The 72,089-nt window shown below is 42.5% G+C and overlaps 1 long non-coding RNA gene across 1 annotated transcript; it reads left to right on the plus strand.

Annotated features, from left to right (window-relative positions):
* Nucleotides 1-5,206: 5,206 nt before the first annotated feature.
* LOC137159966 (uncharacterized) lies at nucleotides 5,207-29,234 on the plus strand. Its single transcript, XR_010921766.1, has 3 exons — nucleotides 5,207-5,425; nucleotides 7,043-7,102; nucleotides 29,109-29,234. It is a non-coding gene; the product is annotated as an uncharacterized lncRNA (long non-coding RNA).
* The last annotated feature ends 42,855 nt before the right edge of the window (nucleotides 29,235-72,089 follow it).

The following is a 72,089-nucleotide window of genomic DNA, read 5'->3' on the forward strand; positions in this document are numbered from 1 at the left end:
CCTCCTGAGTAAACTAATGGCCTATTCTGCGGAGAATGAGGTTGCACAGATTGAGAATTTTGTTTGGAGAGCATATAGCACATATATAGCATATGGGCCCTGCAATCCTCCCTGGAATCTTTGAATATTACTGCAATGCAAATAATATTTATTTATTTATTACATTACTGATGGATGAGGCAGACAGAAAAAATCTTAACTTTCAGGTCCATGGCTGAATATACAGACCTGTTGGTTACAAAAAACAAATATTTTTACTTATAGACTGATCACATTTGACATGGGGGTGACTGAGATGTAATACATGTGACATCCCAAGATGCAGTTTTTCAGAGTAGAACTCCAATAATTCCCTAATAATTCTTAAATCGGTTTTTAAAGACTATTGAGAACTTTAGGACATTTGGCTAAAAGGTTAAATAAATATCAGTCACAATCATCATTATTAGATTTCTTGGAAATCTACGTCAGAAATGCTTCAATAATTTTAAGAAAGCATTTCTAGAACAGCAGGATCCACTGGCAAAAATGCTAAGTGATAATTCACTTTTTCTTAGTAATTCCACATTATGGCTATCATATTTATAGATTATTTTTATAGCAGACTCTTTACTTCTCACTCAGAAGGTTTTCAGACGCTGGGCTGAGTCACATAGGTTGGATTTTACACACACATACACATACACACACACATATATGTAAAGTTACATAAATAACTTTGCTAGGTTATCATAGTCAGCATATAAGGGTATTATCCCACAGGCATTATGAAAAATAGGAGACTCTCCATTTTGGCACTTTTGTTAATCAAAAGGGAATTGAGCTACATCATTTTATAGGAAATTCTGAGCATATCAACAATTAAAGAAAAATAAATAATCCTTAGATAAAATTCATCCTAAATCCTTAACAATGGGAGAAAATGGTCAGGAAACAAAAGCCAAAAACTGAGCAAGAAAAATTATAATAGACAATAAGAAGGAATTTTTGCTGAAACCTGTGAAAGAAAGTCACTCTGGGATACATTTGTAGCTGTTGGATACATTTGTAGCTGTTGTAAAAATATTTTGTGATTAGAGTTGTCTGAAAAAATTTGTACAGAACAATTTTCTGTCAGAAAATGCAGTTTTGTCAAAATCTAAATGGTTCATGGGAACATGATTTTAACCATTTTCAACTGGAAGAAGTTTAAACACATCATTTTGACTTTCCATTTTGTTTCAGTAAGATAAAAACATTTCAATGAGACTTTCTCATTTCAATTTAATTTTGACTTTGATAATTAAAATATTTTATTAGTATATATTTTAGACTGTTACGGCACTAGTAAAATGATGTTTTACCTTACTGAAACAAAACTTTTTGACATTATTGAAACAAAATGGTTCAGCGTTCCTGAATTTAAAAAAAACCAAAACATCTGTTTGTGATAAACTCTGAAATTTCAACTTTTTGTACCATTTAGGACTGAAAGCAAATTTCATAATGTCTGTTTTTCCTGCAGAACTGAAACTCCATTTTCTGGTCAGCTTTACTTCTATTTATAGGTAGCAACACTTTTAGTCAAGGTAGCCTAAAACTTTCCATTATAAGACTGCCTTTGTAGGTGCTTATAACTTTGCCAAAATTTAACTGTTTGAGCTGAAATTTTTTCATGCTGAGTTTCTGCTTCTCACAGATTTTTTTTTGAAAAGTAGAGCTATTTCTGAAAATGAGAGTAGGGAAAAATCAGCTGTTTTCTCTATGTAAAATTATTATAATTGTTTAACAGAGAAGCTGTAGTGCCTCCATAGTTAGAAGCAGGACTTCAAATTTTCAGGCACATGACTCTTAGTCTTATAACTTGACCAATTTGGGAAGAATTTCACAGGGTCAGCAAAATGCATCTCACTTATCTATGTCTGCTTGCATCTGCTCAGAGATATGTTAGAGACTGGCAGCAAAAAACTCCAAACATTAAATCAGTACTGAGCATGTTCCAAACCCAATCTGCGGGAGTGAGGACACAGATGAACAGGGCCTACAAGTCTATTTGGAAGAGACAGTGGTTACAGCTCTTAACTTGTGAATAGACCTGGCTCACACAGAACATAGGAAAGGATAGCTGAGGTTGGGGAGAAGCCAGTTTGCTTCAACTTCTTTTGCAGGTGGTTGGCATTTGGAGAATGGAAAATCCCCAGTAGGAGAACAAAGGAACCAAGTGTTAATGGTGGGATTTTTAAATTTGAGGGACTAACAGAACAGGGAAAAGGAAGTTCGGAAGGATCAGAGGAGCATGCTTTAATAGCAGGGAGATCCTTTTTAGGTGCCTGACCAGCCAAGGTTAAAGGAAGCTTATCTGGAGGAGAGAGGGACTACAACACTATAATTCACAGCAGAAGCCATGTGCTGGAGAGCTATATCCTGAACTCCTCAGAGAACCATGCCCTTAGCTCAAAACACTCTCCAGAGTGGTGAAGAAACAGAGGCAGAGAAATGTGTACAGGAGTGTTTATTATTTGTATTATGTTCTGTGGTATCTCAGCAAAGAGTAATTGGATTTAGAAGCCTTTAGAAAGGCTGTGTGTCTGTTCACTTTTCACTATCATGTCTCCCTGAAGAGATAACTTTAACCCAGAGTGCCCACAAGGTTGGAGCTCTGAGAGATCATGTCCTTAAGTGACTGGGGGATCAGCATTGGTCCAAAGGGCCTTGGGCAGCTGGACTGCATGGTCCCATGTCTGTGAAGTGGTAACGGGTAGAGTGCTTGTGTCCAGGAAATGTGCCAGAGAGGCTAAGGAAAAAGACAGTGCCACACCCGGCTTGGACCAAGGGAAGCTTAAAGCACAGATATAGATCCAGCATGGTGGGACCCAACACAGCAGCAATTTATAAATCTACTTCTCCATTAACGACCCATATCCCTCCATATCAATGACTAAGACTCTCTTTCAGGCCCTTCTCGTCTTCTGCCTACTACTATGCAATATCTTTCTCTCTGACCTTAAAGTCCTACTTAATTTTCCTGGATCATCACTCTGACTGCATCATCTTCCTCTTCATATCCCTCAGTTTGCTCCCAACACATCACACACAGGTTTGATGTTTTTAAGACTTCATCAGTTATCCCTGTGCCATCTATACAGATCCACTAGTTTGTCAAACCATTCATCACCACCTTCACTCTGCCAAAAATGGCAGCCTTGAATATTACCACGAAATAAATGTTAAATAATGTTTCTCCAGACATGGCCTGAGCAACACATGTTGATAGAAAATAAAACTATTGTACTGGAAAACAGATTTTTTAAAAGGATTTGATACTAATTTTTTATTCCCTGCTAAACTTCATTTAACTGATGATTTTTTTTTTTTTGGGGGGGGGGGGGGGGGGAGAGATAGTTTCTGTTACTGATGATGTGAGATATGGTACATGTGTTGCACAATCAAAAGAAGGCAAAGATTAAGGAAAGGGTAACTTGCTTGACTCCAATGAAGATTATTGAGTTCTAGTGTTTCTGATTGCAACTAATGCCTATGCTGTGTTTATTTTTAGACTAATCCTTGGAGGATTTTTGGAGAGTTAGGACTGTTATATACAATAAGGTACCATAATCACTCAAGTTTATTCTCTTGCTCAGTTTCATTTGAGCTACTGATTTTGTTTTTCATATATCCAGCTCAATTACCTCTTCATTAATTATTCTCAGTGGATCAAATTCATCTCTAGTGGTAATCCAATATAATCAATGAGGGTACACCTGGGATGAATTTGGCTCCTTCATGAGGACCTCATATTGGATGGTGTATTACATATAATTTGTTTCTTTCTCCTTAGCTCTTTATTGAGGAAAAATCAATTTAAAAGTAGGAAAGAAAAAAACTAAGGTAAATCTTTCATCTGGATATTTCAGCTCATGTTGTTTTTTCTATGCCTGTCTTCTTCTATTTAACTTCTCCAGGATGGGGACTGACTTGATATGTGCTTATCCAGCACTGAGTACCTTGTCATACATAAATAATGCCATTCCAGCTAAATTATTTAAGGACAAAAGTTTAAAATAAGAGATGACATGACTACATGCTAATGTAAACAAGAGTAGAGCTGAAAACCTCAGACAGTTACACCTGGACTGGATCATCCAAAAAGGCTATAAGAGGTCCCCATATACACAATACTAAGCAACAACAAAAAATGAAATGCAATCCCAATATCTTTACAACTGTTTATATATCACAGAATCACAAAAATGTAGGCCTAGAAAAGACCTCAACAGGTCATCTACTTCAGCCCCTGCACTAAGACAGGTCTAAGTATTATCTAAATCTGTGGTTCTCAATCAGGGGTACATGTAGCCCTGGGGGTACGCACAGGTCTTTCAGGGGTACATCAACTCATCTAGGTATTTGCCTAGTTTTACAACAGGCTACATAAAAGCATTAGAGAAGTCAGTACAAACTAAAATTTCATGCAGACAATGACTTGTTCATATTGCTCTATATACCATACACTGAAATGTAAGTACAATATTTATATTCCAATTCATTTATTTTATAATTATAGGGTAAAAATGAGAAAGTAAGCAATTTTTCAGTAATAGTGTGCTCTGACACTTTTGTATTTTTATTTCTGATTTTCTAAGCAGGTAGTTTTTAAGTGAGGTGAAACATGGGAGTACGGAAGACAAATCAAACTCCTGAAATGGGTACAGTCTGGATAGGTTGAAAGCCACTGATCTAGTCCATCCCTGACAGGTGTTTGTTTAACCTGTTCTCAAAAAAAAACAATTTCCAATGATGAAGATACCACAACATCACCAAGCAATTTGCTCCAGTACTTAACAACTACAGTGGATAAGGAGAACAATTTATCATTCTCCTCTTTATAACAACCTTATATGTATTTGAAGACTCATATGTCTCCCTTCAGTCTTCTCTAGACTAAACAAATCCTTTTTTTCAATCTTTCCTTCTGAGTAATATTTTCAAGAACTGTAATAATTTTTCTTGCTCTCTGCGATGGGGTGCACTTTCCACAGTGGCCCTGAAAGAGTTGAATTAGGCCAAGGGGCCCCAATCAGCCAATTAAGCTGCAAATGGGAGAGATGAAGTCTGAGTGGAGGGTGCTAATTAGATGGATGCTCACCTGTGAGGGAACAGGCAGGGCTTCTATAAAGCCAGGAGTCTAGCAACAGTGTGAGGGGAAATGGCAGTGAGACAAGAGAGAAGGGATTAACCAGGCACATGGGCTCATTCAGCTTTTTGCCTTGCTACAAGCACAATAGGCATCAAGTCTGGAGAAAGGCATTACAAGGACTGGACTCAGCTGAGGTGGGGGCTGACAAGGAAAGAGAACTGATTGCTGGCTGTCACTCAGTGAGGAAAGCCTGGCTGGAGCCAGTGTATGGAGTTGGTCTGCTGGAAGGCAAAGCCTCTCTCAAAGAAGGTAGGCAGGCCTGCCCCAGGGAGCCCAAAACAGATGTTAAGGAAACCTGCGAGGATTCTCTTGAGGGAGCAGGATGACTTCTGCTGAGTTAGGGACTGCCTTGCTATGAGAGTAGAGAAAACTCTCCTGCAGCAGAACTGCCTGAGAGGTAGAAAGTGCCCAGAAACTTTGCAGTAAGCTTGGGGAAGAGGCTTAGAGAGAGGAACGGATCCACTAGGACCTTGTGAAGAGGCTGTGAGAATAGAAAGACTTAAGACAGGGCATGGTAGGAAGGGGTCCAGATACACAGCAAGGGGTCTGTGTAGTCAGGCCTTGACTGCTTGTTAAAGAGTCCCTGGGACAGAACCCAGTGGAGAGGGAGAGCGTGCGTTCCCTTACCATCCACTGCGGAGTGGTATTACATGGGGCAGCGAACAGAAAGACTGCCTGACTCACTGTTGGAGTGACATAGTGAGGGAGAGCAGGTGTGAGGCTTGCCTGATGCTGCCAGTGCAGAAGGACTTTAAATGTGATTTAAATTCTCCAGAAGGGGAATCACAATGTGACCTGGCTGGAAGGTGGAGTCACAAAGCAACTCCGTGACTGGGAGGAGGGCTGCAGTGGGGAAAGGGAAGACTGACGTGAGCAGAGCAGCTTCTCAGATGCAGCCAGTAGGAGGCACCGCAGCCATGAGTGAAGCACCCTGTGACACACTCCTCTGGACTTTTTCCAATTTGTTCACATTTTTTTCTGAAGTGTGGTTCCCAGAACTGGAAATGATCCTCCTGATGAGGCCTTATCATGCTGAGTAGAGCAGAAGAATTACTTCTCAGTCTTACTAAAACACTCCTCACTAATACATCGCAGAAGGATGTTTGCTTTATTTGCAACAGTGCTACATTGTTGACATATTTAGTTTGTGATCCACTATAATACCCAGATCGTGTTCTGCAGTACTCCTTCCTAGGCAGTCATTTTCCTTTTTGTACATGTGCAATTGAATATTTCTTCCGAAGTGTAGTACTTTGCATTTGTCCTTACTGAATTTCATCCTATTTATGCACTATATGTACTGATCTTGTGATAAAATTCCATACGTTTGGTTTTCTTCCATTTTAATTCTGGTAGTTTGACTATTAAGAATTGTGCCACCATACTGTTGTCCCTGTTTTGTTTAATCTCATAATTTACTGATTATACACCCCTGCACCTGTGCAATTCACAACAAATAACTCCTTCAGATATTGGAATGGCACCTATTGAAATTCATACTGGGACTTGCAACTTTTACATGACTAGGAACTCCTTCTAGCAAATACATTATGCTTCCCCCTCTTAAGTGTAAGACTAACTTTTCTTAGTTCAGAATGGAGACCATTAGAGTAACTTGTACTCTACTGCCTGGTTGTCTGTTTAAATTGTTTTATTGAGTGTTCTACTGAGAAGATACATTTAACTCATGTAAAATTGTGATTTGAGAGCAGATATCTGTTCTAAAGAAGTATTCTGTAATGTAAAAACTATGCAGTCCTGTTTACTAGACAGGTAAAGATGATAGTGAAGATAATCTGAATAAATTGCAAACTGTTGAAATTGTTTGTACAGTCCTTTTAAAAACAACAACTTGTCTTTTCCCAGTAACATCAGACAGATTTGATTTATTTTGGACTACTTTGGATGATTCTGTACATAATAAAGGTAAATATTTTATTTAAATAGTAAACTATTTTTCTTATGAAAATTTGGTTTATATACTGAGATCTGTTCTGCCATCATTGTCACACAAGTGCTACTATTTTAGCAAGATGACCATCACCAGCAGTAGATTCAAACATTCAATTTATAATTAATAATTTTCCTTTCAAATAAATGTCATGGATTATTTATGGCAAGAAATATTACTTTTTTTGCTTGTGGCTAACTTCTCAAAAATGCAATTTTCCTTGAAATATCTGCCATGATGATGATCAATTTAACATCCAGTAATTATACTATCATGAATTTGCGTTTTCCTGGCCTTTAGACAAGCAAATGGTTTTTATCTGACTTTTTTTGTGTATATGCATTCACATACAATGCGTATGCAGTGGTCATATTGTTTAGAAGTCTTGGAAAGTTCTAGCTACACGAGAGAGACTTACAATGGGGAAAATTTCTGTAAACTGCAGTAGTAGCTCTCATTTTATGTGTAATTGTTACCCACCCTACTTCTGCTATGAGTATGATTGCAGGCATTCCCCTTTGTGTGTGTGTCAGTCTCTTACAGGGCCCAGTGAACTTTCTGGTTTCAACTGGAACTAGTATCTCTGTCCCTCTTTCAATGGCGGTGTTCAATAGTGTGGTATCTCTGGCCCTCCTGAAACTAGGACATAGTGGAAATGTGGTGAACAACCATGATATTGCAAAATTTTTAGTTTGCTTTCAAGACCATGATGATTTGATATGCCTCTAAACTTCTGGGTGTTCTGAGCAAAAATTATTTTTTTTAGCTTTATCATTAATAGTCTCTTTTTTATTAATTTTTAAAATAAGTTCACTAGCAAGGAATGTGTACACATACAAAACACAGTGGTACAAAGGACTTTTTTAAAACCAAAAGTCAACTAAAACCACAGTTATTTCACCTGTGCATTTTACCAGCCTATGCCTTGATCTAAAGACCATTGAAATCATTAGCAGCCTTTCTGCTGAGGTCAATGGGCTTCAGATGAGGCCCTTAGCTCTCAGTTGGAAGCGTTAAAAAGAGATGGTGTGACATTTGGAGATTACTCAAACCAGTGAAGGGTTCTCACACCATCTGCCCTGTAACCCTGGGTTTCTTAATGCTATAGTGTTATGGGTCAGAGCTCTGACAACAGAAACAAGTTTAAAAGCATAAAGGACTCACCTTGCATTCCATCACCCTAGTTACTCTTTGCTGGGTCACACTAACAACCCTTCCATTCCCAAATCGCCATAAATTTGTCTTCCCTGAATTCTTAACTACCAGATACTCAGACTTTTCATCACCCCTGAAGGTCTGAACCCCTTCTGATCTCACTATCAGGTCACTTTGGGATACACATTCCACACAGGTTCCACAACAGATACCTGCTTATGGTAAAATAAACAGTGTGTTTTAACAGAAAAAAATCACAAATTCAAAGATGACGTGTATGGAAATACAAAGATGTACAATTACACAGAAAATAGACAGACAACCTCAGACCTTACACTTCTGTATTAGTTAAATTCCCTTTTCTAATACAAGCTAGCTATTGCTTCTGAACAGCTTCCCAACGTGCCCTCTTTCCTAAAAGGCATTCAGTGTGTTGCAGAAAGCATCCCACTTAGATGCTAGCGCTCAGTTTCTGAATTAAAAAAGAAAACAGACCAAAGCCTGTTTTGTAAAAAGGTTTTCTTTTTTATTTCTGCTGCATGATGACTCATAACTCAGAATGGGAGAAACTCCACCCTGTCTTAGGCCTCATCTACATCAGCAAGTTTTGGCATTGCAATTTACAGTGATGATAAAAAAAAAAAAGTGCTGTAATCACAATGCTTGTGCCTGTCCACAGAACATTCGTGTTGCAAAAGCGTATCCACAATTGGTGCTCTACCATTGACAGTTTGAGCAGTGCACTATGGGCAACTATCCCACTGTGCAACTTGCCACCTTGTGTGGCTAGGAGTTGTGGGAAGGTGGAGAGGATTGCAGTGCATCATAGGTGTGGGTTCAACATCACATGAGGCAGTGATTTCCATCCTGTTATTCCATGGGTTTCCGACTGCATTTAGTGGCATTTTTCAATGGCTTCAGTTTTCTCAGTGCTCACCATCTTTATCTGAAAGGATGGATCCTGCACTGCTCTCCACTGTTGTTGTCGGTGTTCTGAACAAATCATGGTTGCTCATGCAGTAAACCATGAGCTTCCAATCTGAAAAGGAATCCAAGGCTCTTAACCTGCTGTGTGTCATGGAAAGAAACAACGCTGCCTTACTTCTTGCATCCATGGAGCATGTGCACATGGTGCACCGCTGCTTTTGGGTACGTGAAACTGAGTGTGGGACCGCATCATTATGCGGGTCTGGGATGATAAACAGTGGCTGCAGAACTTTTGAAAGTGCAAAGCTACCTTAATGGAACTCTGTGTGGAACTCACCCCTGCCTTGTGGTGCAAGGACACCAGAATGAGAACTGCCCCCTCAGTGGAGAAGCATGTGGTGATCGCCATGTGGAAGCTGGCTGCTCCAGACTACTACTGGTCGATAACTAATCAGTTTGGAGATGAGAAGCTGTGTTATCACAAGTGTGCAGGGCCATTAATCGCACTCTGCTACGAAGGACCGAGAGTCTTGGAAATTTGCATGAAATAGTAGATACCTTTGCTGCAATGAGATTCCGTAAATGTGAGGGCAATAGATGGGACATATAACTCAAATCATCTTGCGGTGGAGTACATCAAAAGAAAGGGGTACGTCTCTATGGTACTGCATGTGCTTATGGATCACTGTGGTCATTTCACTGACATTAACATGGGTTGGTCAGGGAAGGTGCATGCCACAGGCATCTTCGGGAACACTGGCCTATACAGAAAGCTGCAAGCAGGAACTTTCTTTCCAGACCAAAAGATTCCAGTATGAGATATTCAAATGCCCATAGTGATCCTTGGAGATCCAGCCTACCCATTACTGCCTTGGCTCATTAAGCCATACATGGGCAACCTAGATAGCATCAAGGACTGCTCCAGTAGCAGGTGCCTAATGACCGTTGAATGTGCGTTTGGCAGATTAAAAGCTCATTGGCGATGCCTTTATGGCAGGTTAGATTTAAATGAGGAAAATATTCCCTTGGTTACAGTCATTTGCTGTGTGCTCCATAATATTTGTGAAGCTAAGGGTGAAAAGTTTCCCCCTGGCTGGAGGGCAGAGGAAGATTGCTTTGCAGCTGAATATGAACAACTAGATGTCAGGGCTATTAGAGGGGCACAACTGGAGGACCATTCAAATCAGGGAGCCCTTGAGGAACTATTTTGACAATGAGCAACAATAACGTGTCTTTTTGTAAACAGCACTGTGTCATGCTCTGATTGCTATCCAGCTTGCACTGTGTATCGATGTGAGCTGCAACCAGCATGTGCAGGAGACAAAGATTTTTTTATTCTTCATAATGTATGTCTTTATTAAATAACTATTATTCACAACATACACAAAAAGCTAGGCTGGAGGGGAGAAAGCAGTGAGGGCAGTGTGAGCTATGATAGCTGGGTGTAAGTCTAGCTATCAATCTAGAAGTTGTCTGAATGGGTGGAGTGAACAAGGTACAAAGATGGATCGGGAGTTTGGTAGGGATGTCTGAGTGGAGTTTGAGGAGGGCATGAAAAGCAGTTCTGTATTGGCTGCAAGGCAGGATGAGTGTGCATGAATTCAGGCTGAAGCATTATTAGTGACTTTAGCAGCTCCATTTCCTCGTCCATTGCTTTTATCTTGCACTCATGATCTGCTATCACTCTCTTCTGGTTTTCCCTTCTCTCCTACCTATCAATTTTCTGATTTTCAAAGACAGTGTGTCTCCATGCCCTTTTTTCTTTTCTTTTCTTTTTTTTCCACCTGAGAGTACTGGAGGAGTTCTTGGAATATCTCCTTTTTGTGTTCCCATGATTGTTTTCTTATCACCCGCACACGCTCAGCAGATGTGAGGGGTTTCCCCTCAAGGGCACATTTGTAAAAGCACAATAAGCAATGAATAGAAGCATTATTTTGAGTGCAAGAACAGTACTGATGCATTACTCTAAAATACACCTTTTCCTCACTGTCCACTGGCAAGCGCACAGCTTGATGAACAACCAGGTCATGGTGAGTTGTGCCCTGGGGAGGGGTGGGAGGGTCACTGAAGCTGGGGAAGAGGTTCTAGGTGATTGTTCAGGGGAATTGATGCAAGGAGATAGGGACAAAATTTCTAATTGTGCCACTATTTTCCACAGGCAGGGCCATAGAAGCCAATATCTCACTCCTGAGGGTTTGCAGGGACACTAGGGTGCATCTCCTCCATGCGACCAGCTTCAAACTGGGTTCCTATGCTGCTCACCTGTGTGCAACTTTGGTCCCTGCACCTGTGTACCACTTTGGTCCCTGCACAAGTTACTGCCAATTGGCACAGAAAAGTTTCCTACAATGGGGGAAGAAACAAAGCAGTTCTGCTGAAGAATCTCCAACAGAGGATTGGCGAGTACCTCCAGGAATGTTTCCTAGATATCTCTCTGGAGGATTCCCATGAAATTTCAGTGTGCATTAACACACTTTTCCACCGCGTTGCTTAGTTGAACAGGGAAATGGGAAGAACATGCAAACACAGCTACTCTTGTGTATTTCTATTCCTTCAACTATCTGTATGATGAAAAAAGCAAAGGACAATTGTACCTCCTGTACCCGAGCAGCATCAGCTCAAAAAAATCACTTACCTGAGGTCCCCTTTCCTGCATTCTGAACATCTGTGCTGCAGGGCTAGGACTGGCTTGAACCCTCCGGGGTCAAGAAGACGTCCTGACTCTCCATGTCATGAAATGACCTAGTCCCCTGCTCAGCATCATCCTCCAACTCGATCTCCTCATCCACAACTTCTTCGTCGGGATTGAGTCTGGTGTCTGTTGCTCCTGTGCCAGTGGAGGTATCCACAAGTGTCTTTGCAGTGGGGTGAGGTCGCCGTAGAGGATGGCTTTCAGCCCTTCATAGAAGAGGCAGGTCTTTGGCTCTGCACCAGATCAACAGTTTGACTCCCTAGCCTTTTGGTTCTCCTGCCGCAGCTCCTTAATTTTTTGCACAGCACTGCAGCATGTCCCATTCATAGCCCTTCTCTACCACTAAACGAGAAAGTTGACTGTAGGTATCATAATTCCTTCAGTTGGAGTGGAGCTGGGACTGCACAACCTACTCTCTCCAAATGCTAATCAGATCCAGAAGTTCTGATGTGCTCCAAGCAGGAGAGTGTTTGGTGCATGGAGCCACCATGGTCATCTGGGAAGATGTGAGCTCCCCATGCTGAACTAGCAGGAAGTGGAATTTCAAAAATTCCCAGGACTTTAAAGGGGGATGTGTGGAGGGCAGTGGAGTTCAAACTGAATGGCCAGAGCGGTCAGGATGGATATTGTGGGATACTTCCTGGACGCCATTTATTGTGACAGAACCAAGCGCAGTTGTTATGTTTAAATCCTTGGAAATTACTTGTATTCAAAGAGAAACCAGCACAGGAACACAGAGAGAAGTAAACTCAGACAGTCTTTATTGAACTACAACTAAAACCAGCCAGGACTGGCTGAGCTATCCCCTAATATTTTAACTCTGTTGCTATGGAAACAAGCTAGGCTCTGTTGCTACAGCAACCTAGGCAACTAGGCAGGAGACAAAATACACAATATATTCCTCCTCGCTTAATGAAAACACCCATTTATCAGAACAATCACTGGTAGACTGCCTCATTTTCTGGCTAACCCCCTGGGATTATTCTGCCCCGTAAATGTGCGTTTGCCCTAGCTAAAGATCCAGCTGTTGAGGAGGCCTTCTCTCTCTGGGAGGATTACAGCGGACTTCTGGTGTTCTTGCTCTGGAAGGAGTTATTGGTGCAGATCTAACAATTGGGCTCATAGCTCAAACAGGGGAGGTTCTGTATCTGCTGCAATGGTGGATGGAGGGGGGGAGTCAGGAATGGGTAACTCTTTACTCAATATCTTACTTGCGATGGTGAGGTCAGGCAGTTCAACTGGAGATTTGGCTTGGGACTTGTATGACCTGGCAACAACTAATCTACATGCCACCACCAGATGAGATAATTTGCAGTCTGGACAGTGTATGAAACAGGTCCTGTCTGGGTGATGACTGTAGCAAGGACCCATTTAACTGCAGAAGCATAGTTTCAAGTTAGGACACGCTGTCCAGGACTAGAGATTTGGTCTTTTGCTCTGTGTGCATGTCTGATGACTTGGTTTTGCTGTTGATGTTGCATAGTTTGTCATGCTTTGGAAGGTTTCAGCAGATCAAAGCAAGTGTACAGCTCTAGTCCTATCATTAGAAAGGCTGGGGATGTTTTGCTTGTAGCATGAGGTGTATTTCTGTAGGATAGTAAGAAGGTATTCAGATGCTTTTGAATGGATGAATGTCCCTGTGCAGATTTTAAAGCTTGTTTCATTGTCTGCACAACCTTTCTGCTAATCCACTGGTGGATGGATGATACGGTGCTGAAGTGATGTGATGTATCCCATTTGTTTTCATAAAATTTTCAAACCCCTGAGAGACTAACTGTGGTCCATTGTCGCTCACAAGTTGTTCTAGCAAACTGAAATGACTAAAGATTTCATGCAGTTTCTGGATAATACTTTCAGCAGTAGGGGACAGCATTACAGAGACTTCTGGCCACGTAGAGTGGGCATCGACCACAACCAAGAATATGCTCTCTTCAAATGAGCTGGCAAAATCAACATGAATACACTGCCACGGGTTTTGCAGGCCTGTCCCATGGGTGTAGGGGCGCCAATTGAAGTGTGTTCCTCACACTCTGACATGAAATACAAGCTTTTGCCTTCTCTTCAATGGCACTGTCCAGGCCAGACCACCAAAAGTAGCTTCATGCAATTTCTTTCATGCACACTATTCCACAGTGACCTGAATGTAGCTCCTCCAACATCTACGATCTCAGTAGTGGTGGAATAATGAAACGCATTACCCACAACAAGCAACCAGAATGGATTGATAACTCCATCCTCCTGGACATGTAGGGACGAAGGTTGGGTGAGAACTGAGTGTGCCATAGAGGCATTCCATGCATCACTAGGTCCATAACTTGGGACAGTACTGGGTCAATGTGAGTTGCCCTCCTTACTTGAGTAGCAGTGATGTGTGTGTTGTGTACCTGTTCAAAGTAGAAGATTTCTTTATGAACAATATCTTGATGTTTAATTGGTAAAGGCAGTCTTCAGAGACCATCTGCGTTGCAGTGCAGAATGGATCTCCAATAGTTGATCTCATATGTGTGTGAAGAAAGCAACAATGCCCATTGTTGCATATGACTAGCACCCAATGGTGGAAAGCCTGTGTGTGGTCCAAAAATTGATTTTAGAGGTTGATGGTCAGTGAGAAGTGTGAACTTCCATCCAAACAGGTACTGGGAAATTTCCAAATTCCGAAAACAATTCCCAATGCTTCACATTTGATTTGGGCATAGTTAGTTGCATGATGCAAAAGCAATGGGTCTCATCTCCAGAAGGCATAATGTGCGACACGACCACTCCCACGCCATAAAGGAAGGCATTGCAGGCTTAACTGTAGAGGTAAGGACAGATCAATATGCGTCAGAACCTCTGAATTTAGCAATGTGTGTTTAGCCTTGTTAAATGCAACATCACAGACTTCAGTCCACTTCCAGACCTTGTTTTGGCAAAGGCGTACATATAATGGCTTTAGTAGTGTTGCTAACTGTGAAATAAACTTTCCATAATAGATCAATAGTTCTAAAAAAGAGCAAAGTTGGCTTACGTTCTGAGGAGGTGGAGCTTCCACAATAGCCTTGACTTTTGCAGGAGACTTACGAAGGACAGTAGCATCTATGATATGTCCCAAATATTCATCACGGGTTGGAAAGAATTCACATTTGTCTTTGCAGACTCGTAGGCCATACTCTTCCAGTCTTTGTAGGGCAGCCTCCAAATTCTTAAGGTTATCCTCCTCATTCTTGCCAGTAACAAGGATGTCGTCAAGATAGCTCTGGAATCTTGGCAAACCACTTAAGGAAAACAGCACAGGATCACAGAGAGATGTAAATTCAATGTCTTTATTGAACTACAACTAAAACCCGCCAGGACCGGCTGAGCGATCCCCTATTATTCTAACTCTATTTCTATGGCAACAAGCTGAGCTCTGTTGCTATAGCAACGTAGGCAGTTAGGCAGGACACAAAACACGCAACAATGGTGTCTACACTGATGCTTTGACGCTAAGTTTGTCACAAAATGCTCTACACCTCTTGTCAAGGTGGTTTTATTTTGTCACAAAATCAGGGGAATTGGGTCAGTGGAGGTTGATTTTAATGTGTATACCACCACTGTTTTGGCATAAAAAGCTGACTTTGGTTGACAAAAGTCCCTAGTGTAGACCAGGCCATTATTTTCCAAGACTGAGATTTTCTTTTCAGCTTCAATGTATATCAATTAACTTTAATGGTCATAGAATCATAGAGTTGGAAGGGACTTCAGGAGGTCATCTAGTCCAACCCCTGCTCAAAGCAGGACTAACCTCAGATATATCATCCCAGCCAGGGCTTTGTCAAGCCGCAGTTTAAAAACCTCTAAAGATGAAGATTCCACCACCTTCCTAGGCAACCCATTCCAGTGTTTCACTACCCTCCAAGTGAAAAACTTTTTCCTAATATCCAACCTAGACCTCCCCCACCCTGCAACTTGAGACCATTGCTCCTTGTTCTGTCATCTACCACCATTGAGAACAGCCTAGCTCCATCCTCCCTGGAACCCTCTTTCAGGTAGTTAAAGGCTGCTATCAAATCCCTGCTCATTCTTCTTTTTTGCAGACTAAACAAGCCTAGTTCCCTCAGCCTCTCCTCCTAAGTTTTGTGCTCCAGCCCCCTAATCATTTTTGTTGCCCTCCACTGGACTCTCTCCAACTTGTCCACATCCTTTTTGTAGTGGGGATCCCAAAACTGGACACAATACTCCAAATGCAGCCTCACCAATGCCGAATAGAGGGGAATAATCACTTCCCTCGATCTGCTGGCAATGCTCCTACTAATGCAGCCCAATATGCTATTAGCCGCCTTGGCAACCAGGGCATACTGCTGACTTATAATCAGCTTCTTATCCACTGTAATTCCCAGGTCCTTTTCTAAAGAACTGCTGCCTAGCTTGTCGGTCCCCAGTCTGTAGCTGTCCACCATTGTCTCTTCCTGGCTCGACAATGGATGGTACTTGAAGAAGTTGTTGTTGGTGATGGTTTTTTACAAAAAATGGGCTTGGGAGGCGCCTCTGCTGTGAAGTGTACTTAAAATTGTAATACAGGTCATGAGCGTACTATTCTTTATACCTAAATGCATAGATTAATAATCAAGCTGTATACATATCTCAATAACCAAGTTCAGAACATTACAAACTTTCATAATAAAACCTTACTTAATATATTTTATACACAAATAACATTGTCTACAACAAGTTATTTGGGACCTCCTGTTTCCCCCTGATTGTCACAAATAGGCCTTATAAACTCATTATTTTCTGGTGCTAGAAACAGGTACACTCAAAAATGTGTGCATTTTCTGGCAACTTCTTACTTAGCCTTCATAAATATTTTATATTTTCAGTAACAGACACATTTCTCACTGCAACAGTGACATTTTTTGATTGGCTTTGTGAAGAACTGGGAAATATTTGCATCTGTTGGGTAGAGCAGGTAGGAAAGGGAAAACGGTGGCCTCGGTAAGGCAAATACAATAGGCAGGTTTTCTCACTCAGAAGAGGTGACAGAGTTGTTTGCCAAGGGTAAAATCTCCCCTATAGGAAGAGGGGGAGGGAAGCTGTCAGTGGCTCCAGGCTGACAAAGACACTGCCTGAGAGTCAGGGTCTGCAGCAGGCAGGCAGTAACTTGATCCCTAAGAGAAAGGGGGACACCGAAGCTAAATCATGTCTGCCAAGAAGCTGGAGGATAATGCCAAGCAAATGTCTCTGTTTTTTAAATCCATTTCTCTGAGTTTTGAGCACTTTTGGGCAGAATAAATCATACTTTGTTTTGGAGATGCTGCTAGTGTGTCACTGCAAACTACAGTATTCTACAGGCTTCTGGAGGAAAATTTTTGCAAGCGCCAAGCCCATTGTTCCTTAGCAGTCCCACAGTTGGCAATTAGGAAGGAATAGCTGGAGAATGGCTGGATTCTGTGATCCCACACCAAATAAAAGTGGATGCACAGGCCTGTCACTTGAAAGCAGAGCGTGGGGGGAGGGCACGTGGTGTCACCCCCTACCCAATTTATCTGCTTGTCTTGTATCTGTGTGATCATGCTCAGTAACATCTGCTGGAGCTGTTGCCCTCTCTCTGCCCTTTCTTCCCCTTCTTGCCCCCACTGTCAGCAGATATGGGTCATCTCTACTTTAAAGCGGTGCATTCCTGTACTGGAGAAAAGTCTGAGAACGGACAACCTATCCAGGGACATTGGAAGACTTGATCTCAATATCGACACTCACCTATGGTCAGTAATCTCTTGAGCAGACCCATAATGCACTGAAATATTTATACTTCACTTGCTCCCTCGCCCGAGGAAGGGCGCGAGCGCCCTGATTGGACCACCTCACATCCCGCCATGGAGTCTGCCCGGCAACAAGGGACCCGGCCATGATAGGACTGCCCCGCCAGTCCAATCGGCGGCAGCAGGGCGGAGCCCCGACAGGAAGGGGAAGTATAAAAGCCAGGCCCCTGAGCTCAGTAGAGGCCAGACTGCTGCCAGAGACAGACGTGCGGCCCGGCCCGCAGAGGCCTAGGCCAGAGCCGAGCCGCCGACGAACCCCGGCCCTACCTGGGCCTGGGGACTGGACAGGGCCTTTGCGAAGTTGGACCAGGCAACCTGGCCAGGATGACTGGGCCGAGCTGCCCCGACCCTGAGCTCGGGCCCGTGCTCCGGAACCACCGGACTGGGCCGAGACCCCGGAGCAGCCCAAGTGGCGGGCACCTCCGGAGGCCGGGCCGTATCTGGAGGAACTGCCGGCCGTTGAGCCCCTCCCTGAGTCGGGGCAGGACTCCCCGCCTTACCCCCAGTCGATGCGGAAGGACTGACGGCGCTACGCCCGGCGGACTACCTTGGCAGCCCGGAGGAGGCAGGTACTAGGGTCAGTGGGGAGGAAGTAGCCCAGGGACAGCCACGGCCTGTGGCTGAAGCCACAGTATAGTCGGTGTGTTGCGGCGGGAGCCCCGCCGACACAGTGGCAGCCGCTTCTGCCATTACGAGGGCCCTGGGCTGGGACTCAGTGGAGATGGGTGGGCCTGCGTCCCCCTCCCCTTCCCCTTTTCCCTAGCCACCCTCAGGAGAATCTCTCTCCTGGCTGACTCCGTGCTCGCTCGCCCTGACTGAGGGCCTGAGCCATTAACTGCTGCTCACCCTGCCTAAATGTTTTACAGTAAAGTGAACTTTTTAAAGAAATACAATTTAATTTCCATTTACCCTTTTGCCTTTGTGGTAGAACATATTAAGATGGGAAAAGCTCAACAGTTGTTACCAAACTTGGGCAATAAAATATCAGCAAGAAGAATTGTTCTTATAAAAATTAAATGAAAGTAATGAAGATCACATACAGCTAACACAAGAACAGAGAAGAAAAGGAATTCAAATATTCCAAGAAGTAGATAAATACTAATAACCAGAGATAGGTGAGGGGTGCGGGAAAGATATTGCAGAAACAGGACTGATGCAAATATTATAGCTTAGAATGACTTTTAAAGAATTAGCAGACACATTTATAAGACTAGCATCTGTGTTTACACAAGCTAGAGTAAAAATTACAAGGCTGATGTAAGACTGTTAAACTAAGTCATCTTTACTCACCTCCATAGTATAATACTGAACAACTGTTCAAGTCCAATATGTCTTCCTCTAAAGCATCTAATTAAGCAATTGTTGAATGCAGGATATCGCACTATGTTATATCAGAACAGATCATAAGTCCTATAATTCTGTGCCCAACGTCCAGAAAATTGCAGGAGATTTTCTTGATGAAGAGGTTCGGGTTTTTATTTGCTTTTGGTTTTTTGCATATTTTTTTGTAAAAACAGTTTAATAATCACTCTCAAATAATGCTTGGATAAGAGTTACTTAGGTGAAGCATCCTTTTTAAATGGCAAAAGGAGATACATTCGGGTAAAAATAAGCTTTGCAAATCAGCAGCTCTGTGTAGCTAATTAGTGAAATAAACAGGAGTCTCACATCCACTCTTGTAGTCTATAAGTGATTAAATACTCAGGGTCCAATTTTTGTGTGGACTTGAGGTCTGCTTGGGGAAAGGTGGCTTTATGCCACCTGTGTGTCTCACTTATTTCAGAACACCTTGGAGGGCACTTCAATTGCAGTTCATGTAACAACAACCTTGGGGCTGCTCTAACTTCCACCTGGTTGTCTTTAACTCCAATGAGCCACTGGTAACAGTGAAAATAGTGTCCTTTTCCCTTTGGTGTGCCCTAATCTGAGGCTGTAAGTGTTGGCCTAGAGTTCTTACTTCAGTTCAATGCTACATGGAGACTGCACTGGGGGACTTCACAAGTAACTAGATCTGCTATAGCTTAATGTATCAATATAAAGAGGTTGTAGCACAAAGATTAACTGGGTCATCTTCCAGTTTGTTTTGTGAGCTAGGATAGGAGGTTGCAAGGTTTTTTATTCCATTGATATGCCTGCCCTTGTCTGATAATATGCATTGTTCAGAATTGCCACAGAGGAAATTAAAGGATGAAGGGACAGACCCCTTCCAGCCATCACAGTGTGACAGAAAAAAGTTAATGAAAGGACCTATCCTTGGGGAAATAAAAGTAAAGGAGAATCTAAAGGAATGGCCTAAATCTTATTTAGTACCGTTTGAAACAACACCACATTAATGCACATTAGGGAACTTTTAGTGTGTGCTATCAGGGTCCATGTGGACCAGTTAATTCCTGACATGCTAGCATGCATTAGAATTTATACCATGTATAAAGGAGTTTGCAAAGAATAGGGGATCCTTTGCAAACAATTCTCACCTCAGACCTGACAAACTCACTACTTCAAACATATCTTGCATGTAGAATATAGAATAACATGTAGATTATCTACAGAAAGCTTGTAACTGGTCAAGATTTGTATTCATTATGAGATGTATATATGGGTAATGTTTATAGAATAATATATTTTTCTTGAAAGCATACTTTATGGACTTGTGGTAAAAGTTAGTGAAGCAGAGCACTCTGTGGCCCTGCCCTGCTTCCACTTCTTCTCTGGTCATAAAGTCACTCAGACCTTTGATTCCATTACCACTGGTGCAGGTTTGTTTGTTTACAAGTTGTGCTCCCACCACCACAGCTTGTCTTCTTAGCAGTTAAACCCAGGAGGAAAGAGCCTCTCTGCTCTGCTCTGCTCTGCTTTGCTCTGCTTCTACTCTCCAGCTCCTTCCACCCCTCTTCGGGTGCCTTCTTTTCAGCCCTTTATACAGCCCTAGGCTAATTGGGCTGGCAGCTGCCTCGAATTGTCCAATTAGGTGCTGATTTTCTCCAGCCAGCTCCAATTTACCTCCCTAAATGGGAGTTGGTGTGACAGGGGGCTGACTCAGCAGTCTTTATCCAGCATCCTGTCACAGTTAGTCATCAGGGGATATGTCTTAGTGATAGCTTATTCAAGCAGAAGGGAGTTGTGACCCTCCCTGGTTATCTGATAATATAATGCAAGGCTCAATGATCTAGCCTGTTCCATCCCAAAACTATCAATGGAAAACCAGCAGACACAACTAAAACAATCAAAACCACTTGGAAGTTTGTTTGGGTTTTTTTTGTTTTTTTTTTTTAAAAAGGAACATTACAAGATGACAGGAGTTCATGCAGTCTGTGAATGGAAACAAAAGACTGTTGTAGTATAACATGGCATGGGGTGATGCACTCTGTATTCTTTTACTGGGGAGACATCTTGGGGAGTGGGGATATTCTAATGGAAAAATTGGATCCTGGTTCCTGTGGAGTCAACCAGCACTGCTAGAGATTGAACTTTGAGGGGAAAACCACCTACTTTATTAGTTAGGAAACTTAACTATTAATAAGTGTAGACTCAGATATGCATATTATGATTTTTAAACCATTTTTCCCATCATTGTTTCTTCAATAAACCTAGTTTTGTTTTATTATAGGTGCTCACAAGTGCTGTGGGGTTGTGTGTGTAGAGGTTGTGGTGCTGTGTTTCGAGTGTTGATTTAAGGTAAAACCAGTAAACTGGGGAACACTGCTCCTTTAGGGCAGAGGATCTAGAATTTTTTGAGAGTAGCAAGTGACAGGTATCACAGGGAAACAATTCAAAGGGTCTCAAGGATTCGGATGCACCTATTGTTAACCTGCAAGGTGAAGAAAGGGCTAGCAAAGCCCAGAGGAGAGTGCTTGAGTGGCAGAAAGGCTGGTGGTGTCAGGGAGCAAACATCCAGCAGCCATAGCCATAGCCAGGGAGTAAGTAACAAGGTGACTCTAAGTCCTGTGTACTCTGAGAACCATGTCATGCCCCTCTGGTGCAGGCTAATGTACCATGTAAACAGGCTTTTAGGAGTATAAGGGTTTGACATTTTGAAAATGGGACTTAGGCTCCTGAGTCACTGAAGTACTTTTTGAAAATTTTAGTTGTTTGTTTTTAGTCTGAAATTTTTTCAAGACAAGGAACTTGTCTTATTTGTTTTGTAAATTGTAATGTTGATTTATAATGCTAGATTAATAAGAATAATATTCAGATCTATGATCCAGCCAGGGGAGGTAGATTTTTTTTCCTTTCATGAAAGGAAGTTTTCAGCTCTTTGATCTCATAGTTATTTCATTGTCCCCTCCCCTTTCAACAAAAACTGATTGTGTCTGACAAAATATACCACTAGAGTACTCATCCATCACTCTTCAGACCCCTCTAGTTTCAGCTGAATACAGGAATCAGTTAGTTTTCAAAGATCTTTCTTATCCAAAATGGGCAAGTATAAGAACTGGAGTGATGATAAATCATAGGTGAGACAGGCTTGTTGGTATGACTGGCTAGCATGATAGCCAAACCGTTTCCCCTTCTTGTACATGACTCTAAAACTTCTATTAATAATCTATATTCCTATGTTCCTTCAGCCAGCCTTGGCAATAAAAGATCTAGATTAAGTTTTTAAAAGCCACCTCAGTTCTTTGACCTAGCCTTCAGTAATAAAAAACGTAGACTTTTTTTTTAAATACTCACATAATTTCCCTCTGGGGAACAGATATATAGAAGATGAGAGAACCACATGTAACAGATACCAGTAATATTGTTTAATGTGCTTCTGGAAGGTGCTCAAATACTGAGGTGAGGGCACAGTATAAGAATTTGAATAGAACAAAACAGATACCACTGTGTGGTGGACAATAGCCTGGAAAGGACTAATAAATCTCTAGGGATGGTGTGCTAGGAGCAGCCAATCAGGGCTGAGGAGACACAATAAAGGCAGCCAACAGAGCAGAGAAGGCGGTGACTCTCAGGAGCTTGGAGAGGAAAGGCTGGCTGCCCTGCAGGCTGAGGAAGATCAGCATCTTGGACACAGCAATGGCTAGCTCTGGTGAAGGAGTAGCTGAGAGGCCTGAGGTAAGGGCTGGACAGTGGACTGCAGTTCTTACTGAAGGAAGTGGCTAGACCGGGACTACAGAATCCCTCAGAAGAGGGGAAGCACAGATTGTGGCACAGCTGGAAGGCTGTGTCATGAAGTGGACACCACAGACTTTGGAGAGATGTGGGTTCTAAGGTGGAACTGTAATGGCGGGTGAGACACAACCATATAGGGATGCTGGGACGTGCAGAGCTGATTCCCCAGACTAACCAGCAGGAGACGAAAGAATGGTGAGTGCAACCCCATCACAAGTGGTGGAGAATTTGGGCAGACAGTCACCCCTGATATAAGGGGAGAACACTGGGGAGACAATTGCCCGGCAGAGGAGTTGGAGAGATGGTGCACACAGTTGTCCCTGATACGAGGGGATGAGCAGAAGATGAAAATATAATCCCTCATCTAAAGTGATTCAGGGAGGTGGAGACACTTTGGAGCCAGAAATAGCAGAAGCCTGTTTTTCAGAGAGCTTAAGCACCTTCCTGGACTGGACTCCCAAGATGCAATCCTTGCCAAAAGAGGTTGACAAGCAGGAAGGGTGACTTCAGGGCCTGTAGGTTCTTAAGGCCCAACAAAAACAGTGGGAACCACAGGAGTACCTGCAGGCATATGTGGCCTAGCTGGTGAAGCAGCAGCTTCAAGCTAGTTCAAGCTAGTGCACGAGGCTGTGGGGAGCGAGGATAGAAGCAAGAGACCAGGGTCAGGCAACTGGTGGATGAAATGAAACCCTGTTACATCTGTGGATGACAGGGACCCTGGAGAAGGGAGTGGCCCTACTGGGATGGGGGAACAAAAGCCCCACCCAGGGAAAGAAAAGGACAGTGAGCTCAGGGAAGTCCCACCTGTGAGAAGAACAGGGAGGGGACGGGCATGTTGGGCCTGTGGACAAGAGGGGCATCTGAAAAGAGACTGCCCATACCTGATCTGGAAGATTAAGGCTAGCCCCGGGGAAGGAGCTGAGCAGGAGACAGACAGGCCCATGGCCAAGGGGAAGCCAAAGAGGTGCTTCAAGTGCCATGCAGAGGGCCATATAAAGTTGTATTGCCCCCTTAGGAAGAGGCATGGTAAGAAAGAGAGGCCTGAAAACTAGGCTAGGTCAGTGATGGTCCAGAAGGAGGTGCCCGTGATGACCGTGGACATGGCAAGGAGACATCTCCCATACCCAAAAGGGGATGTTAAGGAAGTGATGGAAAATGGAACTGGAATAGAGAGGGTAGACAAGAGGACGCACACTGAAGCATCGTGGGCTGTGATAGTGACTCAGACACTAGAGAAGAGGATTTACCAGGGGGCCTGGTAAGAGTTACAGGGGAGGTTAGTAGCTACTGAGAAGGCTACTTTGGGGGTCCAGACCCTGAACAAAGGGGTGCTAGGTGTGTAATAGGATCTGCAAGTCAAATTGGCAGTGGTAGAGCAAGCCCGTGTAAGGGCAGAAGGGGATTTGGCACACCTGAGGAAGTTTAGGGAGGTTGTGAAGGAGAAGGAGATGTGTGTCTAGCTAAGGGAAACAGAAACAGCGAGAAACCCTAAGGGGTCATCTCAGAGTAGCACAAAGCAGCCTGAGGCATCTGTACCCTCACAGGTGGCAGGCTTGAGGGGGAGAGTGTGTGGTGGGGCAGCTGCCCCACACTACCCTGGAAGGGGTTAAAGCCCTAGAGAAGTTGCACTAAGAGCAGCCAATCAGGGCCAAGAAATCCCTAAATAGGCAGCCAACAGAGCAGAGAAAGCAGTCACTCCCAGGAGCTTGGAGAAGGAAGGCTAGCTGCCCTGCAGGCCAAGGAAGGTCAGCACCTTGGACAGAGCAGTGGCTAGCTCTGGAAAAGGAGCAATTGAGAATCCTGAAGTAAGGCCGGACAGTGAACTAGCTGCCACTGAAGGAAGTGGCTAGATCCGGACTGCAGAATCCTCCAGAAGTGGGGAGGGCACAGACTGTGGCATGGCCAGAGGGCTTTGTCATGAGGTAGACACCGTGGGCTTTGGAGAGACATGGGTCCTAAAGTGGAGACATAACAGCAGGTGAGATACAACCCTATGGGGGTGCTAGAATCTGCAGATCTGATTCCCCAGACCAACCAGCAGGAGGCGCAAGAGCAGTAAGTGCAATCCCATTACATCATGCAAGACAAAGCAACATATGGGACTGCAATAATAGCATGTAGATGCTATATTTTGTTTGTCTTAGTTCACACACTTTCTCATTGAGTAACTCTGTTTTCTGATTAAAAGAACCAAACTTTCAAAGAATCAAACCTTCAAATATACTTTCATAAATTTTGGCAGTTTTCAGGCTTGCTTTTTTATCCCAAGTCTACTAGACAAATGTCATTGAGTATATGAGCTTTTCCAAGTAAGCCTATAGAGATTTGTTCATCTGACTTAAAAATCTCTAGGGTATATCATCTTCCTGCTTTTCTGTAGATGATATTGGCTGACAGCTTAGAATATTCTCTGTCTCTTTCCCCTGAGTTCTGGGACTCATACCAGTGTAACTCAGAAAATTTGTTGTGAAAGCTCAGGTGACAAGGCAGTTGCAGGGTATATCAGTTATTTTGAGACAATACAAATTAATAATTTGCTACTTTGTAAGCAGTGTTTGGCTCTTTAATAACAAGAGTCATGGGCTGTTTGCTGCTACAGTCACCTTAAAGAAGCTGCTATGTCTGATTCTCTGTGTAGGGCTGTGAAGATTCGGGAGATTCTGCACAGAGGGAGGTATTCAGCCTGTTTGTTCTTTAGGTCCTCTGGAACTACTTAACCACACTAGAAATATACACAAAGGATGAAGGGTCATTTCAACATGAAGGATTGTTTTTCATCATAACTCATTTCATCTAAAACAAACATACTTCATTTTAGCTTTCTTAGTTGGCTTCTGGCTATGACACTGTCAGCAACGTAACTGCAGCATAAAACAAATGTAAAACAATTAAAGTTATAATAAAGGATATAAATGATTTTATAGGCTAAGTTTCTTGCAGACAGCTGTCTGGAGGCAACAGAGGTTCTGTCTGGAACTAAAATGAAGGGACCTATTTTAAAATATAGCATTTGTATTTACTTATCTAATTGATTACATCTTGGATACCTGGATTTCATTGTATGGTAGGGATCAACCTCTGTCTCAAATTGCAAATGTAAACAGTGGTCATACTTAAAAGCTTGCCTGTTGCCTCCAATGCAAAACTTGTTCCATGCGGGCAAACCCTTGTGCACATGTAGAATCCCACTGCAGTCATTCTCAGTAACGTGAACACAGTAAGCACAGTATTCACTATCTACAGATATGTATACTATGTAAAAACTGGAATTTTGAAGACAACTGCTGTATGTAATTTATTGGAGAGAGATATTTATTCTCTGTCTTTAAGATGCTGCAAGAGCTATTTAAAGTGCAGATCATTATTATATATTTACAATATTTTTATTATATTTTCAGACTTCAGGGTGACTTTAGTTTAAGATGCAACAGGACAAACATTGCTAAGCCCACAGTTATCCTGTTGGCTCTGCAGGATTGTAGAAGTTCAGGTACCTGGTCCTATGAGCCCCAGCTCCTAGACAGAGCAGATGCAGAAGAATTTCAAGGAGGTACTGCTGTATTGGAGTGGGGAAGGTAGGAAAAATGGGGCCCAACCAGGGCCATCCATCCCCCACAGCACTACCTGGACCCAGAACTGTGAATTGTACAAAAAAAATCCCCTCTGGGACCCATGAGACATCTCCCACCCCTCAAACATTTGGCTTTTGGGAAAGAAACTGCGAAGAGAAACCAGCCAGAGTCTGAAGATGGCATAGCAGCTGCAGAAAGAAGTTCAAGCAGGGACTGATTATTCCATCAGAATATATTCTGCATTTTTTCCACTCTGAATGTTCCGTCACCTGTGTTGATTAGCTATTTGCTCCCACCCTCTCCCTTCCTTGGTCTTTCCATCCAACATAGCCACACTGAAATAATTTAAAATAACAAAACAATGGGAAAACTATCATGGAGCATGTCCTATGCAGACATCACACTGATCTCTCTTCTTGTAGGCTATTCTTCTTTCTACTAACCTATGTCTATTTAGATTGTGTAAGCTCTTTAAGGCAGGGGTACTTACTCTGTTTATAAAGTGCCTTGCACAGTAGGGGTCTCTTTTCAGTTGGCCTTTAGGCACTACCATAATAAACTTGAATAATAGAGGAAGAAGTAAGCAATAGGACTCAGAGACCAGGCTCAAGGAAAGGGTCAAGACTTTTTATCTGAGACTCAAAATGATTTATAGGTATACCACTTTGTATGGTATGCTGATTTTAAGGCTACATTTATACTTCGGTATTGCATTTAATCAGTTGATGTGAACCAAGACAGGTTATTTTGCAGGTACTATCAACCTATACACTGTGTATTGAACTTACACATACCCTTGATGTATTGTGACTGTGGACTGATCACTTCAGCTAAGAAATGAATTATAAATATTGAGTTTGATATGCTTTGGAAGGTGTACAGCGATGTCTTGGTTAGATTTATTAGTCAAGAATATAACTCTCTTCACATAATAGTTGTTTTTTTTAAATATTGTTGTCAGTTCTTTAAGGGAGTTTAAAGATTCTTCTTGTTTTTGGATGTTATGATATGATTCACAGACAAGATCAGCTCCCAGACTTCTGTACTGGGTGGCAAAGAATGGGAAGGAGGCGAACATCCCGCAGTGCTGAAGGAACGGGTCCAAGACTATTTAGAAGGCTTAGACATACACAAGTTCATGGGGCCGGATGCAATGCACCTGAGGGTGCTGAGGGAGTTGGCTGAGGTGATTTCAGAGCTATTGGCTATTATCTTTGAAAGCTCGTGGCAGCAGGGGGAGGTCCCTGAGGACTGGAAAAAAGCAAATATAGTGCCCATCTTAAAAAAGGGAGGAAAGAGGATCCAGGGAACTACAGACTGGTCAGCCTCACCTCAATCCCTGGAAAAATCATGGAGCAGGTCCTTAAGGAATCCATTTTAAGGCACTTGGAAGAGAGGAAGGTGATCAGGAACAGTCAACACGGATTCACCAAGGGAAAGTCATGCCTGACCAACCTGATTGCTTCTATGATGAGGTGACTGGCTCTGTGGATGTAGGGAAGGCGGTGGATGTGATATATCTTGACTTTAGCAAAGCTTTTGATACTGTCTCTCACAGTATTCTTATCAGCAAGTTAAAGAAGTATGGGTTGGATGAATGGACTATAAAATGGATAGAGAACTGGCTAGAGCATAGGGCTCAACGAGTAGTGATCAATGGCTTCATGTCTAGCTGGCAACCAGTCACAAGCAGAGTGCCCCAGGTGTCGGTCCTGGGGCTGGTTTTGTTCAACATCTTTATTAATGATCTGGAGGATGGGGTAGATTGCACCCTCAGCAAGTTTGCGGACGACACTAAGCTGGGGGAGTGGTAGATACCCTGCAAGGTAGGGATAGGATACAGAGTGACCTAAACAAACTGGAGGATTGGGCCAAAAGAAATCTAATGAGGTTCAACAAAGAAAAGTGCAGAGTCCTCCACTTAGGAAGGAAGAATCCCATGCACAGCTATAGACTGGGGACCGACGAGCTGGGCAGCAGCTCTGCAGAAAAGGACCAGGGGGTAACAGTGGATAAAAAGCTGGATGAGAGTCAGCAGTGTGCCCTGGTTGTCAAGAAGGCTAATAGCATATTGGGCTGCATTAGGAGGGACATTGCCAGCAGGTCACAGGAAGTGATTATTCCCCTCTATTCGGCATTGGTGAGGCCGCATTTAGAATATTGTGTCCAGTTTTGGGCCCCCCACTACAAAAAGGATGTGGACAAGTTGGAGAGAGTCCAGCGGAGGGCAACAAAAATGATTAGGGGGCTGGAGCAAAGGACTTATGAGGAGAGGCTGAGGGAACTGGGCTTGTTTAGTCTGCAAAAGAGAAGAATGAGGGGGGTTTGATAGCGGCCTTTAACTACCTGAAAGGGGGTTCCAGGGAGGATGGGGCTAGGCTGTTCTCGGTGGTGGCAGATGACAGAACAAGGAGCAACGGTCTCAAGTTGCAGGGAGGGAGGTCTAGGTTGGACATTAGGAAAACGTTTTTCACTAGGAGGGTGGTGAAGCACTGGAATGGGTTACCTAGGGAGGTGGTGGAATCTCCATTCTTAGAGGTTTTTAAGCTGAGGCTTGACTGGGATGATATAGCTGAGGTTAGTCCTGCTTTGAGCAGGGGGTTGGATTAGATGACTTCCTGAGGTCCCTTCCAACTCTCATATTCTATGATTCTATGATAAATGTAAATGTTGTGGTTAGTGGAGCTGAATATTTGATTTTGTATATTGCAGTACATCACTAATATAGATTTCTTATGCTTTTTTGGAGGATATCAACATTCACTTGGTACCATGCTGAGTCCACATGAAAGAAAGTTTCAGAGGAAAAATATTACAAGGCATCAAAGAAAAACACTGAGTAACAAATGTGTTAAAATAAAGTTAGTGAATACCATTGTTCAGAACATAGCATCATTCCCAAATTGATTCAGAAATCTGCTGAAACCAATATCACAGGAAAAAAGTAAACAGACAAGCAATGCAAAATAGTACAGAGATTGTACAGCTGTTACTCCATATCAAGAAGAAAATGTAAAAAAATGATGACATGATCATCTTCCACTTCTCAAGTTTCTCTGAGTGTTGAATAAGCAGTTTTGTAGAGGGAGAAAAAGTGTGTATATATAAAGGGCTGTCAGTTCCACTTTCAAGAAAGTATTTTTTAAAAAGCCCACAGAACTTAGTGATAGGCAATTTGTACAGAAAACATGAAATAGAAATTATACCATTTGCTTAAGAACTATATAGAACTATATAGATATATATAGATATATACTATATATATATATATCTTATAAGAACTATATATAAAATTTACAAAATTCCTCTTTCCTCTTTTTAAGCAGCTATGACATCATGAGTCACTGGATCTAGAGACATTTCCATGAGCAATTGACACATTCAATCAGTAAAGAATTGTTTTTGAAGAAATTTACTAGTGCTAGTGACATATAATGTTTTTGTGTTGATATGTGATTTCACATCATAACTTTAACGAGTGTGAAAATTACCTTAAGATGCACAGTTCTGAGGGTGATAAACAATCTCATGCTAGCCTTCACAAGAACATGATGTGTGAAGCTCAGACAGAATTCAGACACTACTAGCTTGTAGAAAGAGGCTATGTAACCTGTTGTGAACTCTTCTGAAAGCATTACGTCATGATGGGGAACAACTGTTAGATCACTGGCCAAAGAGAAACACAACATGGCATTCGGAAACCCTTTAGAGTGCTGAGTTCTTAACAGTGCTATATTATTTTCCATCACTATTGTTAGCTGTACAGCTCAAATATACAAAAATTGTTGTATATATGTTTCATGATATTAGAATTTACAGTATGGATTTTAAAGCATTAGTCATTGCTAGGCCTGATTCTGATCTAATTTACAGCAGTGTAAATCTGCAATAATTCCACAGAAGTTAATGAAATAACACCAACATAAAATTGATGTGAAATCTAAATCAGGCCTCATCCCATTTCCTAGATCAGGTAATCAAATAATTGCTTTGTCTGGATGACTTGGTAACTCCTGCAGACCAAAGTTATAATGCTGCTTATCCTACATAATTTCCTGATATTCAAAGACACTCTTAGAAATTTTGAAGTTACTAAATGTGAAAAAATGTTGTGTATGATCATTCAGATGAAAGTGGGCTATATTTTGAATCAATAGTGCATTTTTGGCAACAGAACTCAGATCTGCATTCCCAAGTCTCTCCCAACCAGCTAACAGCATACCAGCTGGTTATGGAGTGCCCTTTTTATCATCTTGATGGTGGATGGATGCGCTTGATTTCTCTGGATACTGCTGCTGTGATAGTGTCTTGTGATGGGGTATCTGCCCCACACTGACATTTAAGAGGATGGAACATCCCGCAGTGCTTAAAAGTAGGTAGCCAATAGGAGAGGGGCTGGGAGGAACAGCCAATCAAAGACTAGCAGTACCATATAAAAGAAGCTGCAGGGCAGAACAGAGCCGTCTCTGCCTGGAGCGCAAGGAGGGAAGGTTGTGTCTCTTGCAGGCTGAGAAGCCTGCAGAACCTTAAACAAAGTTATTACTGGGAGTGAGTAGTAGCAGGCCCTGAGGATGGGCACAGATGGTGCTAGGACTGGGGGAAGTGACCCAGGGAGACAGCAGCAGGGAAAGAAGTTCAAGGCGCAGCAGGAGACTGCGATCCACATGATGCCTGGGCTGGGACCGGGAGTAGTGGGTGGGCCTGGGTCCCTCCCCCTATTGGGAAGTGGCAGGACAAGTAACTGACACTGAGAAAGAGGTGAGATAAGAAACTGCAGCTGCCACTGAGAAAGTGCTGGAGGAGCCAAACCTTGCTCAGAATGGGGGAACATGGATTTTGGCTTGGCTGGAGGGCTGAGTCACGAAGAAGACGCTGTGGTTCCTAACAGCTGTGGGCAGGGCCACAGGCAAACTGAGAGGAGGAGTGATGGCGTGGAGACCGGTGACATGGGCATCTGCTTGAAGCTAATCTCCAGACAGGTGCCTGTCTGGCGGGGAGTGGTGTGACTCCATCACATGGCTACATCACTCATTGTTTGTGCTGTCAGAAGCCATGCATCCAAAAAAGTCAAAGGGTGAGATTAAATTATTAATGGTACCCATGACATAAAGAGCTACATGACTTGGTAATAACTAAATGCATATTTGGTAGTTCAATGTGAACATGATGAAAAAGCAAAATTTCATCTGTATTTTACCTTTACAAATTACAACCTAAAAAATTGTTACGTTGATGTGTTTTTAACAGGATGATGGTAAATTAGATACCTCCTGATATTAAGGATCTGAATCTGTACAATAACCTCAATTCACCTTATTCAACCTTTTAAAAAATTTCCTTACAGCCTGAGACAAATCAGTTACCAAAGAAAAAATGCAAGGAATTCCATGTAAAGATGAGTATCTCTTTCTTCCAATATGTGAAAATATAACCATTTCATAAAATAAAACTGAAGATAGTGATAAGCTAATTATTCTAAAATCAATGGTGTGCCTAAAAATAATGCTTTGATAACATTATTGAGGGAATGTTACAGCTGTATTGAGATTCTTCTCCTTGAGAAAATTTCTATATCAGTAGTGATGCCTATGCTCAGCTACCTGAAGACTGTGTTAAATGTGGATATACACAATCCATGTTACAGTGAGGACTATCTTCTGATGTGTAGAATATCTATGAACCAGTGCACTATTCATCTTCTGAATACTAAAGATTTAGCTAGGGATAAAATTGATTTTAATAAGAGGTGCCAGCTAACAGAAAGCCCTGTAAGTTCGCGTGAGAACTCTAGAGGCTCTGTGTTTTTCTGATCTCTTCTGTTTGGGATCAAGAGGTCAGTGAGATGAGAGGATTTAAAATATCTAAGTCAGAGTGTAAAAATTCTAGGATGAATTCTAAACACCACAGGTTTCAAAGAAATATTCTTTATTTGTTTTGCCTGTTGCAAAAAGGTGAATTATATCCCTTAGGAAATAGAATTGTAAGTAAGTATGAACTGCCAAGAATGGACAGCAAGGGGACTTTGGGGAAAATGCTGATAAGGATGATTGATTTCTGCACAGTTTATAACATTTTTATCAGTGTAAAGTTTTTAATTTTGTTAGGTTTCCAAAAATCTGAGGACACTCTTGATCTAGAGTGTCTTCAGATTTTTGGGAGTCTAACAGGATAGGCTGGTCTTCTGCCTGAGATTTTCAGAGTTGCCTCGGGAGTAAGATGTACAGTTCACACGAACTTCAATGGGATTTTTTAATCTGAATCTCCTATGCAGTTGCCAAAGAAATCTCAGCCTTTTATATGTTAAACTGCGTGCCAGGACGTGGGGAGGTAGAGTTGTGTAGATCATAGGGAAGTACTGAATGAAGGGAGCTGGGAGAAAGAGAAGGCTCTGATGTGCTACCTTTGGCAGCTGACAGCACTACTAAGGTCCAATAGGTATTGCTACCCCTCCTTCAAACTTTCATAGAGGGAAGAGTGTGGACTGAGGGTAGGACATGGATACAACCTCATTAACTCATTTTCCATGCACACATGCTAGCAGTGGATTCATGAATATACCATGTAAACTTCACTTGACAGTAAACTTCACTGCCTTAGAATTTAGACTGCTATGCTGCATTATATATATAAAAAGGGGGCACTCACTCAGCAAGCCCACATTAATACCCAGATCAACCTTGGCTCACATCTTATCCCTGTAAAATAGCATTACATCTAAAGACACTCTAGTTCCACCATTCCACAACACACTACTTTTTTGTTGTTTTTTTTTTTATTTCCCATGTACAAGTAACCACAGTATTTACTTAGAGATCTTCACTATCTCACTCAAATAAAAACCCTGAACTCTTACAGTTGATAGATTAAGATTTATTACTTATAGGTAATGTCTCTTTTAATTGCATGTCATGCTAAAGTGGGTGTTCATTTTGTACCAAGCAACTTGTTTGCTTTCACTAGAAATTTCACCTGCTGCATCTCTAATTGCACACAATTCTCAGATCTAAAAATCATGCTGCCAAATTTGATGGACACTTAAGAAAATGTGCACAAAGTTTAAAGGCTATTTTATCTTATTCATCTTTAACAGGGATTAGTATGTTTACTGGGTTTTTTTTAAGTTTGTCTACAATTATCTGAATATGTGCAAAGCTTTATTTGTATGTAATTACCTGTGTTGGAATTTGGTCAAGATATGGCTCTTTTGCAAAAGCACTATGGAAACTTGAATGCACTCAAGTGGCTAGAACCTCTGTTTATATCTTCTCTGATTCTTTACTCCTTAATTTGCAGTGAATTCATATTGAACAGTGTTAATATTGTGGTGTATGATTTTGTCTGTCTAGTTATACATTTAGAGACAGTAAGGGGTGTAGATAAGGTTGATCTCCATCAAAGCAGTCTGATTTATTCATAGACCAGGCTGGCCTGCAAGGAATAATCATATTCCTAGGGAACATTCTAATTTATCAGGATTTATAATTTCTATTTATCATGTCGGGCCAAATCCTGCACCCTTGTAGTCAATGAAAATTTGAGGATCCCACAATCCAGTCCAGTATCAACTAACATAATACAGTATTGCAAGGGCTAGATGCTACCCTCTGCTGCACAGGAACACAAAAGAAAGAGAATAGAGTGAGCCTTTTTACCGCCACACAAGCTGCAGGACAGGATCTTTTCCTTGCATTCAAGAGAAGTGGAATAGGAGCCACGCTAATGGACCAAGTTGCATGAACCAGCACTACAGTCCATTTTCTTAAGACAAAAAGGTATATCCAGTCCTAGCGATCTAGCACATTGCCTGAGCAGCACACACTGCTTGTTTCAAAACAGCATCATTGTAACCTACACTGTTCATTCTTCAGTATTCCCTTACTAGTGGACTCCTTTCCTCTCCAGCAGGATTTCTGGAAAAGTGGATTCATTTGTAACTATCCCGGTTTTCTCCTCCAGCATTGTACAGTGTAGGGTTTGAAACTTAGTATCAAGAATTAAACAGATTTAAATTTACACTTCTGTTAGACCTGTCACATGATTACTTAATTTGGGAGGATTGGGAGGCGGGAAAGGAAAAATTGAATCTCATCACTCTTAAATTTCACCTGACACGTAGATGAACCAAATAAATGTAATATACCTTCATTAAATTAAATCATATCAAAGGATTTTCTTGGCCACATTCACCCTGAAAGCTTAACAGAGCCTGATTTGCAATAAGCATTCTTGAAGCAGCCTTCCTGAACAAACAGCAACAATCCACAAAATGTTGCTGACAGTAACCAACAGATTAACGCTATGAAAGGCAAGAGAAAATCCTCCAGTGCTGAGAAGAATCCTGTACTAACACATTATGACTGAAATGGAATAACATTTCATATAAGGTAATATATCCTTAGAAAAAAACTAAGTAAAAAGTTACTCTGAATTTTATCTTATCTGTAAAAAGCAATTTGTTTTCAAAATTTGTTATAGTCAGATGTCTTTCATACCTAAGTGATGTAGATTCAGAGGACTTGTTTCTCGCACTGGACTATGACTGATTTCTGTGGAATTGTCCTATTAAAATAATCATGGATATTAAATATGTAGATTTGTCATGCAGCAGTGGAGGAATACAGTACTCTGAATGTACATATTTTCCAGGGTAGTGTCTATCTAGCACTAAGCTAGAATTTGTACTGTAGAAGTCAATGATGGAAAAGGTACATTTAAAACCTGTTTGCCCCTATCCCCTAACCCTAGGGCAATCTAATATCCAGTCCTTAGAGATTACATGAAGAAAAGTTAGATGACATGATCCACCAACAAATCCTCTGCTCTCTGCCTTCCATACAAACACCTCCCCAAAAGGGGAAGCAGCAGGTTCAGGGTCTGTTGGAACTGCAGATGTAAAGCAGCTCTGTCACTATTTCATAGTGTGTGACCTTAACAGCCCCTCTTACCTCTACTGAACTTCCTTCACACAGCCATCTTCACTGAACCGTGCAGAAAGCGCCTGAATAACCCCATAGCATAGACAGCCTAAACCAATGAAAGGATTTTTTCGGTTAGTGTAGGAACACCCCCTTCTGGAACAGCAGTAGCTATGTCAATGGTAGCATTCTTTTGTTGACATAACTGCATCTACACTGGAGTTTAGCTATGATGTTTTTCACCCCTCCCGACTGATGTCACTAGGTCAACCTAACTTAAGTGTAGACCCGGCCCAAGATTTGATCTTAAATTGCTTAGTTACTGCTGTGATGACCTATTATTTCCACAGCAAGCATGATGTACAGCAGTTTTGTATTAATCCTCCTTTTTTCTCTGTAACAGCTGCATTATCCACCTTTTGCAGATGAGAAAGCAAACAGCGGTCTAAAGTCTGTTTACCTCAATGGAGTGACATTAAGGATTTTGCACAAGAGCAGAGTTCAGAAGCCCATACTTCCTAGCCACATGGGCAGTATAATAGACCAAACTGTTCAGCAAAGAACACACTTGCAATAATACAGTACTTATGGTAACACAGGTCATCACTGTATATTACATATAATGGGGTATAACATCTGCTGAAACCAAATAAAATACATCCCAAATCCTGTGTCCCTCAGCAAGTTATAGACACATATCTAACATAGTAGTTTCCTCTTTTAAAGTTGCATTCTCTGTCTTTTGCTAGTGAGAAAATCTGGGACTACATTCTAAACACTTATTATTCAGGAAAAGTGAGAATCCATTTCAATTTAAAATTCACTTTTTTCTTAATTGAGCCCATTTTGGGTTTATCATTGAGCTGCATTTATGTGACAGCTGCTTACAATGACAGACAGTAGAACATTGCATGAAAGATGACCTGGAATACAAGGGGATTCTTTGTGTTGAAGTATTTTATTTGCAAATTAGTAAGTATCTTGCCAACTCCTAGAAATTGCATAGAAACATGGAAGTAGGTGGTAGGTAGAACCCAAGTGCAACCTAATTTTGCAGGATAAGCCCACCCTAATCTTAATAGAGGATACATGATCACAGCTCAGCAATATAACGAACATTCCTTTTCCTCCCACCAGCCCACATGCTTACATCAATGGTAAATTCCAGCATTTCCTGAAATAAAATTCCTCTGTTTTATTTACCTATTTTCCTTGACTGCACAGGAATGGTTAAGTATAGGAAGTGTGATGAGGGTTAGTTAACATTTAAGAAGCACTTTGAGACCATTGAATGGAAAGCACTATAAAGTATTAGGCCTAGATTGTGACTGATGAGCTAGTCAGCTTGCATAAGCAGGTCTACACTTAAAATACTGCAGCAGTGCCACTGTCACACTTGAGTGAAGATGCTGCCTATGCCAGTAGGAGGGATTCTCCCATCGGTGTAGGTACTCCACCTCCCTGAGAGGAAGTAGTTATGTTGAGGTGAGAATTTTCCTGTTGACTTAGCGCTATCTATACCAGTGCTTAGGTTGGTTTAATTGCATCCAAGGGCATGCATAAAAATAAAAGTTTGACCCCTTTCTGTAGAGGCACGTTCTGTGTTCCTGCCATGACCATGGGGCCGAAGGAGCTTGCTCTCCTCTCTGTATTCCCACTGGGGACCCTGTGATCTCCCCTCGATTGACCCCTTCCTTGACCAACCCATCCCAGAGGCTCTGCTCACTGCCCTTCTATTATTGTTTAGAAGCATTGTCACTCATTGTCTCAGCTGCTGATTGGTGCAGAGAATGGGATGTGATGGATGAGCGCCACAGAATGCCAGTTCCTGGAGGAAGGGATCTGGTTGCCCAGTGCCACAGTTAAGAGCTCTGCCTGGGGTTGAGTGTGCATTGCGAGCAGACCTCCAGTATGAAATTTGTGGGTGGGAGGGAAGAAATGCTTCCCTCTGCCCTCTGTAAATGGTGCCCCTGCTCTGGGACCAGAAGTGCTCGCTCTCCCCCTGTGGCTCTTGGGCTGGAGGAGTCCTGGCCAATTATTGGGGAGGGGGGACCATGCCCCTGCTTGTTCTTCTTGTGCAGGCCTCTGACTGCATCTCTCACAGGTGTGGATTTTTCACATCCCACGGTGATATAGTTATACCATCCTAATTTCCTAGTGTGGACCTGATTTAAATGTCTCACTGTACAAGTGGTCCCACTGAGTTCAATGGAACCACTGCTAAGGAAGATACTATCAGAATCTAGCTCTTTATACTTACCCTTTACTAGGTTAATAATTCATTTCTCGGGAAATTTTCAGGGTGTTTCCCAGGCCTGACGTCAGGCTTTTGGTTGCTGCCATAAAATAATTTACTACTTTTACTAAGTGCTTTCATATTTAAACATTGGGACATTAAGCTGTTGCTTGCCCTCAGCAGAGGGCCTTTGGCACTAAAATGCAATATTCTTCTCTCACTGTTAATGGAGGAGTGAAGGGTTTTTAAAATCGGTTTGGAAAAGCCATTTGTTGTATTAAACAATATGCATGCCTCCTGAGACTTTTATCTGGGCACAGTCTACAAGAAGACAACAATAATATGAACCCTGGATCTCTTTTCATAACCATCAAATTTTACTGAGGTTTGGATGTTTCTTGAATTTTATAAGTATGATTTACCTATATTAAGGATTTATAATCACTGTGTGTTTCCTTGTTACAGGACTAGTAGGAAGGGCAACCCGTAGGATTCTGCAGTCACCTACCCAGCCTTTGGTCTTCTGTCTCCAGCCAGTTGACATCACATATCTGATTGTGGAGGACTCATATCCCCAGCTATCAAGGATCCAAAAGGAAACAAAACACCACATGCCTGCAGCAGGCCTCCCTTTTTTATCCATAGTCTTGATTGGAACCTACAGATGAAGCCTGGTTGCTCAAGCCCAGAGCAGTTTGATAACCCTGATATGAAGTTTATACACAACGTGTCAGTCCTGTAGCTCTAAGTATATTTGTTGAACACTTGCAAAGTAACAACTAGGGCAAAGAAGGCTGATGCAAGTAGGAGATGTGGTCTAATGGACAGGGCACTGGGCTAGGACTCAAGTAACTCACTATCCTCTATCCCTCTTTCCAAAGTGACTGTCAATGAGACTTAGGCTGCTAAGTGCCTACATCACTTTTGAAAATGGGACTTAGGAGCCTAAATCACTAAGGGTAGATCCACAAAGGGACTTAGGCTCCCAAACTCCACTTTTAGGTGCCACTGCAATACACAAACCCCCACTTTCAGCTGCTACCTAACTGTCTTGGTGCTTAAACTCACACAGTGCCTTCACTTTTGCTGAAACAGTTCCTGCTTCTGGGCATATGCACTGCTGCTTCAGGAAAGTGCCTAGACACTATTTCAGACCTAAGTTCCATCACAATACATAAACAAGGAGAACTCGGGTATTCTGCTGCAGCTAGGATACTCAGCAGGGATATGGGAAACCCTGGTTCAAGTCCCCTCTCTGCTTGCTGAGAACAGGAGTTACCCACAGACATTTTGGAGATCACCTAGACAAGCAAAGGGTACTGTCCCTGGATGCTTTGTAACTTGAGGTGCCTTGATGCTATTCTGCTATGGCTCAGAGCCCTGACACCAGTAGCCAGCCTACAAGCATAAAGTGCTTACCCTGGCTTCCACCACCCTGGTTTCTCCTTTCAGGATGTCTAACACTGAGCCAGAAAGGGTTAAGCAACCAGCAGGCTAAGTGACCTAAGATGAACCTTTAAAAACAGAGAAATACTGAAATGGTAAAGAGGTCCATTTCTTGTAAATACCTAAGAAAGCCATATTAGATAGACCACATTGTTTGAAATGCAAACTTGTATCAGAGAATTAGAAGATACTGATTCATTGTATTGGTCTGTTTTTACCTATATCTTGTTAGATGCTAACAATATGATTTTATTAGCTTGTAGATGGTACACTTTTCCTGTCTGTTACTATATTCTAGTGATTCAGAGATCAAAAGGGAATATTAGCAATTAGATGAAACGTGGTGTAAAAATATCATTTCTCTTTGAAGTTTGTAGAAAACTACCAATGAACCTTTGGATGGTTTATGGCTTTATGCTAATCAATGCAACAAATTACTTTGTGTTAACTGCTGTCAAGAGGCACTCCACTTGTGACCAGTTGCCAGCTAGACATGGAGCCATTGATCACTACTCATTGAGCCCTATGCTCTAGCCAGTTCTCTATCCATTTTATAATCCATTCATCCAACCCATACTTCTTTAACTTGCTGATAAGAATACTGTGAGACTGTATCAAAAGCTTTGCTAAAGTCATGGTATATCGTGTCTACTGCTTTCCCCACATCCACAAAGCCAGTTACTTCTTCATAGAAAGCACTCAGATTGGTCAGGCATGACTTTCCCTTGGTGAATCCATGTTAACTTCCTCAGGGTCCCTTGGTGAATCCATGTTAACTGTTCCTGATCACCTTCCTCTCTTCCAAGTGCCTTAAAATGGATTCCTTTAGGACCTGCTCCATGATCTTTCCAGGGATTGAGGTGAGGCTGACCAGTCTGTTGTTCCCTGGATCCTCTTTCCTCCCTTTCTTGAAGATGGGCACTATATTTGCTTTTTTCCAGTCCTCAGGGACATCCCCCAATTATCACGTGCTTTCAAAGATAATAACCAATGGCTCTGAAATCACATCAGCCAATTCCCTCAGCACCCTCGTGTGCATTGCATCTGGCCTCATGGACTTGTGTATGTCCAATCTTTCTAAATAGTCTTGGACCTGTTCCTTCAGCACTGCGGGATGTTCACTTCCTTCCCATTCTGTGCCGCCCAGTGCAGTAGTCTGGGAGCTGGTCGTTTGTGAAGACAGAGGCAAAAAAGGCATTGAGTACCTCAGCTTTCTCCACATCCTCTGTCACTAGGTTGCCTCCCCTATTCTGTAAGGGGCCCACACTTTCCCTAATCATCTTCTTCTTGTTGTTCCCCTTCACATCCCTTGCTAGCTGCAACTCCAATTGTGCTTTGACCTTCCTGATTTCATTCCTGCATGTTCGAGCAGGATTTTTATAATCCTCCCTAGTCATCTGACCAAGATTCCACTTCTTGTAAGCTTCTTTTTTGTATTTAAGTTCACCAAAGACTTCTTTGTTAAGCCAAGCTGGATGCCTACCATATTTGCTATTCTTTCTGCACATTGGGATGATTTGTTCCTGTGCCCTCAATAAGGTTTCTTTAAAATACAGTCAGCTCTTTTGGATTCCTTTCCCCCTCATGTTAGCCTCCCAGGGGATCCTGCCCATCAGCTCCCTGAGGGAGTCAAAGTCTGCTTTTCTGAAGTTCATGGTCTGTATCCTGCTGTTCTCCTTTCTTCCTTTTGTCAGGATCCTGAACTCGACCATCTCATTGTCACTTCTGCCTAGGTTGTACTTGAATCATTAAAAGAAACATTTGTAAAATGTATTGCCACTGAAAGTCTTCAAGCAGCAGACATGCCTTTGGCACATATGAATCAATTTTAGTTAAAAAGATGAAGTTATAATTATTTTCTACTAATCATTTAAAGATACTTTGACAGGACCTGCAAAACGGGCTTGAAATACTTTTTTCTTCTTTATGCTGTACAAAGAGCAGTGTGTCATTTTGTCCACTCACAATCAGAGCACTCCCTTGTATCCGGATTTAGTATTGCTGGAGTTCTTCCACTCTTGGGCTCCCTTGTCTGTCCTCCTGTTCCCACAACAGGCTGTGACCAGGTCACCTCTCAGTCCAATCCCCTTCTGTAGTTAACAGAAAAGTCTAAAACCAGGACAACCCAAAGTCTAGTGGCCTCTCTGCCAGGGCCTTGGCCCCCATCTGGGGCTCTGTGGACGTGCCCCTGGAACTGGGGAGCAGCGTTCGCGTTTTCCCTCTCTGGGTCCTCCTCAGAGGGGGACCACCCCTCCCGGCTACCTCCCACCGGGAGCAGTCTTGTGCCCTTTTCAGGGCAAGCAGTTTATGCACCAGGCCCTCAGACAGGGCTGGCGAGGCAACCAGTCTAAAGCCAGGCCCTCAGGCAGGGCTGGCGAGGCAGACAGTTTAAAGCCAGGCCCTCAGGCAGGGCTGGCGAGGCAGACAGTTTAAAGCCAGGCCCTCAGGCCGGGCTGGCAGGTGAGCAAGCCGCTCTTGGGAACGGCACGGCGGGGAAGGCTTCCTCACGGAGGATAGGGAAGGGGGAGGGGACGCAGGCCCGCCCGTCTCCACTGCGTCCCAGCCCAGGGCCTTGGCAGTGGCAACGGCGTTTGCCACTGGGTCGGCGGGGCTCCAGCCGCAACACGCCGCCCGGGTTGTCCCTGACTCAGCCACCAATGGAGCAGCTATCCCTGGGCTCCTTCCTCCCCGAAACCCCTGGTACCTGTCTCCTCTGGGTCGCGGAGGTGGGGTAGACCTGCTAGGCCCTCGTCATCCACGGGCGGCAGCTCGGGTAGCTCCATGGGCTCGTCTTTGGGGGGTAGCTCCTCCAGGTCCTGCGGTCCCAAGGCCTCGGGCAGAGCCGGTAGATCCTCAGGGTCCCAGGCTCGGCACTGTTCTGGCAGGTCTGGTTCTGGCTCCCAAGCCCCGGGTGTCTCCGGGGGGTTCTCCCCCGGCTCGTAGTTCTTCCAGCTCCCAGGCCGAGGGGGTCTCTGGCAGTCCCTCCAACTCCCAGGCCGTAGGGTACCGGGGGGAGGCCTCGGTCAATCCCCAGGCTGGGTTTAAGGCCGGCCACTCCCTCTCAACCCGGCTCCCTGGCCCGGCCTTGGCTAGGAGCTCTGGAGGAGACGCGTCCTTCCCCTTTGGCCGCCTCCCCCCAACTGAGCTCGCCTGGCTGGCTCTTAAAGGCCTAGCTCTGCCCCCCTGCTTCCGGTCAGGTGGGGCCACTGGGGCCCTTAAAGGCCTAGACCCGCCCCCTTTCTTCCAGTCAGGTGTTCCCCTGGGGCAGGCCTCTGTCAGCCAGGGTGGGTCTGGCTCCCTCTCTGGGTCCTCCTCAGAGGGGGACCACCCCTCCCGGCTACAGGCTCATTGTTTTTTGTCTTTCAGTTTTGAAGCCTGAACTTCCCCTTTTTTTATCTGAAGGAGCGTTGGGGGAATCTAGGCCCATCTTTTCCTCTGGGGTGCAGCCCCAGCTCTGTTAGGCAGCTAAATACTTTTCCTTCCATCTGACCACTTCCCTGGGCTGCTCTTACTCTTGCCCTGCTTGTCAGCATCTTCCACAGCTCTGTGAATACCACCATTCCCACCATGGATTTGTGGTGCCTCATGGCTTCCCAGACGTCTGAGGATTTTCCTCAGTTTGCTCACAGCCTCTCAGCAGCTGAGCTGTATTTCAAGAAATCATTCTCGTTTCTCTCCCCCCCCCCCCCCACGACAGGAGTTCTGCATGCACACACTCCCCAACACTCCTCCTGGATCTTGATTTGTGGTTCATAGAATCATAGAATATTAGAGTTGGAAGGGACCTCAGAAGGTCATCTAGTCCAACCCCCTGCTCAAAGCAGGACTAACCTCAGCTATATCATCCCAGCCAGGGCTTTGTCAAGCCTCAGCCTAAAAACCTCTAAGGATGGAGATTCCACCACCTCCCTAGGTAACCCATTCCAGTGCTTCACCACCCTCCTAGTGAAAAACGTTTTCCTAATGTCCAACTTAGACCTCCCACCCTGCAACTTGAGACCATTGCTCCTTGTTCTGTCATCTGCCACCACCGAGAACAGCCTAGCCCCATCCTCTGGAACCCCCTTTCAGGTAGTTAAAGGCTGCTATCAAATCCCCCCTCACTCTTCTCTTTTGCAGACTAAACAAGCCCAGTTCCCTCAGTCTCTCCTCATAAGTCCTGTGCTCCAGCCCCCTAATCATTTTTGTTGCCCTCCGTTGGACTCTCTCCAACTTCTCCACATCCTTTTTGTAGTGGGGGGCCCAAAACTGGACACAATATTCTAAATGCGGCCTCAACAATGCCAAATAGAGGGGAATAATCACTTTCCGTGACCTGCTGGCAATGCCCCTCCTAATGCAGCCCAATATGCTATTAGCCTTCTTGACAACCAGGGCACACTGCTGACTCATATCCAGCTTTTTATCCACTGTTACCCCCAGGTCCTTTTCTGCAGAGCTGCTGCCCAGCTCGTCGGTCCCCAGTCTATAGCTGTGCATGGGATTCTTCCTTCCTAAGTGGAGGACTCTGCACTTTCTTTGTTGAACCTCATCAGATTTCTTTTGGCCCAATCCTCCAGTTTGTTTAGGTCACTCTGTATCCTATCCCTACCTTGCAGGGTATCTACCACTCCCCCCAGCTTAGTGTCATCCGCAAACTTGCTGAGGGTGCAATCTACCCCATCCTCCAGATCATTAATAAAGATGTTGAACAAAACCAGCCCCAGGACCGACACCTGGGGCACTCTGCTTGTGACTGGTTGCCAGCTAGACATGAAGCCATTGATCACTACTTGTTGAGCCCTATGCTCTAGCCAGTTCTCTATCCATTTTATAGTCCATTCATCCAACCCATACTTCTTTAACTTGCTGATAAGAATACTGTGAGAGACAGTATCAAAAGCTTTGCTAAAGTCAAGGTATATCACATCCACTGCCTTCCCTACATCCACAGAGCCAGTCACATCATCATAGAAGCAATCAGGTTGGTCAGGCATGACTTTCCCTTGGTGAATCCGTGTTGACTGTTCCTGATCAACTTCCTCTCTTCCAAGTGCCTTAAAATGGATTCCTTAAGACCTGCTCCATGATTTTTCCAGGGATTGAGGTGAGGCTGACCAGTCTGTAGTTCCCTGGATCCTCTTTCCTCCCTTTTTTGAAGATGGGCACTATATTTGCTTTTTTCCAGTCCTCAGGGACCTCCCCCTGCTGCCACGAGCTTTCAAAGATAATAGCCAGTGGCTCTGAAATCACCTCAGCCAACTCCCTCAGCACCCTCGGGTGCATTGCATCCGGCCCCATGGACTTGTGTATGTCTAAGCCTTGTAAATAGTCTTGGACCCGTTCCTTCAGCACTGCAGGATGTTCGCCTCCTTCCCATTCTGTGCCACCCAGTACAGAAGTCTGGGAGCTGATCTTGTCTGTGAAGACAGAGGCAAAAAAAGCATTGAGTACCTCAGCTTTCTCCACATCCTCCATCACTATTCATGCAATCAACTCCCTCCTTCAACCAGGAGACTCCCCCAGACCATCTTCTGGAGTTCAGGTTGTATTTCAGACAGACAGTCTCTCATCTCTCAGACCTGGACTGTGACTTAAACCAGCTGTAGAGCCTCAGGAAGCTTCTTCTTCAGCTGAGCCCTTTTTCTCCCAATAAGTCCCTAGAGGTTTCAGCAGGCAGCCTTCTCCAGCTGGTGTTGCCCTCCCATGAAGGAGGAGGCAGTATATATGCTGTTCCCCTACCTACAGCTCATTCCAATTGGCTGAGAGAAAGGGTAGTCTTGTCACATCTACTCTGTGATTTTTTTGAACTATCTTATGGAATTATACCCCTTTCCTGATAAAACAGGGAAGATAAGATCTGAAATTCCTTGTATATTTAAAAAAAAAAAGTAGATGGAAAAACCCATGCCATTTTGTCCCTCTCTGCTCCCCAAGTAAAAATGTTTTATTAGACTTTCAAGAACAAAGACTCAAACAATGTCATAAACCCCTCATCCTTCCCCCTACGCCTTTTCAGGTTACTTTTTTAGTATACCATATTGTGGGGCTCCAAGCATACACAGCCATGGAAGAAGAAAAATCTGCTGTTGCATATAATATAACCAGACACGTAAAGTAGAATGACATGTATTAGGATCATGTCCTATTACTTTAATCACAGTTTGATAGAATTTTAGCAAATCAGAATAATCAAATGATTTTTTTCCCCACTTATAATTTGAACGTGTCATCACACACTGGTATTGGAAAATATTTAATTTAAGTCTCAAGACATTGTCAGAAGTGAAAGCAATAATTATTCTGCATGATAAATAGCTTCTCCTTAGAGCTACTACCTGTTTAGGGACCTGTCAGAAGTAATTAAGAAAAAGAAATTGTGCAAAAGATGAAGCAACACTCCAGATACTTGTTGGGGTGTATCTGGGAATACTCACCTGAAAGCACTGCACGTATTTTGCACCTGCACTTTTAATTACTCATAAGAGGACATATCTTGAATGGCCTCACAAAAATTTTTAGACAAGCACTTTATCTATTTCTTAATATATATATAAACACAAGACTCACTAGCTTAGTTTTATATGTGTGAGGAATTCCATTGCGCATAATGTGATTTCTTCTGGAGTTATGGATTTGCCAGACTGGGCACCATGTACATTAGGTTACAATAATTACACACACACACACACACACACACACACACACTTTGATATTTAAACTATATATACTTCTACTGGATCTAATAAATGCACCAACTTCATTATTACTATTGATGGTTGTAATAGAAAAAATCAATGTAATTTTTATGCTTCCATGTCTGTAGACTTCTGGATGACTAAATAGAAGAGGCTAAAATTAAATAAAAAAAAGAGCAAAAGATTTTCAAGATCCAAATAGCTAGCAGAGAACAACCCTCCTACATCCACCATACATCTGAAATGAAAAGGTCTTGAATTTCAGCCAGATAAATACCCTGAGATGCTCTGGCATACAAAGAGGGAAAGGGCAATTTCAGACTCATGGGCCATCAATGGTAAAAACACTGCCTCCTGTGTTAAGATAATGAGGATATGATCAATAGCTCCAGTAACAGCATTCTAAGGTCCTGGGACTACCTACATGTGTAAAGTTAAGCATGTATGTATTTGCATGACCAGGGCCTTAATGGTAGTAATGAGACACAGGGCAGACCTAAGATGTGTCAGTTCTGTATTCTTTAAAGGTAAAGATTATTACAGTAATCAAATTAAAATATACTGTTCTTTGGAAAAAGCTTGATAACCTTGTCTGCCCACATCAGGTAAAGGATTGCCTATTTTTGTTTATTTTATATTTTTTACTGTAGCTGTAAAATTAGTCTGCAACACTGCAAAAGTCTATGCATGCAAGTCAGTCAATGGAACTACCCACATGTGCAGATGCTATGTATCTAAATATTTGTGTAATCAAAGCCTTACAATGAACTTAAAGTCTGATTTTTATAACAACTTAAATTTGGGCATAATATGAAAGGTCAGTATGAAACTGACTGCGTCTTTGATAGTTGAATGCCAGCAAATCTCAAACTAAAATATATAATGTATACAATGTTGTTTCTTTCTTTAGAGATGTACCATATTACACCAAACTTTATTTACACCTCCTTAATTGCAATTAGAGTTCATAATTCCAGTATGATTAGTCTCTGATTACCACACTGTGAATAAACTAATGAAATCACTTAATGGATAATCACACCACATAAATAGTAGCACATCTTTGTTTTAAATGTACATATTCCAGCATTGACTGTACAAAATGTAATAAAAACCAGAGTGAAATCTTAACCTGTTTTGTGCATGAGCACAAGAGAAGGGAAGAAGGCATGAAGTTCCTCCTACTCCTTCCCCCTCCCATTAAGAAAGTAAACAGATCACACTCATGCCTCATCTAGACTAAGATTTAAGATGTGATGTTAGCATATATTAATGTATGTTAAACACATCCTAAAATTGTAGACAAGCCACACTGGCTCAAATCCTGCCTCCCCTCCCCTAAAGTCAGTGGCAAAACTCCCATTTAACTTCATTGTGGGCCAGGATTTCATCCACTGACACATTGTAAAATGGTCGGGTTAAAGCTTAGACTCCACTCCTCAACTTTATCTTGATTGTGTAGGTGTGCTAAATTGGTCATGTCTGATCAGCCAACCAACTAAACTGGGATTAATTCTCCCAACAATTTTGGCCCTTCTTCCCCAATGGATCCTCTGCTACTGGACCCACCATTGCTCCCCTATTCCTCCCAAAAATTAATAGGCAGTCACCTCTGTTCCCTCTAACTTCTTCCTCACTAAGCCACTACCCACCTCCTCCCCCAAGTTCCAAGATCCTTTGATCCTCTTCTCCTTCATGGGTGCTTTCTAGTCACAGGCCCCTATCTGTTGCCTCTTTCAAATTACAGACTGGCCAGGTCTTTTCTTCCTCTCTCATTTTTCCCCCACTGGAGCCCCTAGTGCTGCTCCTGCTGTGAAGGTGGAGCTCTGCATCAAGACTGTGAATGTGCTCAGATTCTGGGGCTTCTGACTAAAAAAAGGACTGAAAAACCAACTGTGAGCATGCTCTCATCTCAGCCTGGCTCTGTGCTTTCAATGGAGACAGAAGCAAATGCTAGAAGCTGGCAATGCTACCTGCCTCTCCTTCCCCTAGCTGCACTCAATGGTGCTTTGCACTGGAGGGGCTAGACACTGCTAGTCCTCCCATTTACCCCTCATTGCTCTCTCCATTGTGCATCTGGAAAGAAAAGGGAGAGAAAAGCATTGTTTGTCTGTTTAAAGAAAAAAGGATTTAACTGGTGGTGACTAGCACTGTTTGCCCTTCATTACCAACTACTATTGTTGAGTAGGAAAGGAGAGTTCACCATAGGAAAGTCCATGCAAGTTCCTCTGAAATGCCTGACATGGCTATCTAAATATGTTATTTATGTTTACTTTACTTTTATTTCCAACAACACAAGTTTGAATCAGTACCAGTCACTTTTCACTCAAGATAACTGTTTTACTTTAGCCAGCTGACCGGAATTTCTTCACAATACAACTTCTAAGCAGTACACTGAAGTTTAATCACAATTCTCACTTTTTAAAATGATCTCTTACTCAAGATAAGCACAAAAGGATTTGGGGCTACAGTTAATTAATGTATTTACTATACCCTCATGAATTACGCTTGTAAATTAATTATAAGTAGTATTGCAAAAGTCAAGAGCAAAAATGAGATTTCAAAAAAGAAAAATATATTGTGTTTTTTGGTCTGTCTTGATTTTTCAACTCTTCCTGCCCATTCCCATTGTGTGTGTGTGACAATTAATGTTGCCACTCTCCCAGTTTTATTGAGTTAAATGATTTTGGTGCCTGCTGCAGAAGCTCTTATCCCCACATGTGCCTGGCTAGCAATTAATCATGTCCCTCAGTCCTCCCATTAGTACTTTCCTCACCCAACCCCACATACCTTAGCTCAGCTCCTGTCATCAGCTCCCAAACCCTCAGTTTAGCCTTCCCCCATCTCCTCCTCCTATTTCATTTATGAAATAATCACAAGAGTTGACAATAGTGTGTAAGTCTATCTCAAAGGATCTTTTAGATTATTTTTTTCTTTGCCTAACTTTCTTGAAGTTCACTGGATTTCATTGAGTGTGAGATAAGTGTTTCTCTTTTTAATAAAAATTAAATGCAGGTTCTCACTAGAGATGGGCACAAGCTGTATGTTTAACATCTGAAATTTACCAAACGTTATAGGTATTTTCATCCAGGGGTTACATTCAGGATCATCTTTATTTTCAGTTATGATCTAATGTCATTGACATACTGTTTCACTTTTTGGTGTAGATTTCACAGCATGTTTATCTCCCAATCGCTTCTACTAACATGCACAAAAATAATTCAAGGCATTATGTTTTATCATGCATCTTCTATCCAACTGTTCCTTTTGTTAACACCAGAAATCTCACAACAATGTGTCCTGATGCTATCATAAGTACTATTCTAATTTGCATTTAATTCACTGCTCCTAGACTTCAGGATTACAAAATAAATCCTTGTTAAAATGAAAGAAATAATGAAGCAGACAATATAGCATTCAAATAAAAGCACACTATTGGTGACAATTAATAAACTATAATATAAACTAATAAACTATAAAGATTCAGATTTGACTCAACTTGAAAAAAGAATTACAAGAAGCAGATGTTCAATGAAAAAAGCAGCATCAACACAGTGAATAGGTGGTTTTGTAGTTAAGGCACAGGACTGGACATCAAAAGACCTTTGTTTTCTTTCTGGCTATTATGCAAACATTCTTTGTGACATTCATTGAAATTAGAAGTTGGAAAATTCAAAACTGATAAAAGGAATAAAATAATTAGACTTTGGAACTAATTGTCACATAAAATTGTAGTGGCTAAGACTTTGGTGGGATTCAGGAAGGGACTGGACATTTATAAGCATAGCAAAAATATCCAGATTTATCATAATTATTGATACATTTTTGAAGGGATATTAAACCATATATTTCAGGATCAAAGGCAAGTCCCATCTGCCTACTGCATGGGTTTTTACAGCATTCTCTGAAGCAGCTAGTGCTTTCAGAGGTGCAAAGCAACTCTAGTTGACATCAATAAGTGCTCTAGGTTTTCAGAGTCTCTGAAAGTCAGGTGCTACTTGAGCAGTCCAAAATTAAGTCGCTCAAAAGTGAAGGATATTTAAAACAATTTTTTCCTCTTTGTTTCCCTACAGAAAAACAGGAAATATCCACTTCCTAGACGTGTTATGAGACTAAGCTAATGTTTGTAAAGCGGGTTGAGATCCTCTGACAGAATTTTTTATAAAACTGAAAGTATAAATATGCATCTGAAGACAGGTGCTAACAAAAGATAGATAGCAAATGTAATTTTTCTCCTGTGAAAAATTTCAATTTTTCAGAAAAAAGTTGTTTTGAATTAGGACAAACCGTTAAAAATCAAATCAAACATTTTCCTGGGTGGGAAAAATTCTGAAGAATTCCATTTTGAGAGAACTGAAATCAATTTTTTCAGCTTGCTCCCAGCTACCCAGACAGCTGCCTCTCCAGCACCCTGGACAGTCAGGCAGCCCCAGCAGGCAGCTACTTGGGGAGCCCAGGCTGTCAGGAAATGCTGTAGACAGGTACTTCAGTTAAATAGCCTGGTTTCCACTGAAAATTGACAAAATCAACACATTGTTGCAGAAAGTTTTAATGATGTAGATTCAGCATTCTTGAATGGAAAAGTGTTCTTTCAGAAACATTTCAGCCACTCTAGTGCTAACATTTCCCAACTCACTCTGTTACAAAGTTAATGAGTATTCACAGTTAAATCAAAATGGAGAATTTGTAAAAACATGTCCTTTGACTACACATTGAGCTTTACTCAGATTCAAGGATTTAAATTGAGCATGTGTGCAATAAAATTAATGCCCCAAAAATGTCTTGATTGTACCCCCATGTCAGGACAGGAGCCCCTGATCAGAAGTTCTCTAAGGATGAATTAAAATTGAAAATTTTAAATCAGCAAAAACTTTTGTTGCCCTTTGCAGGCTTTTTTCCTACTTGCAATGTGGCTATTGATCAAATTTCACCTCGCATTGCACATTGTGTTTCATAGTAGGTAGGATAGTCTGTCTATAATATGGGGTTCTGGGCCTTTAAGTACACTACTAATGCAGTCACCTGACTTATCCGTTAGCCATTTCTCTCTATGTTGTTTGGTTTTCACTGTTGGTACTGGCTGACACACTTTTCCTTTAGATACTTTCTTGGGTGTTTGGTCTCAGGATTCCCAGTAAATGCTATAGGGACATTTTCAATACTGAAAAACCACAATATTTTGCACTCCTGCAAAGAATTGCTTCAGTAGAATAGTTTTACATGATGAATATCTAAGTTTTTCCCCTCAAAACATTACATGATCTTACTGTCCATTTTCTGTGGGTTAGCAGATCCAGATTAAGTCCTTGGAATAATGACATAGGCAAGAATTCAGTATACAACTGGCTCAATTATTCAGTATTGAAAGGAGGTAGAGGCAGCACCTCTCCTGCTGCTGGGGTTTCTTTTACCAGATAGTTCTGCTTTCTCCCCAAATAGGAAGCACACATCCAGCCCTGCATATCCTCAGAGAGTCACTGCCTGAGACAGGAGTCCTTCCTACCTTCTGGGAAAAGCCACCCCCCCATTAAAGGCTGTTTGGAAAAGCATTAAAATACCCACTCACCCAGCTGGAATGTTCACCGCTAAGGTGACTTTGCTTTATTGAAGTAAGCCAGGTTACCAGATTTCAGAAGCAAATTCCAAGTGTGCTGGTTTCTAATTGCTTTGTGGTACTAGAACCTTTTGTCTCTATTCATTTATCTTCTTCTGCTCCTTGTTCAGTCCTCACGGAGTACATTTGGGAGGGGGTGGGGTCTTTAATTGCTGATGTTAAGGGACCTCAGTGGTGGGTGGCTATTTGTGGTTTGGATTTTTCTCCCTTACATGTTTGTAAAGGAGTCCATGATTTCCCCCTTGCTGCTCCAGGCTTCTTTTCCCACAAACCACACACAGATGCAGCTTTGTGCTCCCACTAGAGCTCTTTATTTACAGGCTTGTCTTCCCACCACCAACTATTTACAGGCAAAGTCCCAAGTCAGGGGTCACATAGTCTCCATCACCAGATCAAGGCAGCTCACCTCCACCTGATGTTTCTCCTGCTCAGGCTGACTACTTCTTCCAGCTACTGCTCCTACTTCCTTTTTTAAGTGAGCCTCTGGTCAGCCCTCAGACTGCCGTCCTGTGAGCTTTTATAGGGCCTATCTAGTGAGCTTTACAGCTGCTCCTTGTTAGCCCATTCCCCGCAGGCTTGCTCATCTGGCTCTACTCTCCCTTTAATTAGAATTTAATTAGTTCCAGAGGCAAAGGGCTGGCTTAACCCTTAGCGCTCAGCCAGCACCCTGTTACAATGTTATATTCAGTTTAAGCTCCAATATTAATTGGACAAGAGGCAACTACATTCTCCGTGGCAGTGAAATTCATCCCTGCGCAGGGCGTGCTATAGAGAAAGTACTCCAACAAGTGTAGAGATAGTTACAGGCCTGTTATAATATGGTATACAGCATGCTGTTCTGGTCATCAAGAGGGAGAAATTTACAGGGGGAATGTACAGCCATTGAGAAGGAATGCCTAATGTTTAAAACCCTGTGTTAATATCTGTAATTGTTATCAGTTTATCGGTGACTAAATTAGACAATTAGATAATCCAAATGAAGTACAGGAATGCTCAAATCACTGGATGGATTCTGACACTGCAACCATTTACTTTGAAGCACAGGCATGGAAGCCAGCATAAATATGCTGATAACCTTGCAAGGGTTGGGGCTGGAATATAGATTATTGAACAAAAACCATGTTGTTTTCTTAATTGATGGATGGGAATGCAACAGCCTGTACTATAGAGTAAGTTCTCCAGGAAGTGTAGAGATGCCATGTTTTTTGTATACTCTAGATCAGTCTTTGGTTTTCCCACAGACACACTTCCTGCTGGTGTAGAAGAGAAGAAGCCCAGGACAGAGCAGATGCAGGCTGCAGCTACACAGAGCAGCAGAAAATTTGTTATTTCATTTCTGTACATAGTTCTGTTCATAACACAGGGTTTCTATTGACACCACTCTATTCATCAACAGGGATACCAGAAATCCATTTGCCATGGAAAAATATGGAAGTTGATTTGTACAGAGAATCTTCAGTTTTTACATTTTGTGAATAAGTAAAAACATATATTAACTATCAACTAAATTGTACTGAAAGAACCAGTGTCATTTAGTCAATGTGCACAACCTTGCTGTCGATTTTTTAATGCACTTTAAATTTATACTGGAATCCCATTTATCCAATCTAATTGGGATTGGTGCCAGATCGGATAATCAAAAGTTCGGATAATCAGGAGAATTGGCAAAGAGCGTCTATGCCTTATTTTCAGATGGGGGGAGGGATGGTTTGGGCTGTCAGCCTCAGACAGTGGGAGCTCAGTTGATATGGAGAGCTGGATAACGGTGCCTCCGATAAACAGGGTTCTCCTGTATATCAATAACATATTGTGTTCAACTGATACCTATATATCACGTGTCTAGGGAATCTAAAGTTCAGAGTTTCATTTTAACTGTGGACAATGCAGATTTTTGTTTTTTAATCAGATAATTTTTTGGGTTTTTGTCATGGAAAACTCGGGTCCCTGCTCATTAGCAATATCCTACATGATCCCAGCAGGGAGAAGGGCAACAGCATGGTGGAATGCATTGAAATGGTTGCTGCACAGTCTTGAAACTGCAAATAAATTGCCACCATGTCTGAAAATATGGGGGAATGCTGATGATTCCTGAAAATGGTTTGTCAGCAATTTGAACTGTATATGAGAGCTATATGTTCAAAATAAAAACACAGAATGAAGAGGAAACAACAAAGGAGTTTGCCACAGCTTTAAAACTAAAAAGTCAATCCTGTGATAATGAATGTTTAAAGACTCCATCATTAAAGACCAGATTGTCCTGCAGTGTAGTAATAAAAAAGTAAATGAACAATTACTAAGGGAGTTGGGTCTGACACTATACATATATGCCAAGCAGCAGAACAAACAGAAACTCAAATAAAAAACCTAGAAAAAGGCCCAGAACACATGACTGGGAGTACTATAAACAAATCAGCAAAGGAAAAGTACACAGAAATTAAATTGGCCAAGGACAGAAACATGGAAAGCAGGAAACAATGCCAGTGATGTGGCAGCATGAGTATAAGAAATGCCTAGCATTCAGCAAATGTGCAGAAGCTCTAAGAAACACTACCTTATTCTACAAAGAACATAAAAGCAGGAAAATGCATATATTAAGTGTAGAAAAGGATTCCTCAAGTGAAGAGGAACAGCTGTTCTTAAGCACATTGAAATGTCCACAAAGGCACTTATGTGACATACAAGTAGGGTGACCACATAGCAAGTGTGAAAAATCTGGAGGGGGTGGGGGAAGTAATAGGTGCCTATATAAGAAAAAAGTCTTAAATAGTGGCACCATCCCTATAAAATTGGGACATCTGGTCACGCTACACACTAGATAGATACTAGGGCACAAGTAAATGTAAATCACAGAAAACTGAAAAAGAGATGTAAGGAGCACATAAAAGTAAAAGAGTCAAAAGTGCCTGTGAAAGGCGATAATGGAGAAATAATTCCATTGGTTGGAGAGTACAACCTGACACTTAAGTGCAAAGAGAAAATGATGAAACAAGAGTTTGTGGTGGTACACAGAGGCAAGCAATCAGTCTTGGGACTACACACGTAGGTAATTGATCTTGTTAAGAGAATGTATACCACAGAGAGACACAAGGGCAATTTAGAATCAGAAATATAAATAGCATTATATGAAGATTGGAAATGGGTGCTCCCCAAAACATAAAAGATACAGTTGAGAGGAGATTTAGAACTTGTTGAAGATGCTACATGAACAGTTCTACAAGCCTTAAGAAAGAGGTTGGAAGAACATTACAAAAAATTATAGCAAATGGTATCATTCACTGAATAGAAGAACCAGTAGATTGGATTCACTCCTTAGTAATTGTAGAGAAAAAAAGGAGCCATGTACATTTTCTGTGCATGGACCCTAAGGAGCTGACCAAAAACATAAAAAGAGAAATTTTCATTTACCCACAAGAAGTGAACAGTTGTCTGAAATGACAAGAAACAAATTCTTCAGCAAATTAGAAGCACAGGCTAGATTTTGGCAAGATCCTCTTAGACACCAAGAGCTCCAAGATCTGCTTTTTCAACATACCATTTGGCAGATGCTGCTTCCTAAGACTGACTTCTGGAATATATTCAACTCCAGAAGTATTTCACTGTACAATGAGGCAGGCATGAAAGTGCACATTAATGACATAATAACTTGGTGCAGCACTGTCACTGTACATCAGGAATGACTGAGGAGAGTTCTAGAAATTGTGAGAGCTAAAAACTTTAAACCGAAAAAAGCCAAATGTCAATTTCAAACAACTGAAATAAAGTACATGGGAGAGAGTCTGAGGCCTGGTCTACACTGGCAACTTAGGTCGACTTAAACTCCCTTAATTCGATTTAGTTACACCCGCATCTACACTGGTGCCACTGTTAATTCGAATTAAGGTGCCTGTAAAATCGACTTAATAAGACCACCTCTGAAAGTGGCGTAGTGCTTAATTCGAATTTGTTAAATCAATTTAGCATCAGTGTAGACGCAACGGGACTTGAATTAATCCGGAATGTATCCCACAATGCCCCATTTTGACCGCTCTGGACAGTCGCACTGTGGTCACATTAGCAGGAAAAGTCCCTCCCCTCAAACCCCGGGAAGATTTGAATTTTCATTTCCTGTGCTTGCTGCCAGCGTGGAGAGAGCTTTGCCACTGTTCTCCACATGGCTACTGCAAAGCCCAAACATGCTCCAGCATGGAGTCCACCAGAGGTCTTAGAGCTCATCAGGCTGTGGGGCGAGGAGTCCGTTCTGGCTCAGCTCAGAGCCTGCAAAAGGAATCTGGACATTTATGGGAAGATATCCCAGGCCATGCTGGAGAAGGGACACCAGAGGGACGCTCAGCAGTGCTGAGTGAAGATCAAGGAGCTGCGCCAGTCCTATCAGAAAGCTAGGGAAGCTAACAGCCACTCTGGCTCCTCTTCCAAAACATGCAGGTTCTATGAGGAGTTGCATGCAATTCTCCCACCACGGTGCCTCCCCACAGCATCGATACCTCCACTAGTTCACAGTCCATGATCAATGAGGGGGACCCCGTGGATGAGGAGGAGAAGGAGGAAGCTGTGGAGAGCAGGGTGCAGGAAAGTGTTCCGTTCTCCCAGAAAATCAGGACTTATTCCTGACCCCTGAGCAGTCCACCAGCACACAAGACAGCACAAATTATCCTGGGGAAGGCACATCTGGTGAGTTTTCTTGCTTATTAGCATTTCTGTCCTTGTACATTCGGTGGGGACGGGAGGGGCACGAAGGGGATCTCAGGCATTTTGTTGACTGTACTGGGTGGTTACCCAGGGATCAGTTTTTGTTATGTGATGAGAAATGCTACATTTATGATCAGTTGATATCACATGGAAAACTTATTGTATGTAATCTGCTATCCCTTGAGAAACTTTTCAGGGGAGGGCTGCCTTGTTCCTCCCTCCACGGTAGGATTCTTCTCTGCAATCAAGGTAGCCAGCATCATGGCTTCATGTGTTTTAAGCATAGTCTCCTCCCCTCTACGGCATCGGCAGTTCGTCTCTGTCTTGGTTTAAAATACAAGCAGAGATTCCCTCCACACCCCACCATTCCATCAGCAGTTCCTCTCTGTAAGGGTTTGAAATACAAGCAGAGTGAGGAAATCCTTTGCTACATTGTATCATTGGATGATTATCTAAATTTTTACATTTGTATCATTTTCTTCACTATGCTAATTGTGGCTACCTTGTTATTTTTCTTTGATTCTATAGACACCTCAGCAGTGGACCGACCCTTAGGAAGTGCTGTGGACAGATTATCTTAGATTAGAAAAAGGGGGAAAAAAAGCGGAGATGACATGTTTGCGGAGCTCATGAATGCCTCAGCAGCCGCAGAGACAGAGCAAAGATCAAGATGGCTGATCTTGTCCCAGAACATGGGACAAATGCAGGACCATGATCGCAGCACCTGCAGGAGATGCTGTGATTACTGCGGGACCAGGCAGACATGCTCTGGCGTCTTGCGGACCTTCATGAGGAGCGGAGGCAGGACAGAATCCCGCTGCAGCTCCTCCATAATGCTCCTCAACCAAGGGTTATGCCGCCCTCTCCCTCCACCGCCCCCAAGAGGTCTCAGAGGAGATTGGCCAGGATGCAGTAGGTGCATCCCAGTGGAGGCGAGCAGAAAGCTATGGCAGCCACGCTGACTGCTGGCCAGCAAGCTACCACCCTACCCCTGGAGACAGTGAATGAACCTTCCCACCCCTTCCCCCATGACTTCAGTGTTAAAAAATAAAGTTTTGCATCATTCCAAAATGTTTTTTTAATAAATCATATCTTGTTCAGGAGGGATTTGTCAGGCACAGATATCAAAGGGAGTGGGTGGGGGGGATCATCAAAGGCAAGCAACATACAGGAACAGAAATCACTCCTGCATCTCATTGCAGAACTTGGTTTTCAAAGCTTCCCTAATGCAAAGCACTCTGCAGTTAGTATTCAGCATAGTGCTGGCACCTGGCTGCTCATAATTGGCCACCAGTCTTTCTGCCTCCACAGCCCAACCCTGGGGGAACTTTTCCACCTTCGCTTCACACACATTATGAAGAACACAGCAAGCAGATATCACAGAAGGGAGGTTCTTCTCACTCATGTCCAGCCTAGTGAGGAGATTCCTCATCTACCCTTTGAACACCCAAAGGCACATTCTACAACCATTCAGCAACTGCTTAACCTCTTATTAAAACACTCCTTGTCACTGTCAAGGTGACCGATATAGGGCTTCATTAGCCAAGGAAACAAGGGGTAAGCAGGATCCCCCAGGATCAGTATGGGTATTTCCACACCCCCAATCTGAATTTTTTGGTCAGGGAAAAAAGTTCCCGCCTGCATCTTAGAGAACAGTTCCGAGTTATGAAATACATGAGCTTCATGCATTTTCCCAGACCACCCCACATAGATGTCTGTGAAAGGACCCCTGTAATCCATAAGCCCCTGTAGGACCATGGAAAAGTACCTCTTGCGGTTTATGTACTTGGTTGCCAGGTGTGCAGGCGCTAAGATAAGGATGTGCTTCCCATCAATGGCCCCCCCCACAGTTTGGGAAGCCCATCATGAAAAACCCCTCCACTATGTCCTGCACATTTCCCAAAGTCACTACCCTTCGTAGCAGAAGTCTATTTATGGCACTGCACACTTGATTCACGGCTATGCTCACTGTAGATTTACTGACTCCAAATTGATTCCTAACCAAGCGGTAACAGTCAGAGGTTGCCAGCCAGCAACCAGAGAGTGATGGTGACTTTCTTTTCCACTGTCATAGCTTGTCTCAAGCGAGTGTTCATGCGCTTCAGGGACGGTGCCAGCTCCGAGCACAGTTCGAGGAAAGTTGCCTTTCGCATACGGAAGTTTTGCAGCCATTGATCATCATCCCACAGCTGCATAACGATGTGGTCCCACCAGTCTGTGCTTGTTTCCCTGCACCAGAATCTGCATTCCACAGACTACAGATGACACGTTACAGCCTGCAGCAATTGGGAATTGTTCTGCTGGATGTCTTGTAGCAGGGCAGCCTCTGTGGCATAGGTGTACTATCTGCTTTGCCTTCTTGCTCTATTTCTAAAGTACTCCATGATAAGCTGCGATGTATTTGTCATGCTCACAATTATAGTGCAGAGTTGAGCTGGCTCCATGTCTCTGCAGCAATGGCGATTGCGGGGAGTAAAAAAACAGCAGAACAATCCTTTTCCTGTTTCTTTGGGGGGGGAGGGGGAAAAGCAGCATTGCATCCTGGGATGCTGACACTCGTCTCAACAGCCACCGTGGCTAGTTGCACTGTGGGATAGCTACCCACATTGCACTGCTTTCTAATTCAAATTAAGGCTGGCCAATGTGAATGCAAGAGACCAGCATAAACTGTGTAGGGTGTAAATTCTGCTGCGATCTCTAAAAATCAGCTGCTGAAAGTCGAATTAAACAAAGTCGAATTCCCGCAGCAGTGTAGACATAGCCTGACTTCCAAGGGAATCCTGCCCAATGAAACAAAGATTCAAGCACTACTGAACAGGCCAAGACATGAATATAGAAAAGGAATTCAAAGACTGCTAGGCATGTTGACTTGTGTCAGCAAATTCATACCTAACTGTACAGCTTGCACCACTCACCTAAGACATCTCCTCCACAAGGTCACTGAATGGGCATGGAAGCAGAGCATGAAAGAGATCAAGGATTTTAAGCACATTCTGACATCAGCTCCAATGTGGCACTTTTTTGACACATTGAAAGAATTCAAAACTGTCCACAGATGCCTTGAATGGGTGGTGGCAGTACTATTACAGTGTCATGGAGCTGATTGGTTGCCAGTCTCTTATGTATCTAGGGCTATGGCAGCTGCAGAGAACATGTATGCACAAATTAGGTCTGGCACAGGGATATACAAGATGGATGACTTTCTCTCTGATTATAGCTTCAAATCAGAAACTTATCACAAACCATTGACTACAAAAAAGGGGCTTGGAGATGCATCACCGAGGATATAGTAACAACTTTTGAAAACACAGAACTATGATATGACCTTGGAATTTCAACTTGGATGTCACTTAGTAATGGAAGACACTGTCTCTAGAACCTGTGTTCCATCTAACAATTCACCCGTGATGATCTGGAACAAGTATAAACATACATGTGAGCATGATAGCGTCATGTGATGTGCATCCAAGCATATGGGATGATTTGGGGACAGAAACCGCTAAAGAGGAAATGCTGAAAGCAGTGATACAAATGATAAGCAAAGAAGGTGCAAAAAATCAGCACTTCCAACCTGGATATTCCCACTATTAAAATAAGCTTTCAGTGATCATTGAATCATTGAATCATGGAAAATTAGGGTTGGAAGGGACCTCAGGTGGTCATCTAGTCCAACCCCATGCTCAAAACAGGACCGACCCCAACTAAATCATCCCAGCCACGGCTTTGTCAAGCCACACCTCTAAAGATGGAGATTCCATCACCTCCCTAGGTAACCCATTCCAGTGCTTCAGCACTGTCCTAGTGAAAAACTTTTTCCTAATGTCCAACCTAGACCGCCCCCAATGCAACTTGAGACCATTTCTCCTAATTGTGTCATCTACTATCACTGAGAACAGCCTAGCTCCATGATCCCTGGAGGAAGTTAAAGGTTGCTATCAAATCCCCCTCATTCTTTTCTTCTCCACACTAAACAAGCCTAGCTCCCTCAGACTCTCCTCATAAGTCATGTGCTCCAGCCATCTAATCATTTTTGTTGCCCTCCACTGGACTCTTTCCAATTTTTCCACATCCTTTCTGTAGTGGTAGGGGCCCAAACTGGACACAGTACTCCAAATGAGGCCTCACCAGTGCCGAAAAGAGGGGAATAATCACTTCCCTCAATCTGCTGGCAATGTTCCTACTAATGCAACCCAATATGCCGTTTGCCTCTTGGCAACCAGAGCACACTGCTGAGTCATATCCAGCTTCTTTTCCACTGTAATCCACAGGTCCTTTTCTGAAGAACTGCTGCCTAGCCATTCGGTCCCCAGTCTTTTGCATGCATAGGATATATCCATCCTAACTGCAGGACTCTGCACTTGTTCTTGTTGAACCTCACCAGACCTTTTTTTGGCCCAATCCCCTAATTTATCCAAGTCACTCTGTATCCTATTTCTACCCTTCAGCATATCTACCACTCCCCTCATCTTAGTGTCATCTGCAAACTTGCTGAGGATGCAATTCACCCCATCCGCCAGATCATTAATGAAGATGTTGAACAAAACCAGGCCCAGCACCAGCCCCTGGGGCACTACACTTGTTACCAGCTACCAACTAGACATCAAGTCACTGATCACTATCCATTGAACCCGATGATCAAGCCAGCTTTCTATCCATCTTATTGTCCATTCAACCAACTGTGAGAGGGCCAGACCTAACAGCTATAGGAGGGTGCTACTATTTGTAAGCCAGGGAGTGGGCGGACGCAATGCTAAAGGCCCCTACCCCAGCTTAAGGGGAAGAGCCACTGAGCCCAGGATACAACTAATTACGGGGGACAACTAATGAAAAGAGGAGGGGGCATGGGAGTCACAGGATCAAATGAAGAAAACCAGAACGGGACACCAAGCAGAGAACCCCAGACAGCACCACTGCCCCCGGAAGGCATCAACGGAGCCAGCAGATGCTGCCCAGAGGAACTCCGACTGGATGCATGAGTGCATAAGGGAATGGAACTAGGCCCCACAGTCGCAGAGTGCCCCCCCTGCCAACCTCCTCTCTCTGGTCATGTAGACGGCTAGTTTGGCCAGGGCAAGGAGGAGGTTGATGGGGAGGTCCTGTAACTTTGTGGGGCCATGGACGGGGTGTGCATATACGAACAAGTGTGGGGAAAAGTGAAGCCAGAACCACAGCAGGAGGTTCTGGAGGAGCCGGAACAGGGGCTGCAGCCTGGTGCACTCCAGATAAGCGTGCACCAGGGTCTCCCTTGTGCCGCAAAAGGGGCAGGTGTCGGGGCGAAGGATGAACTGCACCAGGTACACGCCCATGCTCATGGCTCCATGGAGGAGCCACCAACTGATGTCCCCAGTGGGCCGTGGGGTCAAGGTGGAGTAAAGACTGGCCCACCTGGGGTCCTTGCCCTCAGCAGGTGGCAATAGGTTCTGCCACTTGGTGTCTGGGTGGGACATGAGGGCGAGGAAGTGAAGGGTGTGGATCACGAATGCATAGAGATGGGCCCTTGGCGTGGTTTGGAAGAGGACCAGCAGCAGGTCATGCAGCCAGTTCGGAGTGTGGGAAGAGGGCGGCCAAGAGGGCTGGGGCGGGGCTGGGGCCTGATGGAAAGTGCTGGAGGGCTGGGACTGAGGGGAGTGGGCGGGGAGCGCCCTCTTGCAGAACCTGCTTGAGGTAGACCCGAGCAGCGGGCGGCAAGTTTGCCCTCACCCCCTGGAGTACGCGCAGGGGATTCAAAGGGTGGAGAGCCCCATGTGCTGATCCAGCGCATAGGGGTCCACCCAGTCCTCCCGGTCGTAGTCAAGGAGATTTCCGATCTTGGTGACTCCTTGTAGGAATAAAATTGTAATTGTAACCCTGTAGCTTAATTCATAGCTTTAAATTGTAATTGTAACCCTGTAGATTAATTCATAGCTTTTAATTCATACCCTTATTTGTGTCAACCTCTATATGGTTATTATTGAAATCGTGTAACATTTGAACTTCTCTCAGTCATACTCCATATTGTGAATATAAAACCCCATTTTGACCTATGTACTCCATCTTGTGTCAAACCCTTTTTAAACCTTAGTTATCTGAACAAGGTATGAATGGAGGGTGTATGTGTGTGTGAGTCAGACCCAAACGCCAGCTTGTCCTGATGAAGTTGTCCTGATGAAGTGTGAAGTCCATTCTAGGCTGAAGAGTGTGAACATAGCCCCAAAAAGCAAAGAAGGAGTCACCCCAGAAAAACTTAATCAAACTTAATCAAAGACATAAAAGAACAAGCTGAAAGTCACATCTGCTATTGTACCAGCAATCAAGGGTCACAGAGAAGCGACGTGACACAGCAGAACTGAAAAACCTATAAAAGACTGGGTGAGATTTGAAGGGGAAAAACAGCATTCTACATATCATCTAAAGAAGAGCGTCGGTGCGTGCCCGACAAGGACCCTGCTCTCCTCGTGCCCAGCTTCCCTGGCCAGGTAGCTGCCACGAGCCACGAACTCCAGCAACGAACCCTAGCTACGATCTCAAGCCACGACCAGGACTGGTAGCTATATATAACTATAGAATGCTTTCTGGTACGTTTGGGCGCGTGTATGTGTGTGTATGTGTGTGTGTGTAGGTTTAAGTTAGTTATTACTTTAGTTTTTGTCAATAAATGCGGCATACTGCCTTTTCCCCTTGAAAAAGTCCCGAGTGCTTAATTTTGCACAACATCCTGCCAAGACCAACCTCTGTTGCACTGAGGGGGTCTCTGCCACCTGCACACCAAGTTGGGGGTTGTGGAGCAGGGGCTCCGCGAGGAGATCCTCCCCCTCAGGGACAGCAAGGGGACTGGAGACTGAGACCAGCCTCCAGGTCCGGAGGAGATCCTGGTAGAAGACCGGCAGCTCGGAGATGACTCGCGGAAGCCCTCTCAGATTGTAGGAGGGTGCTGGAAGAGATATATATATTGGCCCCATGCTCAAAAAATCATTCTTCCCTGGATAATTCAGCCAGGGTTACTCCAGGTCACTTAGACCACCTGAAGCAAATTAAGGAGCTTGCCATAGCAGTTAAAAGCCTCCATTTCAGGCAGACAGGGACAGCTGGAAGGGAGTTGAGAGAAGGAGTGGAACAGAGTGGAGCTGCTACAAAGCTTGGTACTATTGCTGTTGCTGTCACAACACCAAGATACGGGAGCTAGGGAGAAGCCCGTCCGAGTGAAGCTGAGGGTCATAGGCCCAGAAGCCTGAAGGAGGACCCAGCTGCTCAGGCAACTGAAAGAAGGAGTTGAGGTGGGGGAGCCTCACCCAAACAGGGGAGGATCACAGAGATGGAGAAACTCAAGGCGAGGAAGGCGGAAAGACCCTCCTCTCCGGTTCTAGGAAGCGGACCACAAGCAGGGGAGCCAGGGACAGGTGACCCAGGGAAGGTAACAGTTCTCATGGACTAAGCAGTTTGAGGCTACTCCTCACAGGGTCCCTGGGTTGGGGCCTGGGGTAGAGGGCAAGACCGAGCACCTCCCCTGCTTTCACCCAGCCACACCACTGGCGTAGCCAAAGAAAGCACAAGACCTGCGGGGGCAGAATAGGCCTCCCTTGCCAGATAACACATACTTCTTTAACTTGCTTTTAAGAATATTGTGGGAGACTGTATCAAAAGCTCTACTAAAATCAAGATATATCACATCCACTGCTTTCCCCCTATCCACAGAGTCAGTCATCTCATCACAGAAGGTAATCAGGTTAGTCAGACATGACTTGCTCTTGGTAAATCCATGCTGACTGTTCCTGATGACCTTACTCTCTTCCAAGTGTCTCAAAATGGATTCCTTGAGGACCTGCTTCATGATTTTCCCGGGGACTGAGGTGAGGCCGACCAGCCTGTAGCTCGCCATATCCTCCTTCTTGAGAAATCATGTTGCTCTCTTACATACAATGTAACTCCTCCACCTTTATGTCCCAGCTTGTCCTTCCTGAACAGTTTATACCCATTCATAACAGTGCTCCTGTTGTGTGAGTTACCCCACAAGTCTTGGTTATTACAAGCACATAATAATTCCTAGACTGTTCCAGGACTTCCAATTCCTTCTGCTTGTTTCCCAGACTTCTTGTGTTCATGTACAGGCACCTAAGACAACTATCTGATTGCCCTACTTTCTCAGTACGAATCAGGAAGCCTTCTTCTGTTGCACCTTCCTCCTTGCACTATCTCCTGGTGTACCACTTTCCCACTTACCTCCAGGCTTAGGTCCCCGTCCCCCAGTAAAGTTGGTTTAAAGCCCTCCTCCCTAGGTTAGCCAGCTTGACTGCGAAGATGCTCTTCCCTCTCTTCGTTAGGTGCATCCCATCTCTTCCTAGCAAACCTTCTTCCTGGAACAGCATCCCATGGTTGAAGAATTCAAAGCCCTCTCTCTCCAACACCACATGTGTAACCACACATTTACTTCCGCGATTCGATGTTTCCTACCTGGGCCTTTTCCTTCATCAGGGAGGATGGACGAGAACACCACTTGCACCTCAAACTCTTTTATACGTCTTCCCAGAGCCACAAAGTCTGCAGTGATCCACTCAAGGTCGTTCTTGACAGCATCATTGTTACCCATGTGGAGAAGTAGGAAGGGGTAGTGGTCTGAGGGCTTGATAAGTCTTGGCAGACTCTCAGTCACATCTTGAATTCTATCTCCAGGCAAGTAGCACACTTCTCAAGTTTCCTGGTCCGGTTGGCAGATGGATGACTCTGTCCCCCTTAGGAGGGAGTCCCCAAGCACCAACTCCCATCTCTTCCTCTTGGGAGTGGTGGTTGTGGGACCCCCATCCCTAGGACATTGCATCCCATGCCTTCTGATCAATGGGGCCTCCTTCTGATCCCTTTCCTCAGATGAATCTTCCTAACCGTTCTCCTCCACAGTACCTGTGTAGAGAGCCTGAAACCGATTGCTTATCTCCATCTGCACTGGAGGGATATGGGTTCTCCTCTTTCTTCTTCTGAAGGTCACATGCTGCCAGTTTTCTTCCCTTTTGTTCAGTTTCCCGTGCACTGCCCTCTCTTATTCTTCCACATGCTGCGTCTGCTGTATCAAATCGTGACTTCTATCCAAAAAATCTTCATTTTCTCTGATGCAGTGCAGGATTGATAGTTGGGTCTCTAGCCCCTTAACCTTTTCTTCACAGAAAAGAAGGAAGCACAGGAGTGCTATTGAAAGGGACACAGATCATGATTACCACAGTGATGAGAAGGAAAATATTGGAAAAAATATACGAAGCCACCTGGGAATTACCAAATGAAAAAGGGGAGCTAGAAAAGTTGTAGTCTGTCCATAGCTGAATAATGCCTTTGAAGAAATGATGAGCAGATGTGGAACATGTGAGAAGTAGAGAGATTTCAGCAGAAAGAATGTATGATACCGCATGTACAACTCACTTTTCCTTGGGACAAAGTTGGAACTGACATGTTCAACCTGGAAAGACATGATCACCTGGTTATACTGGACTATTTTACCAATTTCCCAGAAGTGGTCAGACGAAGATATCACAGCAGCAACAATTGTAAGGCATATTAAATCTGTATTCGCATTGTCTGGAATTCCAAGAGAAGTAATAACTTGCAAATGACCACAGCTCAAGAATAGGGAATTCTTAGACTTTGCTAAAATGTACAACTTTCATCATGAGACATCAAATCCCAGATATCGTCTAGCTAATGGATTAACTGAATGTGGAATACGTATGGTGAAGAACTTGCTCCAAAAAGCAATGGATGGAAGAGAAGACTCATATTTAGTACTCCACAACTATGGAGATACACCACTGCAATGTGGAAAATCACCAGATAAACTCCTCTAGAACAGGAAAATAAATATTCAATTACCAGATATGGGACAAAAACAAAGAATGATTAAGAAATCTCTGAGAGTGAGGAAAAGACTGGAAAAGTACAATTAGACAAAATATTATAATAAAGATGCAATACCTCTTCCACAATTGAAAAACAAAGACTGTAAGAATTTTGCAAGCATTTGGCACTGGTCAGTCAAAGCTACAGTGAACGAAGAAGAGTCACCTTGTTTATAATTGGTGATCACAGGTGAAGGCAAAAATCTTATGAAGGAAATGTAAACATCTACTCAAAATGCTTGACAACTTGGCCGAGAAAGTGAAACAAGAACAGACGTACAAGGTGAAAACAATTCATCAACTGATCCTGTTATTGACTGTAAGACTGAACAGTCTGTTACAGACGTGTTAGGACTGTGTTGAAGCAACCTGAAGAGTTTAAAAAGGGAAGATGTGCTATGAAATAAGTCCTGCAGGAAGTGTAAATGTGCCACACTTCCTCTTTACTCCAGATGTAGACTTTGTTTTTGTATGGCCCACTTCCTGCTGGGGCAGAAATAAAGAAACTCAGGACAGGACAGGGCAGTTGACGGCTGTAGCTACGCTGAGTGATAGGAAGTTTTATTACCTCATTTCTGTACTACATTTCCTCTTCACAATAAAGGGTCTATCTTGACACCTATCTGCTCATTTGACAGCTACTATGCAGTGGGGAGGCACAAGGCCTATGCATTGCTTTAAATCCAATTTCACTTCCAAAATAAGCCTTAAATGGGTTTTAAGTGACATACAGGCCTTTGCACCAACCCTGTTGCTCAGAGTTGGACTTTACCTTGGATGTTTATCAGGGTTCTTGAGGATGCAACTCTGTGGCAATTAACTTCCTAATGTTCTAACAGAAAACTTATCATACTCCTTACATTGATTTTAAAGACCTTTCCAGCTTTGCGTGAAAGTTTTGGGTTCTGTGCCTTTCTACTGACACTGCCTAGCAAACGTAAAAAAGGTAGTAACTTTAAATTTCTATCACCAGATTTGAACCAGTGATCTAGAGATGATATGATCCTTTGCTTATATATCCCATTTTCCATTCCTTGAGCCAGCCAGTTCATCAAAATACCCTAGAAGAACTGTTGATTAAACTAGGCTTTTTAATGGAATTCAGACACCTTTTTTAATTTCCTGAGCTGCCATATCAGCTTTCACTCAGTTACTTGAATAACATCATATCAATGATATGTCAACTGAGAAAATTCAAAATGGCACCTTCTGTAAAAAAACAACTGTGCTTAAAAAACCCAAGCCTAATATTTTTAGCCAGCTTACATATTCATAGAGTTCCACAAGTTTTTGTCTACTTAAATTAAGTATTACATTCTACACATTACTGAATACTTTTGTTAAAGGAAATGGATTGAGTCAAAGATCAACATTTCATGTATATACAAAATCTTAAAGATAATGAGAAACAATAAACTGTGAGCTATCTTATGAGAATATAATGTTGAAATTACATAAGACATCATGAACAATGCTATGGAACTTGGAAATCCTCCCCTACACCTATCTTTTCCCTCCTCCCCTTCTTATATTTGAATAAAAATAAACACGAAAAATTGGACTCTTCACTGAATGAAAGATGAGAGGATTAGAGCTGCATTGTTTTTAGCTGTCATCATTCTTCTAGTGACCCAGATGTATCATGTACTCAACATCTAAACGCAGAGCTGAAAGTTGGATTTTCCAAGGAACAATTTTCTCCTAAGCTCCAAAATGAAGATAGTGTTAAATAGATTCTATTATGACAAATCCAAATAAAGTGATGAAAACAGAAAAAAAATGCAGCCAACCAACATAAGAAATAAAACGAACAAGAGTGAAAATTTTGCTATAACTTTTCTTTTTCTTTGTAGAATGAAAACAGTCAATTTAGAAAACATCAAACTAGTGTTCCTGGTGCTAACAAAATAATTTAGTTCATTAACAAGGCATAATCACTGACCTTTAAACAGAACATTGTCCATGCTGCTTCTGCTGAATTAAAACTTCATCTCCTGTGGAGATTAGCCTAACAACCATGTGTACCTAACTTAATTTTCCCCAAACCACTCCTGAACATAAGAATATAAGAACATAAGAACAGCCATAAGGGGTCAGACCAGTGGACCATTTAGCCCAATATAAAGTCTTCTGATAGTGGTCAATGTCAGGAGCTTCAAAAAGAATGAACAGAACAGGTAATCATCAAGTGATCCATTCTGTTGCTCTTTCCCAGCTTCTGGCAAACAGAGGATAGGGACACTTCAGATGGCTAATAACCATTGAGGGACCTATCCTCCATGAACTCATCTTTTTTTTTAACCCTTTTATAGTCTTGACCTTCACAACATCCTCTGGCAAAGAGTTCCACACGTTGACTGTGCATTTTTTAAAGAAATACTTCCTTTTGTTTGTTTTAAACCTGCTGCCCATTAATTTCATTTGGTAACACCTAGTTTTTGTGTTATGAGAAGGAATAAATAACACTTCCCTATTTACTCATGATTTTATAGACCTCTATTATATCCCCCTTTGGTTATCTCTTTTTCAAGCTGAAAAGTCCCAGTCTTATTAATATCTCCTCATATGGAAGCTGTTCCATACCCCTAAACATTTTTGTTGCCCTTTTCTGAACCCTTTCCAATTCCAAGATAACTTTTTTGAGATGGGGTGACCAGATCTACAAACAGTATTCAAGATGTGGTGTACCATGGATTTATAAAGAGGCAATATGATATTTTCTGTCTTATCATCTATGCGTTTCCTAATGATTCCCAACATTCTTTTAGCTTTTTTGACTGCCACTGCACATTGAGTGGATGTTTTCAGAGAACTATCCACAATGATCCCAAGATCTCTTTCTTGAATGGTGACAGCTAATTTAGATCCTATCATTTTATATGTATAATTGTGATTATGTTTTCCAACGTGCATTACTTTGCATTTATCAAGATTGAATTTCATCTGCCATTTTGTTGCCCAGTCTCCCAATTTTGTGAGATACCTTTGTAACTCTTTGCAGTCTGCTTTGGACTTAACCATCTAGAACAGCTTTTTATCATCTACACATTTTGCCACTTCACTGTTTACCACTATTCTCCAGATCATTTATGAATATGTTGAACAGTACTGGACCCAGTAGAGACCCTGGCTGACACCACTATTTACCTTTCTCCATTCTGAAAACTGACCCTTTGTTTCCTATCTTTTTACCAGTTACTAATCCATGAGAGGACCCTATGATAGCTTACTTTGCTTACTTTGCTTAAGAGTCTTTGGTGAGGTACCTTGTTAAAGGCTTTTTTACAAAAACCATGTTGACTCTTCCCCAACAAATTGTGTTCATCTACGTGTCTGATAATTCTGTTCTTTACTATAGTCTCAACCAATTTGCCTGGTACTGAAGTTAGACTTACTAGCCTGTGATTGCCAGGTTTGCCTCTGGAGTCTTTTTTAAAAATAGGCATCACATTAGCTATCCTTCTGGTACAGAAGCTGGTTTAAATAATAAGTTACATACCAGAATTAGTAGTTCTGCAATTTCATATTTGAGTTCCTTCAGAACTCTTGGGTGAATACCATCTGGTCCTTGTGACTTATTACTATTTAATTTATCAATTTGTTCCAAAATCTCCTCTAATAACCTCAATCTGGGATTGTTCTTCAGATTTGTCACCTAAAAAGAATGGCTCAGGTGTGGGAATCTCCCTCAGATCCTCAGTCATGAAGATTGATGCAAAGAATTCATTTAGTTTCCCCACAATAGCCTTATCTTACTTGAATACTCCTTTAGCATCTCGATTGTCCAGCGGCCCCAGTGGTTGTTTACCAGGCTTCCTGCTTCTGATGTACGTCAACAAATGTTTGCTGTTACTTTTTTAGAATTTTGGCAAGCTGTTCTTCAAATTTTTTTTGTCTTTCCTAAGTATATTTTTACTCCTCACTTGCTAGAGTTTATGCTCCTTTCTATTTTCCTCAATAGGTTTTTACTTCCACTTTTAAAGGACGTCTTTTCGCCTCTAACTGCCTCTTTTATTTTGTTGTTTAGCCACGGTGGCACTTTTTTGGTCCTTTTTCTATGTTTTTTAATTTGGGTATATATTTAAAATGAGCCTCTATTATTCTGTCTTTAAAAACTTTCCATGCAACTTGTAGGGGTTTCTCTTTTGGCATTGTACCTTTTAATTTCTGTTTAACTAACTTCCTCATTTTTGTGTGGTTCCCCTTTCTGAAATTAAATGCTACCACAACGGGTTGCTTTGGTGTTTTCCAGTCCACAGGGATGTTAAATTTTTATTATGTCATGGTCACTATTATCAAACTGTTCAGCTATATTCACCTCTTGGACCAGATCTTGTGCTCCACTTAGGACTAAATCGACTATTGCTTCTTCTCTTGTGAGTTTCAGGACTAGTTGCTCCAAGAAGCAATCATTTAAGGTGTCATTAAACTTTATAACTGAATCCCATCCTGAGGTGACATGTACCCAGTTATTATGGGGATAGTTGAAATCCCCCATTATTATTGAGTTGCTTATTTTTATAGCCTCCCTAATCTCCCTGAGCATTTCACAGCCACTATCACCATCCTGGTTAGGTGGTTGGTAGCTTATCCCTACTACCATATTCATATTATTCAAGCACAGAATTACTATCTGTAGAGATTCCATGTTCAGTTTGCTTCATTTAAGATTTTTATTTTAATTAATTCTACACTTTCTTTCACATATAGTGCCACTCCCCCACCAATATGATCTATTCTGATATATTTTGTGTCCCATTGATTATACTCATTCCACCATGAAAAATGAAATGAGAATATTGATTTCAATTGTTTTGTCATTGTTATTTTCTTTGGAGCAATGATTTTTGGTCTTTACTAGCCCTTATTCCATGTGTGCTGGAGATAGACACTTCACAAGCTGTCATAATTGAGTACTGTTACAGGCTGGATGGAGTGGTGTTTAGTTGAATCAAGAATTCCACTCCTTTGGAGAGAGTTTAAACGGTGTGTTTTGTTATGAAAATCAGTGACTATCAAGAATGATTTCCCCATGTACACCCTAAACATTAAAAATGGAGCAGGTTGAAATTTTTTTACAGAATTAGAATAAATGGCAAAAATGGCAAAGTTTTGAGGGTTTGGAATGGATCAGTTTTTTTCTTTAAAAATATCACTATGCTTATCAAAACTTATTGAAAAAATTATACTTTTTTTTAACTGAAAGCCATCTGTTATAGCAACCTTTTTGCCACAGTAGCAAGATTAAAAAAAGTGGGAGAAAAAAGAAAAAAATCCCAAATCCAAAATAGAATTAGTGGGAAAAAAAATAAAAATATCTAACATAATGAAAAATGTTCATTTTCTTTAAAAATTTGCACAGGAAAAAAATGTTACTACCTTTCTTCATACACATTTTGAATTTGTTCCACCTAGCCTAAATATTGGGTTAGGTTCTTTGTCCTACATTATGCAGGAGGTCAAACTAGACGATTGTAATTGGTTTTTTTGGTCTTCAAATCTAAGAATCCTAATTTAGAGTATAAGATCTTTGAAGCAGGGACCTGCCTCCTCAATTGGTCTGTAAAGCACCCTACCCTGTACACCTATGTTATAGAAATTAAAATATAACTTGATAAATTCATTGTTTTTATATTGGTCTTGTAGATAATAGATTCATGCTTTCTCAAGTCCTTGCTGATACATGAGCATTAACGACCCTGACTCAAGATTTTGAATGCTTGGAGGTGGCAATACTGTGGCAATACTGTGAAGTCAAGCATTCTCCCTCTCCCCACTTACCTCAAGACGTCTTATCTTGAGGAAGAGTTTCTCCAGTGAGTAAGGGTTGGCTGGATTAGATCCATGATTCCCCATCCTGCAACTCAGTATAGAAATGGCATAACAGTACTACAAAACCTGTTTTCAAAACCATGCTATGACTATAAATTGATTTTTGGTATGGCTTGACTCTATTTACAGTGATCAGAACAACAGTTAGCACCTCTAGCAACAATCATACTTAAACAGAAAAGGATGCTCACGTGCTGTCCTTCATCATGATATTTAGTACCAATTCTTCCTAGACTACTGGAAGATGAAGATTGTGCCAAAATCTCAGATTTGCCCCATATCATGATCATTTGGCCATTTTAATGAACCCATTTCTCAAGCTGCAGTAGTTTTAAAAAAAATGTATACTAGTTATTTTGATTTATCTGATGGCTATTGAGAATTGTTAACAGTATTCCAGGGCATTGCAAATTTCAGCACAGAACAGCAATATCATCACGTCTTTTTTTATAACTGTACTGTTCAATACT

This window comes from Emydura macquarii, unplaced genomic scaffold, assembly GCF_026122565.2.
Source record: "Emydura macquarii macquarii isolate MOO-44397 ecotype Brisbane River unplaced genomic scaffold, CSIRO-AGI_Emac_v2 contig_2063, whole genome shotgun sequence".
Classification (NCBI taxonomy): domain Eukaryota; kingdom Metazoa; phylum Chordata; order Testudines; family Chelidae; genus Emydura; species Emydura macquarii.